General features: G+C 48.4%; 6 protein-coding genes across 6 annotated transcripts; all 6 read left to right on the forward strand.

The window, feature by feature from the left end:
- Positions 1–10,436: 10,436 nt before the first annotated feature.
- HOXA13 (homeobox A13) lies at positions 10,437–11,963 on the forward strand. Its single transcript, XM_074150827.1, has 2 exons — positions 10,437–11,109; positions 11,719–11,963. The coding sequence occupies exons 1-2, from the start codon at positions 10,437–10,439 to the stop codon at positions 11,961–11,963; spliced, it is 918 nt and encodes a 305-aa protein (XP_074006928.1).
- Positions 11,964–26,996: 15,033 nt separating this feature from the next.
- HOXA11 (homeobox A11) lies at positions 26,997–29,367 on the forward strand. Its single transcript, XM_074150613.1, has 2 exons — positions 26,997–27,660; positions 29,135–29,367. Exons 1-2 carry the CDS (start codon positions 26,997–26,999, stop codon positions 29,365–29,367), a joined length of 897 nt encoding a protein of 298 aa, XP_074006714.1.
- Positions 29,368–38,912: 9,545 nt separating this feature from the next.
- Positions 38,913–41,428, forward strand: HOXA10 (homeobox A10). Its single transcript, XM_074150699.1, has 2 exons — positions 38,913–39,735; positions 41,154–41,428. The coding sequence occupies exons 1-2, from the start codon at positions 38,913–38,915 to the stop codon at positions 41,426–41,428; spliced, it is 1,098 nt and encodes a 365-aa protein (XP_074006800.1).
- Positions 41,429–48,037: 6,609 nt separating this feature from the next.
- Positions 48,038–50,786, forward strand: HOXA9 (homeobox A9). Its single transcript, XM_074150532.1, has 2 exons — positions 48,038–48,587; positions 49,741–50,786. Exons 1-2 carry the CDS (start codon positions 48,038–48,040, stop codon positions 49,977–49,979), a joined length of 789 nt encoding a protein of 262 aa, XP_074006633.1. The 3' UTR covers positions 49,980–50,786.
- Positions 50,787–56,887: 6,101 nt separating this feature from the next.
- HOXA7 (homeobox A7) lies at positions 56,888–60,340 on the forward strand. Its single transcript, XM_074150213.1, has 2 exons — positions 56,888–57,364; positions 58,500–60,340. Exons 1-2 carry the CDS (start codon positions 56,989–56,991, stop codon positions 58,781–58,783), a joined length of 660 nt encoding a protein of 219 aa, XP_074006314.1. The 5' UTR covers positions 56,888–56,988; the 3' UTR covers positions 58,784–60,340.
- A 5,570-nt stretch (positions 60,341–65,910) lies between these two features.
- HOXA6 (homeobox A6) lies at positions 65,911–67,943 on the forward strand. The gene is made up of 2 exons (XM_074150738.1): positions 65,911–66,346; positions 67,684–67,943. Exons 1-2 carry the CDS (start codon positions 65,911–65,913, stop codon positions 67,941–67,943), a joined length of 696 nt encoding a protein of 231 aa, XP_074006839.1.
- The last annotated feature ends 893 nt before the right edge of the window (positions 67,944–68,836 follow it).

Consider the following 68,836-nt stretch of genomic DNA (forward strand, 5'->3'; position numbering starts at 1 on the left):
CTGGGTTTCTTTTTAACCAGGTAGGGTTTTCCTTGTCGTTTTGTTCTTCCAGTGATTTCTACAGAGGCCACATTTTGACTTCCACCCTAGGTATCAGAAATCCCTTCGGATCCTGAAGAGCCATCATCTTGTTTTCTTTCCTCTTCCTCTCCCCTTTCCCTCAAGTTGCCGGTCACCTGCCGTTCCCAAAGACTTCCCTGGCTTGCAGGGATGCTGCCTCACCTCGGAAAGCAAAACAGTCCCTTTGGGTACTCAGAAAGGGGAAGAGGCATCTTGCTATGAGCACACAGGTTTGAATTATTAGGCTGTAAATTTCGTACCGTGATAAAAGCTTCAGCTGTGTTGTTCAATATTCAAGTTTTTGGCAATAGCATCACTTGGTTTTTTTACTTCCTTTAACCCCCGCCTCAGACTTACATTCCCCTGCCACAGATTTCTGAGAAAATCTTTCATGTTTTGTTTTAATATCGCATATATACGTTTCAGGTTTCTTAGCTGGTATACAAATAAGAACGGACATATGGCAGGAACATTTGATGTCTGCAAACGGGCAGAAGATACTTGCTAACCGATTTCCGCTGTGGAGTTATATAGGTTTCTCTTTTTATATATAGGCAACTTTTATGTCAGCTGGGATATTCTTGCTCACAGTTTTTAAGGTTTCGATCCTGTGGTTATTGTTAAAAAGTAGTGCAATCCATCACACACACAAACCCCCGATACATGCAACTTAATCTTAATTCTTTGACAGAGCTAGTTATCTTCCTAGCTTAAGTGGATTTTTTTTTCCTTTCACCGTGGTCTTGCCATCCTAGTGAAGATGAGAACTTGATTGAAAGCTGATTATGAAATGACGATTACTTGATTAGCTAGGTAACGTCCAAACTTCCTAGAAACCTCAGCACAAACTTCTGACCTCTCTTTTAGTGACCTCCAGGGAAGTCATAGACCCGGAACCCCCCTCCCTCCAGCCTCCCGCTAAAATTAATAGGTCAGACAAGCTCCCTCTCCTTTATTTGCCAAATATTTACATCATCCAAAGTGGTGATGACGTGTCTGTTCGTGCCTTCATCACCTCATAGTGGAATTATTCCTTGTGGGTAAAACTTCCTGATGGGTTATGGGAGCGGGAGCCGAGTGTTCCCCCAGCAGCAGGTGGGCTCCCGGGCCGGGGCTGTGGGACGTGCCCCCGTCCCTCCAGGGGTCTGTCCCCAGCTCTGCTGGGGCGGCCGCCTTGCCCCGACATCTTTGGCCTGCCCCCCTCAGCCTAGCGAGCTTCTCAGGGCTGCGCACACAGGTTTCAGACCAAACATCGTGCTGGACTTCTCCAGGTAGAGTCCCTGGGCTGAGAATTTGTTGACCTGAGAACAGCAAGAACCGGCGTCCGGCGGATACGGATACTTCTGCTGAGCAAAGGCACACCAGCCTTTATGTTTCCTTTGCAACACGACCTACGAGATGTAGCTTTATGTTACATCCAGCTGCCTTTTAAAAAAATCTTTTCTTCTTCTTTTCTTTGTTTCTTTTTTTTTTTTTTTTTTGGAGGGGGGGAGGGGGGAAGGGCAGCGGACTGCGCCAGGAGACGACAGATGATTTGACAGAGTCCCCACACTCGGCAAGAGAAATTGCAAAGAAATATGGTCTTGTGAAAGTGGATGACAATTGGTAATTACTGGCAGGCAGCGAGTATCTTCCCCACAATGGGAAGGAAGCGGCTCCAAGCGCAGATCCTCGCTCCCTGGCACCGGGGCAGCTACATCTGCAGGAAAGCGGCCTCGGGTGGCGTGCAAGGGGGCGGGGAGGTTTCTTCCTCTAGGTGCCTCCGCTGGAAGACCAGGGGGCATTCTTGACTAGAGACTAACCTTTATTGTTTAGCCGCTCGTTATGTCGCATGTCAGAGGGGTTGCCATGAAACCACTCCCTTTTCTCTGTGCCATTATTGGACTAAATATACTTTGGCTCCAGGGACTTTGCGAATTGTCTTCGGAGCGTGGGAACCTTGGCGTGTGCCCTCAGCTCCGCTCCAGCCCCTTGGCACCAGCCTGGCTCCTTCTCCCCGGGTATTCCTCAGAAGGCTCTCAGCACTGCCACAGGGCTGCTTTTGCTGGGCTGAGGTCGTCCCCTCTCCCTCCGGCACTGGAGAGGATGGAAGAGTCTGTACTCCCACATCCAGTCCCGCGCGTGGGTGCGGGGACACAGGGTGGCCAATGCCAGGCGGTGCCGGTGGTCTGGGCGAGCGCCATCCTCAAGGAAGACCTCAATCGAGTGCGCTCAGCCAGATGAAGTCTATATCCCAGATGAGAAGATCTAAGTCCAGGCATGGGCAGATGGGAACTGCTGGAGCGCGCTGTTAATTAGGGACCGACTTCTCTCCCTCCTTTCCTGATGAACCACCAGTCCCAAACGCAGCGCTTTAAGCTGATTCCAGAGTAAATAACATCTTGGAAGTACAGTCAGCTGTCGCGTATGTAAGGATGGGATTTAGCCTTCAACAGGGCCACATATGTAACTGCTTATCTAAAGAAGACATAAAATACAATAAGCTTTGGAAAAATTCATGATTCAGCAAAAGTGAAGGGAGTGATATACTTGCCCAGAGATGCAAGTTATCAGCTAGTCTGCATTTGGCTGGTGTTATGTTTAAAGCAAAATACTGTATAATTCCTATTTAGAGAATGTGTTCACGGTGTGGATAGAAAGACATTAGTTCCATCTAACATGAAGAGTAGCAAATGTCTCTTGTTATTAAAGACAGCACGTATTATATATACCTGAGAAACGTACTCGAGGCGCTAGAAAGCAATTTCTAGAGCCCGGGTTTTACTGTGTTGGTTTGTGTGTTGTTTTTTTTTTTTTTTTAACCAAATAAACTTTTAACAGAAATGCGTGTGCTTGGTGAAATGTAAAGCTAATTGGAGAACACGGGATCATATCGCGGTATCGAGTAACCTTCTGCTGGGAGGTGGTTGGTACTGGGAGCACCCACGACATGGACGGAGGGCATTTAAGCAGCGCCGAGGACTCAGCCGAAGCCAGCTGGTTCTTTCTGCCCGAAACTGATCGCAGATCCGTGCAGATGGTGCGTTACTCCTCGTGGAGCGTGTCCCTAGGGCTGCCCCTGCGGGTCCCACCCACGCGAGAAGGCGGCTCTCGCTGAGCCCGAGGTGGGACGCGCCTGGGGGTGGGAGAGGACTCATGGGAACCCCGTCCCGGGGGCAAGGGGCGCTCCCCTCCTCCCTCCAGCACGACTCTTAGCGGAGGGATGAACATAACGTGTCGCAAGGCGAGAGGCACATGTGTGGTCACACACATCCCCACTAGCCAGGGCGAGGGGACACGGGACTGGTTTCAGGTGTGCACAGCTGCTGCCTGCGTGGGTGCGTGCTTCCCCGCGGCCACGCACTTCCCTTCCTTCTCACCCGCCGCCGGCAAGAGCCCCTCTCCGCGCCCGCGGAGCAGAGACTGCCAGAGAGGCAGATGAACTGGGCCAAGGGAAAGAAAACCACCCCAAAACGGAGCCCCGTCCGTGCTCGGGGGCTGGAAGGAGTCGTGGGAAGTTCCTGCGGCAGCCCGGCCAGGTGGCCCGGCACAGGTGTGCTTCGGGGGGGCTGCCGAGCCGCAGGCCAGCGCCGGGCGGGTTGTGGAAGGCCCAGCCCGGGCCTGCGGGTCGGTAGCCCAGCGCCCTGCCCGGCGGCGGCGGGCGGGCACCGGGCGGGCGGGAGCGTCGCGCCAGCCCTGCAGCCGCCCAGCCTGCGGGAGGAGCCCGCGGGCCTGGCACAGCACTCACGGGGTTTCTCCCACTCCTGCCCCCCTCTCCCCCACCCCTGACAGAGGTGGAGGGCTTTGCTAGATGCAGCGTGTTTTGGGTTTGTCTTTTGCTTTTTGGTTGTTTTTTTTTTTTTTTTTCCCTCTCCGCAGAGAAGGTCTCCGCTCGTGGCTCAGGTGACTTCCAGCCAGACTGTCCCGTGAAGCCACCCTCCCCTCCCGTCAGTCCGGTGAGTCCCCCTGTCTTGTAAGGTATTTCTGGAGACAGCCGCGATTAGAGCCCCGGGTATGTACAGTCTCATCTAAGCAAAGGGCTGGAAAAGTGAGGAAAAAGAGCTGTTAGACAGACACAGACATTAGAGATAAACTGCCTCCATCAAGTCAATGTTTTAATCACCGAAACCACTTCTGAAAAGGGAACCAAAAAACCCTCTTGGAGAATGTACTCAAACAGCTGTCTTCCAGTAAAGGCAAACATGTCCAATGTTTCCTGTATGATTTTTTTTTTTCTCTCTCTCCCCCCTTTCTTTCTCTAGATACTGTGCACAGGCGTCTTTAGCACCGAGAGCCTCGTTATTTCCCTAGGTGAAGATACGGCTTTGGACTCAGCATGAATAAATAAATAAATAAATAACTAGTACCCTGCAACTTCTTGCAGGGAGCAGGAGCGTCCACCCCTGCCCCTGAGCCCTCCTGGTCGGACACTGTGTAAATGTCACGCTATTACAGGAATGTTATGGTGAGAAGGGCTTTGTGGAAACGCTTTCTCTCTCATTGTAAAGGAAAGAGCGACTTCGGCTTCTCTCCGACAGCTTTTCAAAGGGAAATAAAACAGCACAGAGTGGGCCTGAAGCTCAGGAAGAACTTTTTTTTTTTTTTTTCTCTTTTTCTTCCCCTAATGAAAAAGGTGGAGGGATAAGTTTAATTGTAATCAGGCTGCAACAATACACCATGTGATCATGTGGTAGCAATTATTACAAGCTCCCAGCAGAAATTGAGAGGATATGCTATTGCAGCTCACTGTACCCTGCCTTTCTTTTCTTTTTTTTTTTTTCTCAAAAATTTTGACCTACTGGTAGATAAGGCGAGAAGTGAATTTACCGTCAAAACGCTAACTCCTGAAATTTGGAGGATAAGCCCAACAAAATCAAGGAAGATTAACTTGAGTATCCTTTTGCTGATGTTACTACACGTTCATACCAGAACATTTTTAGCTGGAAGATGTAACCGACCTGATAACTATTGTAGTGGACATCTGCACGGCCAGCCTGGCCTCCTCGCTTATCAGAATTTACGAAGAGTAAAATAAAAACGTTCTCGGCTCCCTTTGTGCGAGCGAGCAGAGCTGATTGCGAAGAAAATCGTCTCAGTTCTCATGGCAAAATTAATTGAAATTGTAAGGGGGACTTTATCACGGTGTTCAAGCAGCCTGCGGCTGACAGAGCGCCTGCAAGGGCTTCTCTTCATCGCTGCATTTACACGACAGTATAAGTATTTTCTGCTGACTACCAACAAAAAACGCCAGACTTCTGTTGCTTCCACCCGCCAAATATAAACAGAAAACTATCGCACCCCCCCGGAAAAACGCTTGTGAAAATATTACAGGGGGAAAAAAAAAAAAAGTAAAACAAAACAGAAAAGAAATCTTGTTCGTGAGACAGAAATCAGAATCGTTCCCATTTTCACTTTAACCACATGAAATACCTCCAGCGTGTTTTCTAGAGCTGAAACAGAAAAAAAAAATAACACAGAGTGAAGCGATCTTCTGAGACCTTGCTCCATAAAGATTATTCCGTGTCCCACACGCCGGGTGAAAGCAATTACATTATTTTCGAGTGCACCTTATTTGTAGGATGTGGCAGTTTGAAAGCCTGGGTGGACTGAAATAGGTAGGTTCGTATCTAGTGTGCGCCTGAGGATTTTTAGGACGACTTTTCTACCTGCAGAAATGCAGCATTAAACTCCTCGCAAATCTTCTCGGACTTCTCCCATTCTGTATTTGCTTTTACAAATTCTTCTTGTTTTGTAATTATCTCAGCCCCCCCTAGCACGCAGTGGGAGGGAGAGAGTTAAGATGTCCTGCGAACCCCGCTCGTAAAGCTGCTTACTTCCATTAGAAACACATGAATATCCTGAAATACAAAGTGTCTTTAAAACGGACTCAGGAATGTTTATCTCAATCCCTAATGCTTCAGAAATTGTGGAAGAAAACAGTGGTGACAGTACTGCTCCAAAATAACCTTCTGGCAGGTAAATTTCATTTGCTCATGAAAATCAAGTTCGATTAAGGCTCTTGCTCCTGCTGTCACTTTACTCCCGCGTCTTCCAAGACTCCTGGGGTCTGAAGGACGGAGATCATTATTAGTAACTAAGATCACCCTCTAGCCCCTCCATTAGCGGCTAAGATCTTTTAGCGGGTTTAGAGGGATTTAATTCTGTGACAAACATATATTTTCAACAATAAACCACGATTCTTTTTTTTTTTTTTCTCTCCTTCATGCTCATTAATTAGCTCTAAACAGTGGATGGAGAAGTAAGAGTGGATTTCCTTGGGCGACAGTTTTTCTTCTGCATTCGTACGATTGTGATTATCCTACAAGGAATCGAAGTTGCCCTCAGTCGGGCATTCCCGCGACAGGGCTCCGGAGGGTGCGTGAGTGTGTTATCACACAAAGGCTGGCTTAGGGAAAAGAAAAAAAAAGCCTTCTAGATACTCTACCGACAAACTCCGTGTTTGCAATACCTGACATTCAGCTGAAAGGACATTTTTGTTTCTCTAAGAAAAGAGAAATTTTAAGGCCTCTTTAGGAAAATGAATGGCCATATTCCTGTCACATGGGGAGATTCACAAACAATTCATATTTTCTCTTTTAAGGCCAAAATTTTTCAGTCCTCACTGTGGCAAGAGTATCTTTGGCTTCATGGCGTCAAAAGCACGCAGTGGCTTGGTTCAAAACACTCCTAAGGGCCAAATTCTGCCTTGCTTACACCTGCGAAGTGTTTCTGACCGCTCTCACTGCAACCAAGGGAAGAAAATGCCACCAAAGGATTTTGTAATACTCGAGGTGGGCACGGCCGTGCACTGCGAGGGGTGACTGCCGCCGAGTAGCAAAGCCAGTTAGAAATTGCCTGAAAGGATTCAGCACCTTTTAAAATCCTCCTACTGATCATGGTTGTTCATCCTCTTGCTCCCTAAGGAATTAATACTCGTTTTAGAGGAAACGATTTAACAGATGTATTTCTCTCCAAGATATTTTACACGCTATATAAATGCAAAGAAGTTCGAAGGTTTGCATCAGATCTCCTGGAAAATGCTGAGGCTCTGTCATACGCTTGTATTTGCTGTATCCCAACTTTATTCCACACGAAAAAAGGCAAAAAAAAAAAATTAGAAGAAACTTCGATTGGTCTGTCAGTTGCATGCAAGGAAGCATTCAATTATCAAGTTAATTTAAAAAAAAATGAACTGTTTGCAGAGCACAGACAAATTAATCACTGGTTTCAGGTAAACTCTTTCCTAGTTTTGGTTAATTTATCTAGCTCATCCCAAGCCTTATGTTGCGAAAAATAAAAGCTCTTCTACAATTGGTAGGCAATGGTGTATGTTCAAAGCGGGGGGATAGGCTCGGGCATATTTTTATCCCTGGTGTTCATTACAGGGTCCATGATTTTCGAAGAACATCTGTTCTGCTCGATGCCTTCAGCCCTCACGGTTCCTTCCTAATATTTAATGGCAGATACCCATTAACGTGGGAAGGAATTATAGCTGGGAATGAAAATTGGGTACCGGGGTGGGGGGGGGTGGAGAGGGTGGAGAGGGAAATTAAAATAGTTGACGAGGCTTTTCTCCTCTCTCGGTGTCAATAATTTATTAAAAGTCAGTCAAGTTCGGAAAGCAAAATAAAGGCGTAAGCTCCTGGGTCCGACAATAACTATTTTTCTGGTGCTGCATACGCACCCTGCAGATGCCATTTTGCCTATTTTGAGGAAACGGTCCCATTCCCTGACTCCCACCCACGTCATGGCAAACAAGGGAAGGGGACAGTTGTATCACTGCTCTTATCAGCAGTGAAAAGCACGGCCCTCTTCCCTCATTATTAAATAGAGCTCTAGAGCGAAGGAGAGATGCAGAGAAGAGAGAAAAGAGAGCTTTTTAATCTAATCTCCCTTCTCCTTTTCGCACACAGGGCTGGAACAGCCCCAAGAGGGTAAACAAAACAAAAAAACAACCACCAAAACCCAGCAGACCGGATGTCCCCCCCTTCCCCCCCCCCCCCCCCAACCCTACACCACTTGTACAGTTTGCACCGGGGCTGAAAGCTACAGTTTCACGTGGCTTCTCCCTCCTTATGGAAAGGGGCTTGAAAAATAGAGGCAGATAAGCGAGAAACCCTCCGCGACTGAGGGAGAAGGGAGTTTGGAGAGGGGGGCGGGCTGGGGGGGAGAGGAGTGGGGTGAGAGACGAGCTGGGGAGATTAGCGTTCTCATGGCTACACGCTTTTTAACAAATGAAACAGATCTTCGGGCTATGAATGACAGTTCTCACATTGGCTAGACTGCAACTTTCAACTTGACCTTGGCCTCTAGCCGTGTCTAACCCGTATGTAAAACAGCGCTGCCCCATAGAGCTGCCTTCCCTTCCCCCTTCTCTCCCCCCCCCCCCCCTTTCGCCCCGCTGCAATGCGATTTTCAGAAGCAGCCTCGAGAAAACAGAGGGAAACAAAACGACCCAATTCATGCCAGTCAAGCAATGTTTGGCCGGGGGAATCCACAGGTTTCAAAACCGGAGCCTGAAAGAAAAGGAAAAATATGCGGGGAATAAATATTTGCTTTTGGCCATGAGGAAGAATGCGGAAAAGAGTAAGCAAAGTCAAAATGGGAACCCTTTATTGGCTACGATGAAATAAAAAAGCGGCTAAAATGCTGCCAAATTAGCAGGGGAATGACAGCGACTTCAGGTATCCCAGCCCATCGCACGGAAAAAAGCACCTTGAAAAAAAAAAAAAATCTATGGTCGCCAAAGGGCTATTTCTCATGGCTGGCAGCTCTGCGCTAGGCAAGGAAGAGCCTGCTCGGTAACAATGTACGTCCCGGGACCGCTCTGCGCTTGTAGCCATGCGGGCAAAACAATGCTACAACGTCAATGGGAAGCACAATAGGATAATAAATACGCCGAGCTGTCAGGCGCAAAACAAAGCAACATGCAATTGCAATTGCAAAAAAAAAAAAAAAAACCAACCCAAAAAATAGGTTTCAGGATGGGAGTTGCAGGATGGGGCTGTTTTGTCCACACGCGTGAGGGCTGCGAGCTGTTCACGATGAGATGAACGCTCCTTCAGGTCAAGTTTATTGATAGCTCAGGAATGGAGCATTTTGAGTTCAAGGTTGTGGGCGAATAACTGAACGCTGAGGGGAAACTCATCCGCGCCGGTGGGAGGTGCGGCGAATATTGAAAATGGAAATTGTTTCGCCCTATGAAAAATTCTAACATTTATCATTAAAAGGGAATGCAATTGGTTGTGTTTTTTTTTTTTTCTTTTTCTAGCTTTGGCTTGCAGAGAGGTACGACCTTCAAAAACAAAGATTTTTCAGCCAATAAACCATTTTTTCTCAGCACAAAAAAGCACCGTCGGCCCGTGCGCACACTATACAAGCCGACGTGATATTTTACAGCCAAAGAAGATTCAAGCCGAATTGTAGGCCGCAGATTTTATTATTACAGAAACAAATAATATAGCAGAATCGCAACGGAGATCCAGTTAACCCTCCCGCTCCCCGACCCCCTCCTAAAAGATAATAATAAATAAAATCGGGATTTCCTGGTCTGTTCCTCTTATCTGACTTCTGAGGCTTTGTGGCGAGAGGAGCGAGATGGGTCTTGGGCTTTCGACGGGCGGGAAGGAAGGAGGAAAACACCCAGAAAGGACCCCGGTAGGCTCCGTTTCGCGAGCCTTATCTGGCCCGGCGTGCGGCCCGGGGAACGCTTCTCCGCCCGCAGATTGCGGCGGTCTCCCCGCGCCGCCCGGCCGGGGCCCCGCCAGTTCTCCCCGGGGAGAGGCGGCGGTTCAGACTGGGGGGAGGAAGGGGGTCGATGGGGTGCGGCTCATCTTCCCCCTCGGACATGAGGGGAGGCCTTCGGGGCTTCCACGGCGCTCGGGGCGGGGAGGGCCGGAGGAAAGCGGCGCAAGGGGAGAAATCAGGCGGGGGTGTCCGTGGGGGGAGCCCCGCACCTCGGGGAACGCGCCGCGGCAACAACGGGGCCAAAATGCTCACGCTTCGGTGGCGAGGGGAGGGAGGGCCGGAGGGAGGAAGGAGGGAGGAGGGAAGGAGGGAAGGAGGGCGGACGGGCGGGCCCCCCCCCTCCGGCCCCCCCGCCGCGCCCGCGCCCCGCGCGGCGGCGGCAGGACCGCGCCGTGCCCGCGCCCGTGCCCGCGCCCCCGGGCCGGGACCCGGCCCCGCGCGGTTATTGCGTTATTTAATTATCTCCACTTTATTTCTTCAGATGTTTATCAGCTGCTTTGCATATCACGTGGGGGCGGGCGGCCCAATGAGGGCCGGCCTGGCGCGACACTGGCGCGTCAGCCTTGGTCAAGTCCCGGAGATTGAGTATCTCTTTTTTCAGTCTTTGGGGCTTTTAAAAAAGAGCCACTAGTCTCAATGCGGAGCGGGCTATGACAGCCTCCGTGCTCCTCCACCCCCGCTGGATCGAGCCCGTCATGTTCCTCTACGACAACAGCCTGGATGAGATCAATAAGAACATGGACGGGTTTCACGCCGGCAGCAACTTCGCGGCGGCGGCGGCGGCCAACCCCTGCCGCAACCTGATGGCTCACCCCGCGCCCCTGGCCGCCCCCAGCGCCGCCGCCTACACCTCCAGCGAGGCCCCCGCCGCCGGCATGGCCGAGCCCGCTGTCAAGCAGTGCAGCCCCTGCTCGGCCGCCGTGCAGAGCTCCTCCGGCGCCGCGCTGCCCTACGGCTACTTCGGCAGCGGCTACTACCCCTGCCGCATGACCCACCACAACGCCATCAAGTCCTGCGCCCAGCCCGCCTCCACCTTCGCCGACAAGTACATGGACACCTCCGTCTCCGGCGAGGAGTTCACGTCGCGGGCCAAGGAGTTCGCCTTCTACCAGGGCTACGCCGCCGGGCCCTACCAGCCGGTGCCCGGCTATCTGGATATGCCGGTGGTGCCCGCCATCGGCGGGCCCGGCGAGCCGCGCCACGACCCCCTGCTCCCCATGGACAGCTACCAGCCTTGGGCCATCACCAATGGGTGGAACGGGCAAGTGTACTGCCCCAAGGAGCAGAGCCAGCCGCCTCACCTCTGGAAATCCACCCTCCCGGGTAATACACCTGCATGGCTCCCCCTGTCCCCCCCCACCCCCTCCTTCTCCCCCGCTCGCCCCTCCCGGGTATCCCACCGACGAGACTCCGGGATCACCCCCGGGCTGACCCTTCCCCGCCCCGCCCGCGCTCCCCGGTCCCATCCCGGCCCCGCCGGAGCAGCCCCGGTGCCGCCCCCTGCCCCCCGCCGGCGCACGGCGCATCCCGCCTCGCCCGCCCGGCCCAGCCGCCGGCAACCGGGAGAGGAAACAGCTGAAAAGGGCCGCGGGAAGGTCTGCGGTGTTATTTTCCATAATCCCCGCAGCACGCAGGCTGGCTAAATCGCTGCAGCCCGGCGCGATTCTTCCCGGAGTTCCTCGCCGGGCTCCGTGGGGTTTGTTATGATTATTTGTCTGCCTGACAGAAGCAAGCCTTTCCCTGCCTAAAAGCTGTCTGCGGCGGCCAGGAAAGAGGAATCCCAAATGCTTGAGCCGGGTTTTAGTAGCTAAGCTGGAGCGGGGCAGGCGGAGGAGTGAGCTGTAACTCTAACCCCTGGTACCACTTGAAGATGTCCTAAGCGGTTCGAGCGATTTTCTAACGCTTGCCTGCTTGGTTTTTTTTCTGTTCCAGACGTCGTTTCGCATCCCTCCGATGCGAACTCCTACAGGCGTGGGAGAAAGAAACGCGTGCCTTACACAAAGGTCCAGTTAAAAGAACTCGAAAGGGAATATGCTACAAATAAATTCATAACCAAAGACAAACGGAGGAGGATATCGGCAACTACAAATCTGTCAGAGAGACAGGTCACAATCTGGTTCCAAAACAGAAGGGTCAAAGAGAAAAAAGTGATCAACAAATTGAAGACTACCAGTTAATGGATTAAAAATGGAGAAGCAGCAACTCAGAAGTTTCAGAACTTTTTTTTTTCGTGTTCAGATTAAAATAATTATTAATAATAATTAAAAAGAGAAAAGACAATGAACCTCTTATTTCAGAACAAGAGATCTGTATCTTTGGAATTATAGCTTTCCTTTTTTTTTTTTTTTGTCTTCTTTTTTTTTTTTTAATATTGCTGTAGCAAAATGGTTAAAACTGACAGTTCTCCTGAAATCCCAAGCAGCCAGCCAGTATCACTGACAGACTGTAAAGCCCACACGCCCAGCCCCGAGAGATACACTTTCAATTAAGACACACCGTTTTCTGAGAAAGTTGTAAGTACTTCTGCGACCTTACTATTTGAGAAGACTCTTCGTGGCCACGGTGCGAGAGCTGGTTGACGTGAGGAGGTCGATGTGGACACATAAGCTGGTTTTCTTCCATTGCAATCCAAACTGTATGTTGAATGACTGCTCAGGTAAACCATAGTGAAAAAAAAAAAAATGTACAATTACTGTATGTTTTTAAGCAATGCATTTAATGTCCAAAAGTAATAATAAACCTCGAAGGTACTGAATAAGGATTTCAGAGACACCAGTAATGAAGGAAGCTCTGTGGAGGAACTATCTTGATAGCAAATTAAAAACATCGCAAACTAGTGGGGGTAGAAAGGAAAATATTTGCTTGGAGATGTCTTTTGGTTTTATGTTTTATTTTCAAAAGATGATTTGTCATCTGAAGTGGGGTTTTTTTGTTGTTTATCTTTTCTCCTGCAGACCGTACAATAGATACTTTTTAAAGGACTCTGCCTATTTTAAACCTCAAATAATCTTCAAGAATTAATATTCTAAGTCCCCGGAAATTTTAAAATATTGACTCTGGGTGGATACAAAAACCGTGAACATTGGCATTTCTTTACAATGAAAAAAAAAAAAAACACGTCATGGAAAAAAATATCCAAGAACTTTGAACTGAAATACATTTTTCCCCAGAAGTATTTTGATTTATATAATCTATATTTTGATCTATAAGTAATTAGTCATTTCTCCTTGTTTATTGTCTGTTATGAGGCCGCAGTAGGACGTTTAGGGATTCTTTTTACAGCACCTTTTAATCCAATCAGTTATTTCAACCAGCACATTATTTTGTTTTTATTCACTATAAGAAGCTATCTTGTAAATAATTAAAAAAAAATCAGCGCACTGTGAAAATGTACTTGTGCACCCTCATTTTTTTTTTTTATATTTCTACTGAAAAATGAAAACCCAAGACGTGTAGATAGGTATAGTAGTATTAATACTGTTAATAAAATAGTCACTGTAACAAAACCTGAAAGAAATACTCTTTATTTTTCGATACCTACGTGCATTTCGTAAGAAAAAAAAAAATATAATGTATCTGTCTTGTAATTGTAATACTGTTGTCTTCCATTATGTAGCTTATGTATATGTGGTGGGGCTATTTTTTCTGGACGGAATTTCTCTGGGGGCAGGCACGCCTGACAACCAGCGTTCCTAAGCGATTAATGTTTCGGTAATGTTAAACAGCGATTTTGCAGCGGGGCTGGGGGCCGGGGGGGGGGGGAAGAGCAGGATGATACCGGTGCGGGGCTGCAGCCCTGGCCGGGCGAATGGAGTCCGGCGGCCGGGCCCTCAGACGGGGGGGACGCTGCCCAGCCCGGCCATACCTCGGCGGGAAGGTGAGGGGTTGGGGGGGGGGGAAACTGCGTGGCGATGACAGGACGGGGAAGGCCTGAAACCTTGACCTTGAGGCAGAAAAAAAAAAAAAAAAAAGAGCCTATTTGTGACCTTGACTTTTGACAGCTCCCCGGGCCGGCCGCATCCGCGGGCCGACAGCGCCACCTGGTGGCCGCCGCCGCGCCCCGCCCGCACCTGGCCGCGCCCGCGCAGCATCCTCTCCGCCGGTGGGGCGCACACGCGTGGGGACCGCCTCATAGCCTTATCGAGATATATATAGATATATATACACACACACATATATATCTAATATGTTCTGAACTGGCAAGGCAGAGCGCGCAGCAGGTTGTGCCTCCACTTCTCTCCATGGAAGTGGCGGGAGAGCGGCGAGGCCGCCGCTGGAGGGGTGACAATCGGTGGTCAGCCGGTGCCCGGCCAGGGGATGCCGGTGCCCGGCTGGGGGATGGTCGTGCGGTGCGAGGATCCGCCCGCCGGCCGGTGTTGTGAGTGGCGGGCGAGTTCTGTCGGGCACAAAGAGAGGTTTGCTTTCGCCGCCTGTCTCCTGCGGTGGTCTGTAGCTCTAATTAGGGCGATCGGGGGACCTTTACGGTACATTTAGAGAGTATCAGATACCGCACTAACCGTGCGCTTCTAGCCTTACATTTCTGAAATTCAAAAGGACCCACCTCCGCAGGGATCAGCGCAGAGCCCTTTCCGCCGCTCAGATCTGACTGTAACTCATTCGTGCCATAACTTACATGAAAAGTACCTGCAGGAGCGGGATCTGTTTTCCAGGAGACTGGCGTGTCGGGGGCTTTGCGCTCCGTGCGGGATTTTAGCCTTCCCGCGGTGTGGAGGCGCGTTATTCGCCCGTGGCTCATGGCTGTCGGGGCTGCGGAGCGCTGTGATTTTTTTTTTAGGCCGTGGGTAACACACGGCCGCTGAGCGTGGGAACACCGGCTGCGTCCCTTCGGAGGCCGGACGGGGAGGTTCTGAGCGAGACTTTCCCCGTCCCGCCGCGAAAACAGCCGGGGAGAGGTACACAAGTGGCAGCGGGTTTCCAGGCCGTACGGTCGGGCTGTGCTGTAGGGTGACAGCGTGTCCCTGTGAGGTGACAGGGGACAGCCCCTACGACAAGGACCCGGCCTGCCTGGGGCCTGCGGCGCCGGGCAAAGGACTAGGGGCAAAGATCCAGGCTCGCAACACCGCCGGAGGGGGCAATATCCCTCCCCAGCGGGCCAGGGGATCCGGGTGGGAACCGGCAGCCTCCCCGAACCCCGCAGCAGCCTCGCGGCCTGGGATCTTCAGCGGAGCTGGAGCAGGCAGCAGATCCCTGCGCTGGGGCTGCCGGACCCGCGGGCAGCCGTTCCTCCCGGTTGCATCCTGCGCGGAGCTTGGGGGCTGCGGGTGCCGGTCTCCCACCGATGGTACCTGCTGTCCGTGGGCAGATAGCCACCGGTCTGCCTCGGCGGCGGGCAGCGGACAGCCGCCTTTCCTCCCTCTCATTGCAACGTTTTTTCTTGAAGGCGCTAAATTGCCTGGAGAAAGCCACTTGTGAATTACACTTGTTCTCGCTCCGAGTGAATAATTCTATTTATTCCGTTATATTTCGCAACCTGTATAATTATTGCATGAGACACGCCGCAAATTACATGTATTGCAGGTCGGAGATGAGGGTGATAGGCAGGATTCGAGTCCCGTGTATCTTAGAGAGGATCTTCTATTTCCACAACGTGCCTCAGAGCGATATAATTCAGGGGCGCCTTGAAAGAAACCCACAACGAGAATATGGCCGACGTCAGTAAAATAACAGGGGATTTTTTCAGGGTTTTTAATTTTGGTTTTTTGTTTTGTTTTGTTTTTTTGTTTTTGTTTTTGTTTTTGTTTTTTTTAGGTAACTCTTAATCGGAGCTAGCGTTTGAAGATTATGTTTTCGCACTGAACTACCTACCGTTCAAATCTGCTAAGCATTTCTAGCCTGAGCGTGGATTAGCGAATTTAAATTCCCACTACTGTTCAAATAGCTCTGCCGCATATATATTTCACAGGGTAAAAAGGGGAGCGATCGCTGGCAGGAGTAAGGTAACATTTTGGATCGGACCCCTGCTACCATGTAAGTCAGTGCCCAGGCAGGCTCCCGCAGGCTCCAGCGGGAGGAGCGGGTCGTGTTTCCCGGCCCTGCGGCGGAGGAGAGCCCCGGGCGGGGGAGCAGGATCAGGCCCACCGGCGACGGGGCTCCCCCTCCCCACCGGGGTGATCCCCCCACCCGGCCACCCGGACGTGCGGTGGCCGCGCCGGCGGCTCCGCGCCTGGTTCCGTCGGGCCGGTGGCTCCTCTCGGACCAGCTGCCTCCTCCTCGGGCACGGCTGGAGGCCCCGCTCGGCAAACGGCCCCCGGGGGCGAGTGGCTTGGTCAGGTGAGTGAAGGCCGGGAGCTCCGCGCCTTGCTCACTGGGGCACCCCGAGGGAGGGGGCTGCGAGGAGCCGCGGTGCCCGGCGGATCCCTACGCCGGGCGGCCGTGCGGCGGGCTCCGGGCACCGAAACGAGGGAAGGGGGGTTGTCTGCGGTTTTCCGAGTGGAGAAACATTCCCCGTCCGCCGGGTTGGCTTGCCCACCCGCCCCCGCCTCGGTGCTCCCGCGTATCTGCCTACCCGCGGCTGCACCCACGCAGCCCCCCGCGCCCCCCGTCCCTCCATCCCTCCGGCGGGTAGCTGTGGGCTCGGAGCGTGGGGGAGAGCGGGTGTGTAGGTGTGTGTGTGTTCGTGTTATTTATTACCTTCATTTACCGTCCAAAAGCTGTTGGCACATACATTTTCAAGTACAAATTGCTGTTGTATTACATATTCCCCTCTCACCAATCTGCCGCCAGCGTCCTAAAATACATCACTAATATGTTTTACAAGTAAATATATCACCAACGAAAATAATTAAGCAACGTGATACATTACTTCACGACGTCCGTCCCTGCACACGGTTCGGAGATAATTATTATTTATATTCCCTGCGTTACGGAGAATGTTTTAAAATGGTGGTGGGGAACTTATTGTGCCTGGCTTGCTGTGTAGAGTTATATGTGCGAGGAGTTTTATTTGCAGACTTAAAAAAAAAAAAAGTACCGGAAGAAGGATTTGAAAGGAAAACAAACAGAAAATTAAAAAACAAAGCATACTTAAACAAAGTAGGGTCTCTTTTTCCTCGGCTCCCCTAGAAATCAAAATGCTTGGTATAACATTTTAGCGGATGTGCAGAGGGACGCAAGGGACAGAGGGAGCAAGTTATTACTGTATATTTAGCGTATTTATTGAAACATTAATGTCAGAGCAGTATTTCATTCCTAATATAAAACGCAAAACAGAATTAAAGACAAAAAATATTAGTTCAGTTTCACTTCAAGTAACTCTTGCGGGATTCAGCGACATATACTTTAATTCCCAGTGTCTGGATATGTTGGTTTATAATCACCTAATTCTGGGCGTCCTTGTTCCGTCAGATTTGAAATTCCCATGGACAGAAAGTGGCCTTACGTCTTTGACGCGGGCGAACGGGTACAGCAAATGTTTTGTATTTTTTCCCACCAAGAGAATAATCCGGTATTTAATCTATCCCCGCCTCGAGCTCTTGGCAGTGGCGAAGGTGGTTTGCTAGGGGAAATAAACCTTGACAGGAGCATATTTCCGAAAAAAAAAAAAAAAAAGAATGATAACTAGAACTGCAAAGCTGTATCTTTTTCGGCCGCCTTTTACTCAGAAAGACTCCCGCCTAAAAACCCTGGCTAGATGAGATGGCTTCTGAAGCAAACGGAAAAAATATGGTGCTGAATATCGAAATGCTCAGGAAATAAAATCGCCCGTTGCTTCCAGAGCAGCAACTTTATTTTGCATGCGGCTGAAAGAAGGGGTAAGCATCTCGGCCTTTAGCCTATAAATTAAAGTTATTTACAAAAAATAGCTATGGCTTAAATAAAACCCCATTCCTGGTGCATTTCAGCATTCTCCGTGGGCAGCGTTAGCAATAAAATCAAGACAGCGTTTAATACAAAAAAAAAATATTGGCAGGCGCTAAAAGGCCGTTTGTTGCCATTCATAACTTTTAGATGCGTTTTAATGCACTTTAATGATGATTTGAAGAGATGGCTTTGCTCATTCTCGGCCGGTAAAGGAGTCCAAAGAGAAGAGGGGGGGACCAGGGGGTGCCTTTTCCCCGCGGACCCGTGGGTGCTCATCGAGTGAGCCGATGCACCCCGGCCGCGGCCGTGGGGGTCCGGCCGCGGGTGTTTTAACCGCGCCGTGAGCCCTTCCTTGCCCCCCGGGCCCCCTCCCCCTTGAATACAGTTGATTCATGAACGAGGGTACGAAATGCAAATGTTCATTAAGTCTTTCCTCCCTCCCTCCTCCCTCCGGCCTCCCTCCCGCCTCCGCACCCCCTTCAAAAAAAAAAAAAAAAAAAAAAGAAAAGATTTTTCTTTTTTTTTGTGCTCCAGTGAATAGCTTCAACATGGCGTGCTGAAAGGCAGAAGCTTTGCCCGTTCCTAGATCTGAACTGTGATTAAACATCCCCAAAGAGAGCATCTCTCTTCCTCCCGCCGCTCCCCCCTCCCTTCCCTCTCCATAGCGTAAAGCGCCCTCTTCTACGTAGGAAAGGTCAAGTCCTACAACGCACAACCCACGGTCATTACTGTACTGTGACCCGGGGTGTACTGGGGAGGAACGGCCGGGTGTCCCGTGATCAAAAACACTGGGACCTTTTTTTTTTTTTTTTTCTCCTCCTTTTCGTGCGATGGGAATCCGTGGAATTAGACAGCATTTTAGCCTCCTGCAATCACCTTGTGTGCAAACCGCCATCGGAAATCCTAGGGGACCAGGAGAGAGAGAGAGAGAGAGAGGAAAAAATAAATAGCAATAATAATAGTAATAGTAACAGCAATAATCGTCATTAGCCTGTGATATTGCTGCTTTTTGTCTGAAGCTGGCAGGAAGGACGGTGTGCCCTAGTGGCTAGATTTCTCTGCGTCTAAAGGCAGACCAACAACAGCTTGAACAAAAAAAAAAAAAAAAAGTAAAACCCCAAATCAACAGCAACCCAAGTCACTGAGAGATCGAGAAGGAATGTTCTGTGGACCGGGTATATTTAATCTATAAGGGAGGAAACAAAAAAAATGTGCAATCCATCCTCACTGATCTGGAGGTCTGCAGCCCAGCGCGGGATCCTAGCTGTCAGTCACCGTGGGGATATATTTTTGCACAGGCGAGAGACTTCTGGATGCTGGGGTAAGATTTTCATGCTCTTCCTGGAAGCGGCTGAATGTTTCTCCTCTCCCCCTGCTCGGCGGTGAATTCAGCAAACAAGCCAACAACAAACACCCACCCGGTCCCCTCCCAAAGCCCCCTGCATGACTGAAGCAAAGTCATTCGGAAGGCCTTTGTGGAGGGTTTCCCAGGCCCCCGCTCTCTCTCCCCCCCCCCCCCCCCCCCAGCCCACCCACCCACCCCGCTCCCTTTCTCCCACGGTGTACGAGGCCGAAGCGCCGCTTCTGCTGCGGGGACCTGGGTGAAGAAGGCTGCCTGGGCTGATGCTAACAGAGCCGAAGAGCCCCATCAGGAAAGTAAGACTGCTTCCCCTAGCTTGGGTGCTGGCTCCACCTTTCCCAGAGATGCTGCTTTCCAGCCTAGCATAGGTGGAAAGCAAAGAAGGCTTCTTGGCAGGAAAGTGGGCCAGGAGAGGCTGGGGTCAGAGCCCAAGACGCGGGCAGACTTGCAGATAGAGCTGCTGGTTGCTTGGCTTTGTGCTGCGCCGGGTTGTCTTGCGGAGTTGGGTCAGGCTGCGTGGAAAAGCGGCTCTGCTTTTATTCCCGGGTATTTTGTTCTTGCGTGTTCGCCTCTGGAGTTATTTAAATCATTCAAGAACCGGGGCGGAGGGTGGATGGCTCTATGTGGAAGAAAGCAGGGGAAGGATGTTTAACCTGTCCGCTTTTCGCCATCGCTGTGTGTATCTAGAGAGAAAAATGCCAGCCGGGCGTTGTAACCTGCCAGTTTAAATTAATCTGAACTTCGTCGTAATCGCCTTGATTTGAACGCACCAAGCAAAGTGCTTTTATTTATCCCTGGTCATATAAATCGGCCTCCCTAGTCGGCTTGGGCGAGCAGTAATGGAAAAGCAGGGTATTTTAAGTCTGGTTTTAGCCTTCGAGATGCCCTCGGGTAGGCATAAAAAATGATGGATTTTAATACAAAGCCATCTTGGATGGGCTTCGTCTTCAGCTAGGGCTTAGTTTTATGTTTTAAATATGTGAGGGTTTGTAAAATGAAAATACTGTGCTGTATGGACACTTGATGGGAAAATAAAAGCGAAAGAGAAAGGACGAGTAACGCACACACTACGCCTGGTCCCATTCAGGGGGTTTTGCCCAAATTTCGCCGGCCTCCGCGGTGTGGACCTGTCATGCTGATGCGCCCCGATTTCTGTACGAAGTGATATTAGTATCGGCGTTTGCTGAAGAGTCGGGAAAGGGAAATAAGCAGGACGGGGAGCGGGTTTCCCCCGGGCATAGGCAAGAGCAGCCATATTAGGCTTAGAGGGAGAGCTATTTTTACGGGTATCTTTGCGTGACATATGAGAGAACAGACAAGAATCGGTCCTTATAGAGCCGGCTGAGCTGTAGGTGGGCATACGACTGCATCCTCAACTGCAGCGCATATTTTAAGCTCGTGTTAGACAAATAGCTCCCTATAAAGGTTACACGAGTACAGGTACGTTCATTATAACGCAGTTCCGAGGGTCCATCAAAATATGAAGTTGGGGCTTTGAAGTCGTTGATTTGACAACCCCAGTATAGTGATACTTCCTGTACCCGCCCCCTGAAACAATCCTTGATGAAGAAATCTCTTTACTTCAGTGGGTTTCACGATATGCGAATAAGGATCTCCTATAAAGTTAGCAGTGTGGTACAGTAAAATCCGATGTGTTTCTTGGCGAGTTGGGCAAAATAAAATTTAAAAAAAAAAATTGAAATACCTTTATAAATCACTGTTAAAATTCAATGTGCATTAGAGAGAACCTTATATCCTATAAATTCTATTTAGCTGAGAATCCCAGTCGATTACCTTGACTTGAATTTCTGTGGCAGTGTGGATCTTGGCATCACAGGAACAGTCTAACTACGACGAGCTTGTCTCGGCTTTGAGGCATTTCACTTTCTGTAGCTTTGTGCTCTTAACCTAGAGGGCACATTATATATCTCATAACTCTGCTGTGTTGTTTGCATCCTGAATTTGTCGGCAGAAAAATACTCATTTGTCAGAGGCAACGCAGTGGGATTTTTTTCCTCTCACTGAATATATTTCCTGGATTAACAAATCTAAGGTCAAGTTCAAGGCATCAGTTGTAGCAATACTTTTAAATGTAAGTCGACATGGGAATGTTTTGGCGGCTTTTTTTTTTTTTTTTTTTTTTTCATGTGTAGGGTAAAGCGGCATTCCGGGCTGCGGGTGAACTTTGCATGGCAACATTGTCTGAGATGTGGCCGTCCGTAGGGATAACCGCGTCGTTTTAATAGCACCGCACTTTCAAGGGATTGCTGGGGATGTTCCCTAAACCGCTCTGATTAATTCCACATAAAATAAATCGGCATGAAAAAGGACTGGAACCTCCTTACTACAAACGGCGCTAATGACCCGGTTCTTTGCGTGTTTGGGTGAGAGTCGGTGGAAAGTGCCTGATTTTCTGTATCGGGGGATTATAATCAGGGAAATTCGTTTTTGCGCTCTTTTTAAAGCTCATCGCTTGGTCTAGAAACCCCTCTCCCGCACTCTATTTTGGCAAGAAATCTCTTGCACCTGTGTCTGGATAGACGAGGGGAAAAGGAACGACTGGATGTGCGTTTTCATGTGTCGGGCAAGTCTCGCAGAGTGTTCAAGGGTAGAAAAGGAGACATTTATGGTTGCATCATCAGTCAATCAATTTCTAATATACTTGGCCGTTTGAGAAAATACCTCCTCATGTCCCCCTTATTGCCAAATCTGCCTCTATTCTCTTTCAGAAGCAAGGTATGAGCAGAGAATATAAACACAATTTAGAGGGGTTCAGCGCCCCAGAGACTGGGGCATGCAGGGCTGGAGAAGCGGGGAGTGAGGAGACTCGGTGTTATGAGAAACTCCCCGCGCTTGTGAAGGCGCCGGGAGTCGGTCACAACAGCAAATCATTTGGCTGCGAAAGAGCAAGAAAATAGTTGTCGAAAAAGAGAAGTTATCTGTCTGGAATAAGCTTCCCCTTTGGAAAAAAGAAAAAAAAAAAGCCCTCGATATTTCGGCGGCTATGGGAGTCAGGCTCTGCCTTCAGATAGAGTCCTCGGGTGTTCATCAGCGCAAAAGGATGCAAAATATCATGGTTGGTCGCCAACGACGGGTAGACCCCTTCAGGTCTGTAGCCATTTAATCCTAATGGTCAAACTGAACTGGAGGGTTGGGAGGAGGGAGGGAAAAAAAACCAACCACCCCCTGAAGCTTTTCCATCCCAGCGACTTAAAAAGGCAGAGAGGGTGAGAGAGAAAATGAAAGGATTTCGGTAATTAATACTAAAAATCAATCTAAAATATTCTACGCCCGGATGAGCGTAGCCTATTCAGATATTCGAGCCTCTGAAATAATGTAATGCGATTAAATACAACGCAAAAAAAGTCAGAATAACCTTGACTTGAGTCCTGTTTACATCTACCCTTTCTCTTTCCACGTATTCTGCAGTTTCCTAGTAAAATCACAACCGTATCGCTTCAGGTATTGTCCCATATCACAGCACGGGGCTTCCATCTCGCCGATATCAAGAATCACCTATTATTTACATTATTTGAAAAATCTTAGTTAAATGTTGTAACACTTCCTTCTATTGCAGTGTTAGAGAACATATTTAGTTTAAAAAAAAAAAAAAAAAAAAAAAAAAGACGGCTATGTATAGCTCCTTTCCACAACGGACAAAAAGGCAAACAGAAATGAAGAAACGCCAGTTAAGAACTTCTGAACCCGAAATATTATAAATCCAAACAATAAGCACGCTTTTCTGAAGCTGCATTCCTGGCAAATTTTGCGAAGAATTATCGCCTTCTGGCCTTATTTTCATTGGAAAAGGTGGGAAGGGGTTGCGCTTTTCGTTGGCAACAACGTTGCGAATTCCCTAATATTACGTTTTTCTAATAAGCCTTTGTGGACTGTAATCAACCCGCAAGTTTACAAAACACTGTCCTAATTCCTGAGATATTTTCTCCTGCTCGAGCCGTAACACCCCTCACCCTTTCTATGCGAGAGGAGCAGCAGCGATTGAAGCCAGAAATAGTGTAATATTTTAATTAGCTCCCTTTGACGCAAATTCCTTTTAGCACACGTTTCTCTTGTTAATTGCATGCTACTGGCAAGGTAAATGGTCGCCTTCCATTTTTTTTTTCCCCCAGCAAAATAGGGTACAAAAAGACAACAATTTAGATACTATAGAACTTGACCTTTTGGAGACGAGCGGTAGTAAGTTAAACAGTTCCCTTTGCACGCCATCTGTATATATAAAAGCTAGGCTATCGAGGCGTCCTAGCTCTGTTTATATTCCTCCAAAGAAGAGATGTAGCTTTTTTTTTTTCCCCTCGCTTTGTTTGGCTTAGCTATGGGTAAATGTGCTCACAGTCTCCCCACCTCTTGGCCACGCTTGTCCTTTGCAAAAAAACGTCCTGCAGCAGAGCTCCCAAATTCAGAGCGGTTTTACCCTCTCTAATCCGGCCGAAATACACGGGAAGGCGTAACGAATGCATTTTCCTTCTCCAAACGAAATGCCTGCCTTTGTTTATGTTGTTTTCGGTGAGGTTAGCGAGGGGAAGGCTCGATTTTCCCCCTTCCTCAACGCGGAAGTCCCAATTACTGTATTAAAAGAGCAATTCAACATTAGACCAAATAATCAACATTGATAATTGTGCTGAACACAGCAACTTAACAGCAGGCTCCCTGCAATTACCCACACATTCCGGGGCTTTAAGCGTACATTATCTCTGTTTCACTTAACAGCAAATAAAGCAGAGAACAGCCTGTGCCTTGGGTGCCTACTCGCTTCCAGACGAGCTGCACCCCTCGCAACCTTCCCCATCACCCTCCCCGCTCCTCCTGCAGGCGGAACCGGGAGGCATTTTGGGGTCCCCATGCGTTGCAAACCCTCTTGAAGAAATAGGCAGCTTGGTTTGGGGAGGGGGAGGGTGGGGGGGCAAAGGGGGGGGAAAGACAGTTAGAGCGATTCAAAAGTAGGCATCGGGGCTGCACGTGTGCATGCTGTGCAAGCACACATATGCCCAGACACACGCACACACACGCACACCCACGCACAGGCACACACACGCCTATTTGCAGTTGCCTTCTCGCCCTTCTTGCCTTAATTTCCCTTTGTTTCCCAGAGGCAGCCCCGACCTCTGGCACGGCGGAGCCTCGCACGGCGCCACAGCCCCGGCTGCGGAGGGGAAGGAGCCCCATACAAACCTGTGCCAGCTCTGCTCCCCATTTCTAGCCCCAAGGTTTGAAATTTATTGAAATGCAAGAAGGGGGGCTGCAGTGAGTCCGAGGAGGTGGTGTCCCGCGATTAGGCGTTGGGCAGCTCTGTCATGTCTGCTCTGACACAAGCTGAAGTTGACTGCCAAAGTGCTATAAAACCGCAGGTCAGTCTAGAACTGTTTTCGGTTCTCCTAGACGCGCCGTGTTCAATTATAGCCTTAAAAGCCCTAATACAAGTGCAAGAATTTGTTTGCCATCACACAGAGGCGGGGCGAGGCTCTGCAATGGTGGCGCCTTTGTTATCTCAAAGTCACTGAAATCCTTATACATTCCTTTTTGTTTGAAGGGAGGGGTGTCTGCGTGTGTGCAGGGTGTGGGGAGAGGTTTTTCATCGACGGAATTGAAGGGAGGGGGGTCACAGGGAAATAAACATAGCCTGGGCAGCAAAAGGGGGCTTCCGACCCCCCCAACCCAATCCCACTTCCCCCACAACAGCTGGGGGGGGGGGGAAGTAAATGCTATAGCACTTAATTACATTTAAAAGTATAGCATTAAGGAAAAAGCCAGCCAGAGCCCCTGCAGCCCCCACCCCAAATTAAAAAAAAAAAAAAAAAAAAAGAGGAAAAAAAAAAAGAGAGTAAGAGAGTAAGAGAGAGGGAAAACCCCCAAACCCTTTTACAATCCCTAAACGACACTGCAGTCTTCTGCTAGCGTTTTGACGACATGCAATCTCTTTCCATCCACTTTCTAGCAAATATGTCAAGCTGGAAGATTAATTCATTAATTTCCAGTTCAGCTCGCAGACATGCAGTAAGCATAAGAAGTTCTTACAGCAAACCAAAATAAAGAGTTCATTACAGGGATACGTCCAGAGCATTTGATTTGTGAACGGTAACCCTTGTAAAATAAGAAAAAGGCATATAAACATTAATGCTAATAAATTAGTTTACTCCACTACAAAGTAATTACTTGATAATATTGAATTTACAGCTGGAATTCAAACGCAATGGTTAACTATAATGTAGGAAAAATACATAATGAGAATATTTTCTCTGTGCACAACATGATTAGATTTGTTATTGAGTCAGTTACGATAAGCTAAGCAATAAATAAACAAATCGATGTTGACATTTAAATACCGAAGATCTCCAGAATTTACTAGAGAACTTTCTCCGGATATATAAATACTTCTACAGCACTGCAGAGGAAGAGGGGGGAAATCCAAATATTCTTTCCCTAACATTTTCGTTTCCCTTCCATTAGCCTCCAAAGTCCACGGGGGCATGGATCTTGAACTATGTCTAATTTCCTAAGAGCACCGACTTCACAATAGCCTTTTGCCGTTCTGTTTTTCTATTTTGATGAAATCCAGCCGGAACCCAAATATTTCTTTTCTGAAATCGAGCATCAGAATAGCAAAAAAATATTTTTTCCGAGAGCCTAGGGATGTCCGTGCCTCAAAAGGTGCTGTATTCTTTGGCGCATTTCTCTGTTTTCTTTGGCTCTGCTCATTTCGTGGGGTGTGCATTTTTATTGGCAGAGAAGTACTTTTTAGTCTCTGCCCTGCACAATCCGCTTTCTATATCATCCCTTTCATGCAACAATAGTAAAAGTTTAACCACGTTTTTAAAATAGGTCTCCCTGGGTCTCAGCCTTCAGCGACGGTACGCAGCAAAAAGGAAAGTATCTTGGTACGGCAAGTTTGTTCCTAGGGGTTAACGGTATGTCAAATAATTTTAACTAGGCTTCTGGCAATTAAACTCGGAGTATTTGTCAAGCCGGAGTAGCCCAACATCCACTGGTTTTCCAAGTATTTAGCGGCAGCGTTGAGGCGGAGAGATCAGCAAACACTCTTTAGCTCCGTGGTCTGCGATTTAAAGGGTTTTCTGGCGTAGCGAGTAAGGGCGGTTTGGAGGGGGCGAGGACAGAGAACCTGCGTCCTGGGAACCCGACATTGTTAACTACCTCCAGCAAAGCTTGGCTGAAGCCGCGCGGGGTATTTGAGGTTAATATGTAAGTAAGGGAAGGAAGACACTAAGCGCTTCGGAAGTGAACATGAATGCAAGCATGTAATCTATTCACCATGAAAATCAGTACAGACTTGACCCTGGCACATTCTTCCTAGTAAGGTTTCCAGAAAAACCCTGAGGGGCGAGGGCTTTTTCTTTTTTTTTTTTTTCTCCTTTTCTGTTTTCCGGGGGGGGGAAGACCAAACCGAACCAAAAAAAAACTAAAAAAAAAAAAAAATTAAAAAAAAAAGGAAGGAAAAAAAAAAGCCAAACAAGAAAACCACCGGCCGATTTCTTCAGGAGCGTTTCCTACTCGGAAGCAGCTTTCCAGAAGAAACTGTGCCTGCATCTCTCCTGTGCCCTCCTTCGTGGAGCCTGCCAGCCAGCCGCCGACCGCCCCAGCAAGCACACAGACAAACAGAAAGGTCTCACCTAACCCTGGGGGGATTGCTAAGCCTCTCTGCTCCAGAGCCGGCGGGTGCCACGGGCCGGGCGGCTCGGTCTGGGGCAGTGGCAAGGCGGCTTTGTGTCCTCTAAGGGCTACCCCCCGGCCAACCTGCGCTCGGTTCGCCCTTAGGCGCTGGCGACGAGCTGTTGCTTCCCCCCGCGATGGCCACAAAGGGAGCGGGGCCCGGACCCGCCGCTCGTCAATGTCAACGTCGGGCCACGTGACCGCACCTCCCTGCCGCCGCCGGGGAGAGCTTTCCACGTCAGCTTACGTCTCCCCATCTCTTACTTCACGGATCTGCTTCAAAGAGGCAGCTGCGTTAGAGAATCATGTTAAGCTCAGCTAATGCGGAGAAGCCGAGGTAGCCCTAATGATGGATTTTGATGAGCGTGTTCCTTGTTCCTCTAACATGTATTTGCCAAGTTGTACTTACTACGTCTCGGGTCCTGATTTTTCCAGCCTCCCTTCTTTTTTGCCCCAGACCCCGTCTTCTCGCCCTATGACATACTCCTACTCCTCCAACCTACCCCAGGTCCAACCTGTGAGAGAAGTTACCTTCAGGGAATATGCCATTGATCCCTCCAGTAAATGGCACCCCAGGAACAATCTGCCCCACTGCTACTCCGCAGAGGAGATCATGCACAGAGACTGCTTGCCTGCCACCAACACTGCTAGCATGGGCGAGATGTTCGGCAAAAACACAGCTAACGTCTACCACCCCAGCACCAACGTCTCCTCCAATTTCTATAGCACGGTGGGCAGGAACGGGGTCCTACCCCAGGCTTTCGACCAGTTTTTCGAGACGGCTTATGGCACGGCGGAAAACCTGGCCTCGGCGGACTACCCGGTAGACAAGAGTGGCGAGAAGGCGCCCGCGGCCGCCGGGGCGGCGGCGGCAACTTCAAGTTCGGAGGGCGGCTGCGGCAGGGCGGCGGCGGCGGCGGCAGCGGAGAAGGAGAGGCGGAGGCGGCCGGAGAGCAGCAGCAGCCCCGAGTCATCTTCCGGCAACAATGAGGAGAAATCCGGCAGCTCCAGTACGTATAAAGGCAGCGCCCGAGCGCTTTTAGGAAAGGCAGCTTGAAATCTAGCGCACCGCCGCTGTTAAATTTTTATATGCTGTTTTATAAGCATATAAGGTTTATGAAGGGCCTTTAGATTTCCCCCAACAAAACTTTGTTATAAAAGGCGAGATCACGTGTTTAGTGCTGAAATTGGCCGTGAAATACCCACCGGGCAATGGACGCCTTAAAAAAATTTTTCTTTCTCCTTCCTCTTTTTTTTTCTTTTTTTTTTTTTTTAAATAATAATAAAAAAGAGCTCTGTGGTCAACTCTCGAAAATATAATAACGTACGTTCGGTGCCTGTAAATTCGGCAAAAAAAGGAGATCCCGACTCCTTTGATATCAATGTAATCCAGTGATTTTATAAAAGCCATGTGTTGCACCAGGAGTCTAGTTAGGAGCTGAATTCAAAGCCTTCGCCGTTTTAACGATTGTACTAGAATAGCGTTTAACAGATAAAGTAGCCGCCTGAACTGTAGCAATATATTAAAAGAAACAAATTAACCTAAAGCTGGCCTTTTTGTCTAAAGGAAGCCATTTTACTAAGGCACTGTGGCAATTACGTGTTGCCTTCTGTCCAACAGTTTGTTACTTACAATTGTTATTCAATCTGTCAAAGGCTGATTTTTTTATGTGGGCTTTTTAAAAGGCAAAGCTAGTGTACGGCTCGGGGAAAAAATACCTCGACAATGAACTGTACCAGAAAAGGAAGTTTTTAAAGGAATAGCAGCTACGTCTAATGTAAAGAGCTCCTGAACCTTGAAACCTTTTATATTCTGCTTAATGAACTTTAAAACCGTAATGGCTAATCGAGAGGAGAATACCTCGATGCGGTGGAGAGCGTGCTTTAAAAAAGCCGGCTGGGGGGTGGGGGGAGTGAGGCGCCTTAGCCCCGGGCTCTGGGGCTTTTCCTCTGTTGGGGACGTAGAGCCGGGCTTAGTCTGGGGAACGGGGCCGAGATCCGAAGGGGTCCGGGCTCGGGGAGGGGTGGGCACCGGGTCCCCCTGCCCGGTGCCGCGCTGCCTGCTGCAGGCAGCCAGGTGTTGGCTGCTCCCGCGGCAGCTCCCTGTGCCTGGCGCCCGGCGGAGCAGCTTACAAAGGCTTTCCTCCAGCTCGTGAAATCCGCAGGAACCCCCCGCCACCACCCCCTTCCTCCGGCCGCCCTCCCCGCGGAGGCAGAGAGGCCGGATCCCCGCGTCTCGGCGGGGGTTTCGCCCTGCCCGCTGCCCGGAGTCGCGGCGGGTCCCGGTCCCAGGCTGCCCGTACCCGACAAGGCGGAGGGCTGGCGACCAGCCTCGGACCTGCCAACGCCGGTCCGGAGCGGGCAAAACGCGTCTTTTCCGTATTAATGCCTTTTGCCTGAGTGTATCCCCCCAACACCCCTCCTCAGCCCCCGCCGCCGGCCACCGCCGGGTCTCAAACGCTTCTGCCTTTTTTCACTCCACAGGTGGACAACGTACCCGTAAAAAGAGATGCCCATACACCAAATATCAGATTAGAGAGTTAGAAAGGGAATTCTTCTTCAGTGTCTACATAAACAAAGAGAAACGCCTCCAGCTCTCCCGAATGCTCAATCTGACCGACCGCCAAGTGAAAATATGGTTTCAGAACAGAAGAATGAAAGAAAAAAAAATTAACAGGGACCGATTACAATATTACTCAGCTAATCCACTACTTTAAAACTCATAGCATTTTTCAAGACGAGATTAAATTCAGATTTCGCCCTTGACAAGGTCAAGCCACGGGGTTACGTGGAGGAAGGAGGTGTGTATCTGACGGGACTAGAAGAATCCAAGGTTTTACATACATGTAAATCTACTCTGGAACTTCAATAATGATTTTTATAAATATATATATTTACATATCAACTGGAATTGATTCGATTTTGACACACATGGCATCCATTTCTAAACGTGCACGTCACCTCTGAGTGCAAAATCCATACCTCTTACCTTTCCAGGCACTGCGGCTCACCCTGCTACCGCTTTCGGCAGGCACAGGCAGGGACGGCACCCCTCCATCCCCGGACTCGCCCACCCCCGGCCCTCTCTCGCCCCTGTGCTGCTGCGGAACAGCTGTCTGGAGATTGCCAGGTCGAGCTCACGCAACCAGGACCACTGCAGAACATAAACTCTGAGAGATAATCTTTTGTTCTTCCTTAGCGGAAAATGTCTAGGTTAGAGGCAGTGCTCCATTGCCCATGGGTTTGAAAGGAGAATTTAATGGGGGTGGGGTGGGGGGGTGGTGTGGGAACGACACACAGACTTAAAGGGAAGGTGGTGGTGGTGGGAATGACATGCCTACACCTTCACGAGGCCAACCGCGAGCAGTTGTAATATGGATGTAGTGATGGGTACAATAGTGTTTCCTTTGGGGGTGTGGGGAGGGAGGGAGTGACGGGAAGAAAGAGAAGTGAATGAAAGACTTAATTATTTACTTTTAAAAAATCAGGTATAAATTCGCCATATATCGTAAAGAAACAATCACTGAAAAAAAAAATTTAGAAAATTTTAATTAGCTCTTGTTTTATTTATGACAACTGACTACGTGTTGCCATCTTTTCGGGGACAAATCATATTTAAATACTAAAAATAAAACGGAAAAAAAGTATGATTTTCAGCGTTTTAAAAGAAACAACTCCATAAAGGAAACTAACCTTCTGGCTTCTGGCTCACAAACTTTCTTCAGGAAATACCTGTGGAGAACGACAGTTTAGCAAATACCACACAACACTTAATTGAAACTTGGAGTTGGGCAATGCACTAACATTGGATCATTAAAATAACTCGATCGCATGTTCGTTTAAAGGCGACTAGTGAGGAGTTTAAACAGAAGCCAAACAATGTAAATATGGTAATTTTGTTGTTGTCTACTTTAAATGTCACGAGCTCTACTTTGTCGCCCAGTCGACATATGCAAAGAATGGAGAGTTGTTCGGAGTTATTTTAAATATCTATAAATATATATATTTCCCTGCAGGAACCAAAGCGTGAAAAAAATGCAATTTAAAATAAGGAAAGAGAAAAAAAAAGGAAAATATTTAAAATTCTATATCAGTTTACAAAGGATACGTTGTTCTATCGTTAAGGTAATCCGCTGTTGAGAATATCTGAATGTATATTTCATACAGGAACGGTGTTTTAGAAGACTTGTAAATAATAAAAAAAAAGAAGAACCCATGACCTATTTTGTTCGAATGCCTTTTTTTTTCCTGATTTTTTTTTCTGTTGTTCCTTTGGGGCTAAAGGGTGTGGGATTTCTTTACATGTGCAACAAAGTGGTGATAAGAAAGTTTTTTGATTAATAAATTTACCAAATGGATGTAATTTCTTTGACACGTTCACAAAATGCAGTATCTTTATATGACATCACGGATTTCAATATGTATCATCTATATGTATATACAGTTTTCTTTTAATATGCGAAAGTATTTGGTTGCATGTATACAGTGGAACAGCGCACAAGGAAAATAAAAAAAAAATGGAAACTTTATATATTTACTCTGGTGTTACGTTACTGCATGTTCTTTTACCCGGTGTAACTGAGGGACCCGAAATTCCTCATGACCTTGTTCAGTCATTTGGGGCGAATTATTCCTCTTTTAAATTTTGTCTGCAGTTAACAAGTGAACCTAGGCGTGTTCAAGCATCGTTTCAACGGGGTCACAGGAAAATTAAGTATGTTGATAGCTCGCTACGTGTTAGGCCTTTTCCTTATCCTGCCAACGCCGGCAGGGCATGGTCCCATCCTCGAGGGTCTGATGTGACACTGTTGTTTGCTCCCCGCCACATGTGTCCAGGAGAACTGCTCGGGAAATTTTTTTGGTGTCGGTAACGTTTGGGGCAGATTTTATAAGCCGGACAACTAAAAGGGGAGGTCCAAGCCAGCCGATGGATGTGGCCAGAAGACTGAGAACCCTAAGAAAATTGTTGTCTTGGAAAAAAAATAAATAAAAAATCCACATGGCAGTATGGTGGAAATGGACTGTTTGAGATTGTCCTTGATCTCCAAGGCAGAGAGGGGGTGGAGGTGGGCGGGGGGGCGAGGGGGAGGAGGGCTGGAGGGAGAAAGTTAGTAGGGAGGGGGGGAAAGAAAACCCCAAACCCCAAACAATAGCTGAGATAGGAATGTGTTTTGGGAAGAGTGCTCGAATCTTTCATGTTGACCCTAATCCTAATCAGGAAAAGAAAGTACATTCTGTTTTCGCATTGTTTACTGGCTTTGAACTTCTGTATTGCTTGGACATCACCCATAACCTTGAGGTGAAGGACTTAGTGACTTTGGGCCTTTGTTGACAACCGCCACCCAGCCAGACAACGTCTACCCAAAGGAAATGTTAAAAAGTGAGGGGGGGGGGGGGGGGGGGGGGGGGGAGGGTAAAAGGGGACTTCTGTTTGTTTGTTTGTCCAGCATGCAAGGGGTGATGCCAGTTAAAAGGAGACGGACAGATGGACGGGCGGTGGGAGAGGGACAGAGGGACGGATGGAGAGCTGAACGGTAATGAAAGTTAAGCCAGGGAGCTTCCTTTCCCGGTTAAAAATTAACTGGCGTTCACAGCCAATCCCAGAGACAGTTGAAACCATGGAGTCTTCTCCGGCCGAGGGGGTTTTGATTTCCTCAGCCCAATAAAACCGCATCCTCTGTGTGGCTGTGACAATGTGGCCGTAAAAAGTGCCCGTGACTTGTCCGCTCGCCTCTACGAAGTGCGTGGCTATAAAGGCACCGGGAGGTGAACGGACACAGCCCGTCGCCGCCGCCGCCGTCTGTCCGTTCGCCCGCCCGCCCGCCGTCCTGCCGCGGCCGCGGCAGGACGGCGGGCGGGCGGGCGGACGGACAGACGGCGGCGGCCGTTTAGGGGCTGTTTTGCCACAAGATGGCGATCTTCAGATCAATGTCAAAGCCGCCTGGGGCGAGGGGAGCAGCCCTGGAAAGGGAAAAAAAAAAAAAAAAAAAATCTTGGCCTTTGTTCATTTTGCATCCCTGGAGCCGCACGGGTAATTATTGCACATAAGCGGGCTCCGCGTTACAAAAAAGGCCGCTCGGGATGGCGGAGTGGGGAGCCGCCGGGGCTAAAGTTTCCTAAATTATTAGGAAAGGCGCGAAGGTAAGTGTTTTATACATCTAGCCGGCGTGGAGAAGGGCGAGGAGCGTGTGGTACCTAGTGAGCTGGGGTGGCCCCCTGGCCCGACCGCCGAGCACCGCGGAAAAGAAGCGTAGGGAGGGGAAGCGATGCAAAAAGTTGGTGATTACGATGTGAAATAATATAGAAGGGACTTTCTAAGCTGCAGTTGACCTTTTATTTTTTCTTCGTAAAGTTTTGGCCAGCCGCGTGGAAAATCCACGTTATCTGGAAATATTTTTTCAGAGTAACTTGTAGCTTTCTTCCAGTTATAAAAAAAAAAAAAAAAAATTGCAGCACTGGAAATATTATGAAACTTGACATTTATGTGTGGAACAGTAGGTGTCTTCAATCAAATAGATCTATGGCAACGCAGACTGCAAATGACATACAATTCTGGCGATCTTATTGGACTTGAACTGTAGTTTAGTTAGGGTCGTTTGGTAACTTTAAAGGGTAGTCTGCTTCCTCGCAGCTGGACACAGATTGTGGTAAACAAGTTTTGACACACTTATGCTAAAAACTCTTCATATGATTGTATATTAAGTCAGTGTTCGTGCAAGACCAGATTTTGGATTTCATCCATCCATCTATCTATCTATCTATCTATCTATCTATCTATCTACCTACCTACCTACCTACCTACCTATCTCTCTTTCTAAACCAGCACATGTGCTGTAAACAAACAATAGTCACACATTCTCATGTGCTCAGGGCTGCTCTGGGTTGTAGCTTTGAAACTCTATCCTCGCTACGAGTATCCCTAACTCCAGGTTACTTTTCTCGCCCATAAAAGTTTCACATGTTTTTGTTATGTCTCCATTTGAGAAAGGCGGGAGGAAAGGTGGTATTATATGGAGGAGATACTGGCTTGGCTGCATATTTTAATCCACGTGTTTCTTAGGAGAGGGCATACAATTTTTAAATATCTATCCGAGGGAAAAAAAAAAAAAAAAAAAAAAAGAAAAAAAATCATTATGTCCTATGTTGCTCTCGTATGTAAATTAATGCAACTTGCCTGCAGTATTTTTTAAGAAGGCGCCCTTTAAAATCGTGCTTCCAGGGAACTGTTGCAAGGGCGGTTAAAAACACATGCTCAGTCGGCAGAGAACATTTTTAGATGATTATCGGAACCTATCGATTTCATCAAAGATGCTCCATTAAAAGCTGGGGGATGTTGATCTCTTTTGACCTCCCCTCGGCAGCGACAGGACGTGAAAAGCCACGTCTCGGGAAGGAGCAGGGAGATTTGAGGGTCCCTTTGCAACATTTCATTTTACACCAGTCAAGTTAAACTCAGCATATTTGATCAAATATTTATTTTTCCCCTTGTTGTTTCCCTGCCCCATTCAATACTCGGCTGAATAAATCAAAGGGACCCCAGCAGCAGTTAAAGCGCCCTCTGGTTACGAATTGTTTACTGACGGCCGCGGTCATAGGATAATATTTAAAAAAAACAAGCTTGTTTCTTACAATAACTGTTTATTATTTCACATGATTTGGGTTTGCATGTTTTGGAGGGAAGAGGCGAAGCCAACTCAGTGTCTACACTGTGTTTAATTAATCGTGCACTCAACTTCAGCTCACATACCACATCCAAACCCCTGGGAGGCTTTTTCATAAGCTCTTTGGGTTTGTGTTTTGTTGTCTTTTTTTTTTTTTTTTTTTTTTGTGTGTGAGTGTGTCACAATCTTTTCATTAAATGCTCTGAAATCGGAACTTCAGGCCAACGTATGTGTCTGAGAGCCAAGCTATACCGCAAGCAAAAAAAGATATTTGTATATGCATCCAGATCTTATTTAAAGGAAAGACAACTACAAAAAGAGGAGAAGGGATACAATTTCAAATGCTTAATACAGCTGTGCGGCCCATCTCTCGCAATAGAACGGGTACACTTAAAAGACGGACTCGGGTATGTAAGCTTTTCCCGACGCATATATAACCCGATACCGTTGTTGCTTCTGCACGGGTTTTGGGGCTCTCCGGACAATAGAGAGCCTCGTTGTTCTCGGCAGTGCTGAAGGAATGGCGAGGAGATAAAGCCCTAATGAATTGGTTTGGCTGTATTTTGCCCTGCCGCACAGCAGAATTCAGAGCTCGTCAGAATTACTTGCAAAATATGTTCCTAATCCAAATGAGTAAAATGATACACATATAGTACAAAACATAGTTAGGAGAACAAGCCTCCGGATGGCTGGAATAAAATTAAATCTCAGTCTAACTTTTAACAGGATAATCCGCCAAAACAAGCCAACCTTCCCCCTCCACCTCCCCCCTCCCCCGCCCCCGTCCCAGCGTGAAAGAATTTTTAGTAAAGATAAAATTAGTGGGGCCGTCATTTGTCACCTAACTTGGCACAGACACAGCTCCTAAACCTCCTGTTTGAAAACCGCCTTCTTTGGAGCAAATCCAGAAAAAAAAAAAAAAAAAAGAAAGAAAAAAAAAAAGAGAGAGAGAGAAATCTGGCACACATGCACGTTCCTGACAACTGACAGTTCCAATATTAAATAACTATACCCTGATTGCATTAATTTTTGGAGCTGTATAAAATGTAATCCGCGGCTATATTCTCAGATAGGCGGCGCATGCACTCCTGCAAGAGACTGCAAGGCCGTTTATGTTTTCACAAATTGCAGTTTGCCCGTGTCTACAAATAAAAGCATATTTTAATTAGCTCGCAAAATGCGTCTCTGGATTAACAATGCTGATCTTTTGGGTTATACGGGCCAATAATAAAAAGATAAATCACGGTTTAACACGATACGTTCTGAGATTTCCAGTCAGAGCTTGCTTAGGCTGAGCTGTCGGTTTTTATTTATTCCCTTTTTGTTTTTAATTTTAGTCTAACCAATAAAACGACTTAACGACGCTATTAATGCATCTATTATATTTTTCTTAGATCAATAAAGTTTTATTTTGATAGTGTTGTCTATGTACGTCGTGAATTTAGATTCTCCGCGAAAGCACCTTCTCGACGGTTTTGATATTTATCAGAATTTTATTTGCTCAGTTTTATAGACCCTCGGACAGCTTTACTTACAGAAGTAGAATTAAAAAGAAAGTATTTTTCGTCCCCTGGCGTCCACAATATTCTTTAAAATTTCTTTTAAATAGGGGTTAAGCTCCAAGGGACACATTGTTAAGCGCTGGAAATGCAGTAGCTACACCCAGCGCATGCCAAATTAGCTCAGTTTAGTCAGAATTGACCATTATCTTTTATAGTTACGAATCAAGTGAACATTATTAGTTTTACTTCACTGGGTTTCATGATGCTGGTTACTATTTGCCTTGGCCTTGTTAGCGATTAAAGAAAGCGGAGATAATGCAACGCCGAGCTGAGTTCATGATCTAGACGGAGTCAGTGCCTTGACCATCAAACCGGCACCGTTCGCAGTGATCAACACAAAAACACACGTCCTCGCTGTACCCGAGAAGGGGGGTTAAACCCCGCAAAACCTAGGAGAGGAGGCTAAAGAAAACTTAAAACCTTCCAAAATGTCCCTGGCTTCCGTGCCTTTTGTCTGTTTTCCCTGCATTAGCTTGCAGAGAGGGAGAAGAAGCCAACTCGTATTTCTTCCGATGCATTTCGAGTCGTTTTACTCCGGCTGACGAGGATTGCAACGTACTTTTATAGGCCTTTCCCTCCCTTTAATCCAATTTTTTTTAAAAGGGAACTGCTTATTTCAAAAACAGCTTTGGAAGGATTTCAAGTGTTGCTCCTCGGTTCCGTATGGCTTTTAGGTTTGCAATCCATTTCTATTTAATTTGGCAAATGCAAAATAAACATACCGCAAGAGCGGACTTCCCCGGAGTAATTTTTATACCTGACTTGTGTAGAGAATGTATTTGGAAAGCGGTGTTGAGGCTCACGTTTCATTTTATTTAGATCTGTATTTATAACGCTAAGCCTATTGATAATAGCCTTCCTGTATACCAGCCAATAAACCGGTGCCTTATAAGGTATTAATTTTGTTAGCAGTGATATGGCCCTCGTAGGAATCTGATAAGGGTTTGTCCATCGCACATTAACACATCGTGGGGTTAGTCGGGTTGGGGAAATACAAATAATATTACAGGAGGAAATGCGGGAAAACAAAACAAAACAAAACTCAACTCCAAGGGCTTTTTTTCTATAGGCTGTGGGATCTACCCTTGTCACCGCATCCCACGGGCCGGTCAGAAGGAAGCCGCGCTGTGATGCTGGCCCCTGAAAAAATCAGACGCCTTTCCATAAAGATTTAATGGGTATCGCGAAGTTCTGGCAGCCTCTGCCTGCCCCGGTGCTGCCCGCGGGTGCGGAGGGAGGCCGGGGAGGGCCCCGCCGGCTCGGCTCGCCCGCGGGAAGGGACACTCGCCTCCCGCCGCAGGCAGGGACTCCTCGAGGGGAACGTCACGCTGTGGAAAAAGCATTTCCTCGTGGCAGGAAAACATTGCGGGACGAGACCACGTGGGACTTGACAGATCCGTCGGGCGGGGGGGGTGGGAGGGGGGGGAGTGGGCCGCCCCATCCCCTGCCCCGCGCTGCTCCCCGGGGCGGTTTGAGCACCGAGGGTAGGCGCCGGGGGATGCGGGGGGTCGGGGGATGCAGGGCATCACGCCCACCCCGCCGCCACCCCGCCCGGCAGGCAGCAGCTCCGCCGCCAGCGTCTTCCCGGGCACGGCAACCGGTGCCAGGCAGCGGCTCTGGCCGGGGACGGCGCTGAAGCCCGGCCGTCCGGCAGCCAGTCTCCCCTTCCCGGCCTGCCGGAAGCGGTGCCCGGTCGGCCTCTGCTTCCCCGGGCAGAGTGCGGGAGAGAGAAGCGAGCCCCTGCTCCCTAGGGATCTGCAGGGAGTACTGGGCACCCCTTGTCTAAAGAGCCCTTAATTTCGCGGGCTAGGCAGTGAGGCGACTTCCAAATGGCATAAGGGAGAGATGATGGAAGTGAAAGCAAGCCATCATTAAGCGATTCATTAGAAAATCTATCTGTCTCTCTGTCTGCGTCCCTGTCTGTCTGCTATCTGTCTGCTGCCTCCGTCACAATTACACATTGACTGGACAAGGCTGTCTAGTATCTCAGGATTCATCTGCTTACTCTTCTTTCTATTATTTAGTACAGTGCTTGTGAAAGAGACGCTGCTTTTGAAGGAGGGAAAAGTGAATGACCCAAATGGGGGAGAGGGGGGAGATATAAAAATGATCGCCCAAATATAAACACATCAATAAACAGGGTGCGCAGCATCCTGCGAGGATCCATTTGAACTGCTCGCGTCTGGATTCTTTCTGTGGCATATGTCTGGCTTTATATTTTAAATGGTAATCAGACCTCGGGAAGAATCCAGCGTTAACTAAAGCATTAGGAACTGCAACCGCACAATCAATCCTCCCAGAGTGGCATTGCTCCCTAAGAGATTCTTCAGCGCAGCAGCGAGCATTTTATCTCCAGGAAATTTAAGCCCAGCCTGGCTTTGGTGTTAGGCTGGAAGCAGCCCCCTTCCTCAGTAGTTTAACGCAAGAGGCACCAGGCCCCTTTACGGTTTCCAATGATCCGTGATAAACAATAACACGTCTTTTATTTCTTAAAAAACGAGACAATCAAATAAAATGAGCAGAGCCTGAGCATAAAACACCGGGCGAGCCGTGGCTTTATTAATTTCGTGAGACACATAAGCTGTGCAGGGAGGTGAGCAGGCATCGCTGCCGGAAAGCCCAACCGCGGGGAGAGAGGAGTGACAGTAAAAGCTTCATCTGGACACTGCTTCAGCCTAGGTATAATAAACATCAGGACCGCCGGGCTATTTTATAGCGGTGCGTGTGATAAGAGGGGAGCAAAACTTGGAGCCAGGACCAGCAAAGCCCGCTCCTTCCCCTTCCCGGGAGCGCGGCTCCCGCCCAGGCGCAGGCACTCGCCCATGTGGGCGAAGCGTGCGTGCCTGTGCGTATGGAAATCCATATTACACATTAATATACATCTATCTCCCAAATTCAGAGGTCGACCTGAGAGCAGCTCGGTGCATACGAAACCAGACGGGGAGGGGTTGCTGGGGAGGCCCGGGCTTCCATTGGCTGCAAGCGTCTGCCGTGGTGCGGGGGTATCTCTAATCATATTCAGCATGTTTTGCACAAGAAATGTCAGCCAGAAAGGGCTATCTGCTCCCTTCGCCAAATTATTCCACAACAATGTCATGCTCCGAGAGCCCGGCTGCAAACTCTTTTTTGGTAGACTCCTTGATCAGCTCGGGCAGAGGAGAAGCGGCGGGAGCAGGAGGCGGAGGCGGAGGCGGAGGCGGCTACTACCCCAACAGTGGTATCTACCTGCCACAAGCGTCCGATCTGTCCTACGGGCTGCAAAGCTGCGGACTTTTCCCCGTTTTGGGCAAACGCAATGAAGGTACTTCTCAAAGCATGGTCCCAAGCTCGCACCCCTACGTGTCAGGGATGGAAGTGTGGCTAGACCCCCCCCGGTCCTGTCGCATGGAAGAGCCGGAGAGCCAGCAGGCCACCTCGTGCTCCTTCGCTCCAAGCATTAAGGAGGAGAGCTCCTACTGCCTCTATGACTCAGAGAAATGCCCCAAGGGCTCGGCCGCCACAGACCTCGCTCCCTTCCCGCGGCTGAGCGCCGAGGCCAGCCCGGCCGGCGGCGGCGGTGGCGGGGTCCCGGTCCCGGGCTACTTCCGCCTCTCCCAGGCTTATGGCACCTCCAAGAGCTACGGCGCAGGGCCGGCCGGGGCTGCCCCCTTCCCTCCGCAGCCCCCCGGCCGCTTCCAGACGCCTCCATCTTTGCCTCCGGTCCCGGACGCGGGGAGGAAGGAGGACGAGGAGCGCTCCCCCAGCCCCTTGGCGTGTGTCTCCCAGAGGGAGGACGAGACTCAGGCTTCATCTTCCACCGCAGAGGAGCTCTCTCCAGCTCCGTCGGAGAGCAGCAAAGCCTCTCCCGAGAAAGAGCCCGTAGGTAAGCGAATGGTGATGGTGATGGTGGTGGTGATGATTTTTAAAAAAAAAAAAAAAAAAGGAAAAAAAAAAGCGTTTGAGGATCGTAGTGGCATCGCGATGCGAAAGGAAGATCCCAGCTGCCCCGCGGGGCTGCCAAGAAGCGCTGCTCAGACTGACCTTCTGAACTTTGTAATATTCGGGCATGGGGTTGCCGTAAAAATTAATGTCCATCCTATAGTTTAAAACCCTTAGAGCCTCCGCTCTGGGCAACTTTAGCCTGCATGCTGCTTAAACATATAGAAAAACAAGATCAATCTTTCCCCTGTGATCTGAAGGTGCCTACCAGATAACAGAGATGTTTGTAAAGCATCCAAAATAAGCAATAGGCAGTGCCAATAAATAAACCTATTAACGCGGTAAGTTATATTTTACGATCCAGAATGCTTTTCGAAATAACAGCCGCGCTGAAATGTGCCATCTATGAACTGCTATCAAATTAGACTGATGAATGCACCGCGAATATCCTTCAGCGTCTACACTAGATAACAGGGTTGTTATTTATTCATTTGCTTATTTATTTCCCTTTCGGGTCCCCATGGCAAAAAAAAAAAATAAAAAAAAATCTCCCCTTCCCTGAGCGGCAGACTTTTCAGGCGCTTCTCTTCGGCCGCATTTCAGACGCCCTATTATTCCTTCAGGCGCCCCGTTGGAAAATAATAAGATTAAAAAAAAAAAAAAAAGCAAGCGGAAAACTACTAGAGAGCCAACCCCAAACCACGAACCACTCCGAGCCATCGAAGGATTGGTGTTGCCTCTTTCCCAGCCGGTTCTACTGATAGGAATAAACACCCTGCGATGGGGGATTTTTAATGTATTTATGTGTTTTTTGTTTTCTCGCCCAAAATGGTTGGAAAAGAGAGGGCCGGGGCGAGGCTCCCCGGGAAGGCAGGGGCTGGAGGCAGGGAGGCTCCGGCTCCCCAGATCACCTTGTTTTCCGCCTCCAGAGCACACTTACAAAGTTTAGATCCGCAGGCTTTGTTTTTTTGGAAGCAGGTGTCTGGGGGGTGAAAACAGACCCCAGGCCATTCACCAAGACGTCCCTCAGTAAGAGTGGGCTCGGAGCGGCCGAGGGGACGCGGGCAAAAGCCTGTTTTGGGAGGTCGAAGATGAGTTGCCCAGAGGGGCACGCTGCCCCGCAGGAGGCTGTCCGGAGCTTTTGGAGCAGAGGTAGATTTTACCGGGCGGATCCAGGACCTTTGGGAAACCTCTTTGAAGCTCTCTGTTCCCACAAGGACACCCCACATTCCAACTCCCCGCAGCTGGCGGAGCGAGACCCCGCACACACACACACAGATGCTCCATCCACCCTCTCTCCCCACCCCAGCTCTTTGCCTCCTACCCGCTGGTAACGTCCCTTTTTTACTTTCTCAAAACTAGGCAATTCAAAAGGAGAAAATGCAGCAAACTGGCTCACGGCAAAAAGTGGCAGAAAGAAACGGTGCCCCTATACCAAGCATCAAACTCTCGAGCTGGAAAAGGAGTTTCTATTCAATATGTACCTGACTCGTGAGCGTCGCCTAGAGATCAGCCGCACAGTCCACCTCACAGACAGACAAGTAAAAATCTGGTTTCAGAACCGCAGAATGAAACTGAAGAAAATGAACAGAGAGAATAGGATTCGGGAGCTCACAGCCAACTTTAATTTCTCTTGATGAACCTATAAACACATCTTTATGGTTTAAAGAGCCAGTATCATTTTCCTAGGCTGTAGTCATCCGCACCTGTATGGATTAACGATTTTTTAGGCGTTCTCAATATGTCCTTAACCTCTTAAGAGCTACTTTGGGGTGGGGGGTGGAGGGGCGGACTAAAGCCACGCTAATGCACAAAATGCCGTGCGTGAACCTTCCCGCTTCCTTCAGCCTTTCCCGGGGCCGATTTATTCCTTTAAGCTTTGAAACACAGAAATACCATTTCAGGAGCTGCAAATATCTTTCCCCTCATATCTCTCTCTGAAAAGTAAACAAGCTCGGTTAAAGACGCATTCTTTTAAATTATAAGCGGTGTAACTTGGACTGTACGTAGCTGCAGAACGAAGAATTTAAGCCTCGCCATATTTCTATATATTGGGAGCTTCCCCCCCCTCCGTTTTCCTTTTCTCCCTCCTCCCCCCTTTTTCCTTCGAAAAGCAGGACTTACAATAATGAAATGCAGGCATCCTTTAAAAGGGCTTCATGGGAACGGGTGTTAAGAGGGATTTTTTTTCTGCTTTACCTTACAAGTCAATATTACAGCTTTAAAATTGGCCAGGAAAATGAATTCTCTTCTCTTTAAAGGTATAAAACAGTTCGTGTTGCTCATGGACTAAATTATGACACTTACCTCTGAATTTCTCTCGCTCTTTATGGTTGTAGATATTTACTTAATGTAGTTTTGCTTAAATATGTGGAATTAGTGATATTTTTTTTTTCTATAAATAACGTTACCGTTGGTAACGCATGACAAGCACACATAAATTCCCCCTTGAGAAGAAAGTAGTCACTTTTTCCTCACTAATTTCACTGAAAAGAATATATCCTGACCATCAGAAGGACTTTCTGAGCCAGAGTCTGAGATTGCGAGGGAGAATATGTTCGTCTTCCTTTATACTGTGAAGTTACATGCATTAAAGGGTCAAACATATAGGTGAAAAAAAATTAAAAAGAGAAAAAAAAGGGGAAAAACTATAAATACAGATATGTATAAATGTCTATTATTATTAAAATGCCGGTACTGTTTTAAGCAAATGCATTCTATCGTTATTATAAATGTTAGTTCTAGCTATATCTAGTTCTTACCTTAAATCGGAATAAATTAATATTGTAATGCTGCTGTGCGTGAAAAAGACGATGTTTATGTTCTCATAGAAGAATAAAAAACCGTGGAATGAATCCTTTTAATTTTACCTCTTTTTGTGACTGTTTATCCTCAGGTTCTACTTTATGTCTTCGAGAACTTTTACAACAGGAATAGTTGCCTAAACCCCCTGCAATTACTTTAGGAATCTATTTAAATATTACCTAGACGGTCGTAATTTGTCTGGGCCATATAGCGATGGTGCTCTAAGGTTTGTCGGCTTTTGTTCAGTTTTATGACTTGCTAGTATATCTGGATTGTTGCTGTCTTGAACGAGTGGTTTCAGTTGACTGAGGAGCTGCATAGACTGAGGAAGCAAATTACTATTTCTTCAGGGTAGGGAAACGAGATATATATATATATAATTTTTTTTTAATCAAACACCTACAAGTGTGCGGAGATCTTTAACTCCAGAGGACGGTGACAAAATTCTAGCTTTATCTCAGGGCTGAGAAGAAATCGTAAAGGTGAGCGCATGGGGAGGGGGGGGACCCCAGTCTCGCCTCCCTGCCAGCGGGCCCCTCCAGACAAGGCTGCTCCCTACCTGGCTGCATGTGGAAGAGCTTATTATTTCACCCAGGCTGCTTGCTTGCTTGCTTTTTTTTTTTTTTTTTTTTGCATCCTCCCTTCCTTGCTGCATGCTTAGCTAATAGAGTCTTGCACAAAAGGAAGGTAAAAGGAGGGTTGGGAGAAGAGCGACAGCTCACGCTTCCTTGCAGGGTATGTGTATGCCGGGAGGAGGGGGGGGGACAGACTTTGAACCCGGGCTTACTGGGAGCCGTTAGCTTTTCATGATGTAACATTGTCGTGCACGGCCTTTTTCTTCCCTATTGCATCTGCATGGAGAGGGGAAAGCTGCCTGGTGGTGGGGGGTGGGGTGTGCGTGTTATTATATTTCTCTCTTGTTTTCATTAACCCACCCGAGGCTGGCCGGGGGGCGCGGAGGGGCGCCGGCGGGGCGGGCGGGCGGGCGAGAGGGATGTTTTAGTCACGTTTCTGGTTTTATTTTCGTAGCGGGATCCTTGCCTTAAAGACCACGGCAATGGGGAAAGTAATAATTAGCGCCTGAGAACTGCTCTGTGGTTTAGGTAGTTTCATGTTGTTGGGGCTCCACCTTTCTCTCTACAGCACGAAACTGCCTTAATTACTTCAGTTGATATCATCACCAGGTACGCTTGGTGCGAGGGTCCTTTCTGCCCGAAGAAATCTTAGCGCTGAACTGATCTGTAGGCGTCAAGTCCCAATGCCATTGTTCCCCATCTGCAACGGAGCCTCCTTTGATTCCTCAGATAAACACGGCAGCCGAGGGGGGAAGCTTGACAAGTTCTTCAAGGTTAGCTTAGCTCCTAAGCGAGTCCCTGCCTGCTTGCGGGATTTTAATATATCTCATAGGCTGCACTCAAGGTCAGGTGCGTTTTTGCATTCTGCTCGGCGTGGGTCGAGCTCGGGGGGCGGGAGGGGGATGTGGGTGGGTGGGTGCTGTTTTTTATTTTTCTGTCCGGATTTATTAAAAAAGAGAGACCCAGAAGGCTGCCTGGGGGAGGGGGTGGGGACAGATCAAGTCTGCCGGCCCCGCACCGCGCACCGTCACAAACAAGGCCCCGGAGCCCAGGGCCCGCGGCCGGGCGGACCCCACTCGTGGCGGGGGTGCCTGGCCCCGCCGGCGGCTCTCTCCCCGCCGTGTGTAGGGGGCTGGTGCCCGCCGGGGCCTGTGGCAGGGCTCCGCCAGCCCCGCGTCGCCGCCCGTCGGGCCCGCTCCCCCGGGGCTGCCCCGCAAGGCCTCGGTTACGATCACGATTGCGGCGCGGGCGCGGCCGCCCTCCGCGGCGGCGGAACGGGCAACAGCGACCTCTCCGGGCCCACCGCCACCGCCGCCGCCTTTTGTTGTCCGCAGCGCGACCGCGGGCAGGGGCAGCCTCCCGCCGGGCCCTCCGCCCGGCAGCCAGCGCCGGCACGGCAGCGGAAAGGCAGGCGAGGGAAAGGGCAGAAATCTCACTCATCGGGGGCTTTATTTCTATTAATATTTTTTTTTTTTTTAGCAACCGTGATTCTTTTTGCCTAAAAAATAATAATTAAAAAAACCCTACAAACTTTTCCGAAACTCCAGGCTGGGGTGCAGGAACCCAGAGGAGTTCGGATAGTGGATTTTAGCTAGACCTATCCTAACGGGTTTCTTTAGAGAAGGAGATATCCTCGGCTGGGGCAGGAGCAGAGCTCCACGTTGCAGTCAAATTGAAGTGACTTGTGGCTGCCTCTAGACACACTGTGTTCCTGACGGGCTGTGTACAGGCGGGGAGCGTATTTACAGTGTGTTTGTCTGTGCGTGCTTCTGTGGCGTTTGTACATAGATTTGCCTCTGCCCTTTATTTCCCATTTGAATCGCATGGTCCTGATTTCGGACCGCTTCCTCCAAATTCTGAATCTTTTTTTTCTCTCCGCTGTGCCAAAAAACCACCTCCGTGGATTCGTAACACCGGCGATTCCGTGCGAGAGGTTTGCAGTGGCAGGAAGCCCTGGGAAAAGGCGATCCTGAACTTCCCGTTCAGGGAAGAGACCGCCAGCGCCCGCGGATTCCTGCCCCGCGCTCGCGTACACTCCGCGTCTCCGCGGTGCGTGGCTAACGAAGCAGGGCTTGCAGATGCCCTCCTCCCTCCCCCGCTTAAAAAACGACGGGGTCCTTCCAGTTGCAGCCGGGGGTAAGAGCTAGCGGAATGGGAGCTCTGCTAATTTGGTTATATCGGCGGGGAGGGCAGGAAGCATTTTTATTCAGGCACGATCGCTCCAGCGGTGCCTCGTTCCTGGGAATTCCGATTTCATGTCACAATTTGATGTGAAGGTCTGTTTTTGGCTGGTTTGGGGTGTAAGGGTGTAAAGCCACCAAAACCTTAAGTAATTTGCAACGCAAATTGTAGGCAGCCCACGCTGCCTCTACTAGCCCTCGTGGCTCGTATGCAAAACGTACTTTGGAGAAAAATGGGTGTAAAAGGACGAAAAGAGAGGCGAATGCTCCAGCGTTGTAATCAGCAACGTGACGGCGTGAAAAATGTCTGTAATTATTTGCTATATTTTATCTCTTGCTTTCTGTACACCCTCTCCTGTCTCTTGGCTGCCGGCAGTGAACAAATGCAAAATTTTACAGGGAAATAAAAATGCAGGCGCCTTCTCTTAAACGTTATTGTTATTGTTATTCATTTGCTATTATTTTTGGTGAGGAACCAAAAAAATGAAACCCGCTGCAAGTTGAGAACCCAAATTCGAATATAAACATCCAGGACTCCTGCCGCTAAGATTATTTTTTCTGAATGGAAAAAGGAAGTTCTACAATCACATTTCACCACAGCTGACTCTTAATAATAAATACAAATGACGTCGAGTTCCGTCTTTCCAGGAAAGAAATACAATTATTTTTTTCTATTACGGCGTGTCTATACAATGGCCACAAAAAATAGCAGAGGAGAGCTTTATTTGCATTTTTTAAGTTGTTAGAAAATAACGGGCTCCTTGTTTGCGGAGATCTTGCAACTGTTCCGTAATTTTCGAACTCTAATGGGGGATAATAGTTTCATTATGGGCCTTTGTAATTCTGAATGGGGGGAGAGAGCGTTGTTAAAATAGGATCTCTGTAAGATTTCGGATTAAACCGTTGGGAAGACATGAAAAGAAAAAAAAAAAAGAGAGAAGGAGAGAGGGAGAGGGAGCGAGACAGCCCACATAGCGATGTAAAACTAATTAGAACCACACTTTCGCATGCACAATATTTACACGTGATTTTAATTATTTCTTAGCCGTCCCTACCATTTTCTGGGCTCTATTTTCAATAAAAGATATTTCGAGTAAATTGAGGCTTTTGCGGATATTTTTTGTGCCCCCTGCATCCCACGGACCGCGCTCCTTCGCCAGCCGCGGGGATAAACAGCGTGAGCGCTCGCCAGAGAAAAAAATCAGGGAGTCACAGGCATATTTGCAAAGCGCTCAGCCACGACTTTAATTCCTAACACTGGACTTGGATCTGGCCGCCTCTTACTTTCCCCCCGCGCACCCTCCCCTCTTTCTGCGGAGAACTGTAACCCTCCGCTCGGTTTCCGATGCCGCTAGCGTGCGTCCTGCAGTCAAAGGAGGTGCCAGCAAATAAATAACTATATTTGCACATAAATTTGATTCAGCAGAATGCGGGGCGGCCGCCTGCGAGCGCCCCTTTGATAGCCGCCCTGAGAAGCAGGGTGCCTTTCGGCAGCGGGGAGACAGGGCTTTTTCTCCCCTTTCCCCCCGCTGCTTGCCTGCAGAGTTAAAGACTTAATCTTCGTGATAAATACCGCCGCCCGGCTCTGCCCGCACTCCGGCCAGGACGGCGGCTCCGTTCCACTCCGGAGCTCCGGCCGCCACCGCTCCGCCCGGTCCCGGCCCCGGCTCCTCTCCCCGGCCTGGCGAGGGGGGTCCCCGGCGGCCGCGGCCCCGTCCAAGGGCAGGGGCGAGCGGGCAGGCGGTGCGGGGAGGACGAGGAGGGTGTTTCGGTCACTGCCGCGCTCTGCCCGGGTGGTGAAGTGCAGTTTGGTGCGGGCCAAGCCTAAATACGGAGCCGGCGCCTGCCCCGGTCCTCCTCCGGCCGGGCGGGGAGGGCCGGCTCGGCGGCGCGGTTTCGGAAAGGGGATACGTTGAATTTGACTTTCCGCTGCCAGCTCTGAGCCGAACGGAACGGTATTATTTACAGTGAGTTCCCAAACTAAACACAATAGTATAATTTAACCTTTCCAAGCACTCGTAAATTTTTACGGCTGTGAAACACAGCCATGCAAATGAGCGCGCTCATAGTTACTGACTTAATAACAACCCCGTGGCTCCCGAAACAATAACTCCTTATGAAATATAATAAATATATATTTAAATACAGTGTACCGCAACTGCTATTTTGCTTTTTTTATTGCTTCAATTATTGTATAATTTTATGTGAAGGTCTCCGATCACAAGGGTGGTGGTTTTGTGTTTTGTTTTTTTTTTTTCGCGGGGAACACGACCCACCGATGGGATGATTAATTATGATATAAAATAGTCCGCTTAAACGAAAAAAAAAAAAAAAAGAGGAGAGGGAGAGAGAAAGAGGGAAGGGAGGGCTGTAATACGGAATCTGATCTTTTAATCTCAGTTGGCTGCAATTAAAACAAACCTCGCCGTATAACTCCAATATCCCTTTGCATAAAAACATATGGCCTCGCTATAAAAATTATGGCTGGAAAACACTGACCCATTAATAGCCCGCGGACTGATTTATACTTTATTGTTCTGCTCCCCCGCCACGTGACCGGGGCAGCCAATGGGCGCCCGGGCTGCCCTCAACTTATTACTGACTCTACTTCTCCGCCAGCACCAAGTTGTTACGTGAAACCCGCAGCCCCGAACCGCGGCGGGTCCGCCGCCCGCGCCCGCCCGCCATGTCGGCTCCCGGGACCCTCAGCAATTACTACGTGGACTCCTTCCTGGTGGCGGAGGGGGACGAGCTGGCGGCGCCCCGCTACGCCCCCGCCCCGCTGGGGCCGCCGCCGCCGCCACCGCGGCCGGCGGGGCTGGCCGAGCACCCCGAGCTGGCCCCCTGCAGCTTCCAGCCCAAGGCGCCCGTCTTCGGCCCCCCCTGGAGCCCCGCGCACCCCGCCGGCGCCAGCGGCGTCCCCGCCGTCTACCACCACCCCTACGCGCACCACCAGGCACCGCCCGACGGCAGGTACATGCGTTCGTGGCTTGAGCCTGTGCCGGGCTCCTTGTCTTTCCCCGGGTTACCTACCGGCAGGCATTACGGCATTAAACCTGAACCGCTGGCGGCCAGGAGGGCTGACTGTACCACGTTTGACACTCACACTTTGTCTCTCTCTGATTATGCTTGTGGTTCTCCTCCAGTTGATAGGGATAAGCAAAGCCACGAAGGCGCATTCTCTGAAAGCAATGGAGAAAGTGAGGCAAACGGAGAGAAACCGCAGATCGATCCAAGTAAGTGGGACTGCGGGGGTAATGGACTTCAGGGGCGCTGCGCCCGGCGGCGGGGAGGTGTCGAGGCTCTGGGGCTAATTACGCGGCCGAGCACCGGCTGCCGCCGCCGCTGTTCCAGCTCGCCCGGGTCTGCCATCTGCAGAAGCCGGCGCAGCCTTTCGCAGGCTCCAACGGGGTGTAGGGTGGCTGGGGCTTTCCAGGCTGAAAGGAAAACAAAAACCCACCCGACAACTGCAACTTTAAACAAAACAAAAAAAGGAAAGCCAGAAAACCGTCCACCCCCGCCCCAGTCACTCCAGCAAATTCCGCAGGACGTGCTCTCATCCTCCTCCTGCCCCGCCGTGCTCCCACGCGTGGGCAAAGGCTGGGGAGAGGGAGAGTGCCTAGAAAGCGTTGGATATGAATCTGATCTCTTTTTGTGTGTGTGTATGTGTGTGTGTGACGGCTCGCAGGCCGGGGCGGCTGTTGCGGGGCTGAGAGCAGAAATCTCGCCATTGACTTGGTGTCCCGTCCCCGTCCTCCCCCCCACCACTTCGTCTCCTCGGTGGAAAACCCCGGGCAGAATGCCCCCAGGGCTGCGGGAGTGGTGGCAGAGCGCCTCGGGATTGTTATCGCGATTAACGCCGTGCGAATAAGGGTGCTAAGCGGGCGAAGCTTTAATTCTGCCAGCTGTAGACTGACTCGCCAGCTCCCTGGGTCTTGCCAGTGATGACACGGGAGAAGGTGGAAATTAAAAAGTGAGACGATTTCGATGACATGTTGGTCTGGCTGGTCACTCCCCGGGCTGGCAGTTTGGGGCCAGGGGGTGTGGTGGGTGCGTGGGGAGGCCAGGAAGGAGGGAAGGAGCAAGCAGAGAGAGAGAGAGAGGAAGAGAAAGTATTTTTAAAATTGCATCCTACAAACAATAAAAAGAGGCGAGGGGAGGTGGGGGCGGCGGGGCTTTGCCGCGTGTGGTTGCGTGTGACCTCTCCATGTGTCTGTATTTTGGAGTCCATTGTGCCTCATCATCCTCCGTGCCTGGGGGAATGAGAGCCACCTCCTCAACCCCAATATCGGGACACCTACGCGGCTGGTCCTGCGTGGGTCTCCCTCCCCAGCCCCCCTTCCCCCCCCCTGCCCCCAGCCTGAACTTCTCCTGTTGTTTTCGTTGTAGATAATCCAGCTGCAAACTGGCTCCACGCAAGGTCCACCAGGAAAAAGCGATGCCCTTATACCAAGCACCAGACGCTGGAACTGGAGAAGGAGTTTCTGTTCAATATGTATCTCACTAGGGACCGTAGATACGAGGTGGCCAGGCTCCTCAATTTAACTGAGAGACAAGTGAAAATCTGGTTTCAGAACAGAAGGATGAAAATGAAGAAAATCAACAAGGATCGAGCGAAGGACGAATGATGGCAACATGCGGGTTAAATTGAAAATGCATAAAGTAAAAAAAAAAAAAAAAAAAAAAAAGAAAAAAGTTTAAAAAAATATTCCTCCCCTCGAGCCCTGCCATGCAATGCGTCTGGGTCCAGGCCTCATTTTTTTTCCCTTGGCAAATTCTGATAATGATTGTACCTTGATTGTCACAGAGGCCAGTTTGCCAGGAGAGGTACAGTAAGACTTTTAATTTTCTAATAGGAAAGAAAAAGGGGGCATTAGCACGAAAAGGCTGTTTAGCTGGCTTGTATAAATCTACCTGTTTCTTCACTTACGGCAAGAAAAAAAAAAAAAAAAAAAAGAAGAAAAAAACTACCTTTTCATAATGCACAACTATTTACGGACTGTATAGTTTAGTCTACGTAGTTAATTTTATTTGCTCTTTGCGCGGCAGAGAGATCTCTGCTCTAATACTTGAACACTGTGTTTTATTGTGGTAATTATGTTTGTGACTCAATTTATGTGCTTGGGTGCTGTACCGGATGTAATGGTGTAAGCTAGAATTCAATTTGAACTCAGGTTGTTTATTATAAAAATTGCATAGAGTATAGCTCTGTAGTGTATTAAGTCTTTTCTGTATAATTAGACAGTTAACCTTTGATTGTAAAATATATATTATATATATCCCAACGCAAAAAAAAAAAAAAAAAGTAGAAAAAAAGTTCGTCCAGGATGTCTGGGAATTACGGTTCTCAAAATATTGAAGCAAGTCATTTTAGTATGCACAGTTGATATATATATAGTACTGTCTTTGTCAGTTGTATATATAATCTATATATTAAAAAAAAAAGTAAATAAACAGACTAGCTTAAATATTGTTTTTGCACCAGTGAGCAGTTATCAGATTTCGGAGCTATACGTATATGTGAAAAGGGTAACTACCTATGGTTTACGTTTTAATTTTAATCGAATGATTTGATGGTTATTGTAATGAAGGTTAATTTTATTGTTAATAAATTATACGCTATAAAAACCTACATTTGGTTATTGTAAATTTGTATCGATTTAAAAAAAAAAATAAATCTGGGAAGTTATGTTGATGCAGAACGTACACTGTCTATTTTGAAATAGTTACCTCATGGCCTACTGACCAAATCCTTGTGTTGAAATGATATTTAACTTTTTGCCAAATAAAATATATTGATTCTTTTATATTTTGTGATGTTTTAAGCTTATTAAGGAGGGGTTCTTCCACGGCACAGCGAATCTCACCAGCAGACGTGGCAGGGCTAGGGCAGCTGTGGAGGCCAGGCGAGTAGCCGTGTGGTTTCTAAGCCAAGGCAAACCCACGATTCTATAAAGACAGATCCCAGGTGATGAAAATTTGGGCTTATTTTCCTCCTAAACTGGCAGATTCAGGTTCCTAAAGGCCATAGTTTCGCTGGGAGAAGGCACGGCTTCCCCTCTCCCGGGTAGATTTGGTAAACTAGGGCTTGCAGTGCGAGGAGGGAGCCCCTTCGAATGGCAACGGGGGCACGCTCCCCAGTTAACGCAGTTTTAATAAATTCGCCTGGCGGGGCGGGGGAATTTAGGACCAAACCAAAATGTCCGACGTTCTTCAGTGCGGACAATAATGTAAATCAGTTCAGACAGCGACATTTAAGCTGAGATGGTTAATTAGCCTCCACCAGAAAATGTCCAGCACCAAGTATGCTTCAACAAGCTCTCTGAGAAGGCTCGCCTTACCAGCGCGTTCATTCTAAATTCCCTTCTAGATATAATTGCCTATGCAAAATATGCTGTTTCAAACACCACCCATTTTTTTTCTTCCCTTGCCTTCACGTTTGGGATTTTGTTTTCATATTTTAAATGTCCCGTGGCAAATAAAAACAACCCCTTGCGTTTTACTAGCGCCTGGGATTATATATGTATGTATAGATAGATACAGATGCAGACAAAATTTTACTGACAATTACAGTAGAATTTATGGTGTCAATTTTACTCTCTGATTTAGCCGAAGGAAAGAGCTGGGCTGGCAGCAGGCTAGAGCAGAGAAGGAAAAATAGGATTTCTTTTTAAAAACAGAAAGAAGGTTTCTTTGGAGTGGAAGATTTCCACACACACCCCCATTGCACCCACCCCTCCCCCGCCGCCCCAAGCCAAACCAAGCTCAGCAACAAAAGAAAATAGCGAAGTCTGTGAGCTTGCTGAAATTTACCCTTGTTTTGGGCGGACATCTTACTGCTCAGAGTAGACATCCTCCATAATATGAGCCGCAGCACACTTCTGCGCCACACCGACGCTTGTTTGCAAATATGTCGAATAACAATAAAAGCCTTCTTGTTTTACGGAGGTACACTCACATATATATATATATATGTATTTAAAGCAAAATAAGACGGAACACAGTTATGGTCTTGGCAGAAGTTGTTGTTAGGAAAATTCAGAGCCATACAGCGCAATAAAAGAAAATGACTGCTGTAACCGTTTATGGGGTGTAAAACGCTGCAGGGCTGAAGACAAAACTTAGGGAGCCGGCAAGAAGTTTACAGATGTGCAGAACTGCGGGAGGAAAAAAAAAAAAAAAAAGAAAAAAAAAAAAACCCACAAGTAGCTTTCGGCTTCACCTTGGGAAAAAAAAAAAAAAAAAAAAGAAAGAAATCCGGGGTAAGATTTGATGAGTTCTAATTAGCGAAAGGGAGCTCGTTCTGGTGTGCACACACACAAAAAACCCCTAATTGATCCCTGAGCCAGTATTTGGGGATGCTGGGACGCCCTCTGTTGTTGCAGACAGAGGCAACTTCAAAGAATCAGCATTAAGAGTGTGTAATAAATGACGGGTCTGCAAACTGTCTGGAATTCGGCTCTTAATGAGTTTACAACTGTCCAGCCACAATTAAGATTTTCTACAAAAGCCTTTTCATTTGTTTTGTCTGGCTGTTTTAGATAAAGCGGGCGAGCGGAAATAACAACCTTTTATTGGCCTTCCCCTGCTTAAATCCAGGCTGGGAGGTGGACATTTATCTTCCCGTGGGCTGGCGGGCAGAGGCGCTGGCTCCGCGGGGCCGGCGCGGCGGGGCGGCGGGCGGCGGCCGCGGCGGTGTCGGTGTCGGGCGGGGGCCGGCAGGTGGCGCTGTGACCCCGCGAAACAGAGCCCACCCGCCCGCCCGCCATCAAGCGCTCGGCCGCCTCCCCGAAAGCTCCTAAAATGTCGACTTTATGGGAGCATAACTGGGGCTGGAACCGCTGGTTTGGTCTTAACAAAGGCCCAGGGGGCTGAGGGTCCCCCCCCGGCCCCATCCTGGGAATATGGTGAGGGATGCCACCGGGCGCGGTTGGGGTGACATTTACCGCCTGGCCACGCTGGCTGCACTCGTGGCAAAAGTAAAGCTTGCTCTGCACCAAGGACATACCCTGCATTTATTATTCTCAAAACACCCATTGCCTATTAGTTAAAAGGGGCAGGTGGAGCCATGGCACAGAACTGCCAGGTCCTCTTTCCCTCGCCCCAAATCTTCGCCCTTCTCTGGTAAAGCTCTGAGCCTGCAAACGGGGGTGTCCTGACCTCCCAAAGGGCTGGTGAGAAATGAAACATTTGGAGAAAGGGGCAATTTAAGTGTTCGGGCAGGATGGAAGAGGGGATCAGCGCAGGAGAAGAACCCCCGAAGAGCTTCACGCTCCGAGCGGGGGGCGAAGCGACGGATTTTCCGATGCCCTTCTCCGCCCCGCGTAGCCGGAGACACAGCCGTGCCCGCGAAACGGCAGCGCCGCAAACCTCTCGTTTGAAATTATTTACCGGCGAGAGAAATTCCTCAACAGCTGTCTTTGATATAAATAAAAAGCCCTGCTTGTGTCCCCAGCAATTTCAGCTCTGTGGGACCCGTTGTAATTATATGACACAGATGCGAGCGGACTGATGTTCTGCAAACTTGACGTGTCTCTCAAAGTCATTCCTAACTTCTCCTCGCCTTCTATTTTGATTTCCTCGAGTCGTTTTCGTATTTTTTTTTCCGTTTTGCTTTTGTTGGCTTTCGCGTCTTGAGACTGAGGCTTAGTGGGGAATTGTGGAGTATTTTCAGACGGCAGTTGCCAAAAGAGAGGAGGAAAAAGTAATTGGAAGGAAAATAAAGGCAGGAGGAAAGGAAGCATAAAACGTGGGCTGAAGTATGAACGTTGTATTTTTCAAGTTAAAGCCAGACAAGTAAACAAATCGCTGCATAGTACCCCGTAACAGAACTACTTTCTCTGTGTTTTATTTACATTTCCTTAAATCAAAGCCAATCTCTTTATATCGAAATTCAGCATCGGGAAGGAATGTGAGCACTGAGCTATTTTTTCCCCGCACGGTTTCAAAGATTTAATTCTTTCCAGGGATAAAGAGTAACAGCCACTCCCTGCTTTCTAACAAGAGCCTTCCTGTCAAATGTTTGTCTACAATGGCATTGCTAAACTTATTATGATTAATTATTTTTTTTCCTTGGGCAGTAAAATTATATTGAAATTAAAAAGTGTTTATGCATCGTCATACTAAGTAATAACTTGGCACAGTACGCTCCATTATAATAGTGGATAAATTACGGCGAGAACAGATTCCAAAACAACAAAATCCTCCCTAGTATGAGCCACATGAAGACGCTGCTTAATACACAAGCCATAATCATATAGTGCTCCCAGGTTGCTTATAACTTACGAGCACCGTTTTATCACTACTTTTTACTTCCCGGAAAAGCTCAGAAGGCAAAGAGAGGTAGTCCAGGGCTCGCAAGGAAAAAAAATAAATACAATGAACCTCGCCCGGAGGAATATTTTTAAAGCGTGTGAGAATATTGCGGTGACTGAAACCTTGCAATCTGCGCTCGTTCGCCGTTTCCTAGACAGGGAAAAAAAAAACATTGAAATGAAAAGTGCGTTTTCAGGCGCGGGGATACAGCCTGTTTTTCTGTGCGACAAAACGAGAGGTTTCAGAGGCAGCGTTATGCCTAATACGCAGAGGATGGGGGAAGTAAATAAGGTGGCGGGGACCGGCGTCTGGGGGTCCTTTTAAGATTTATTCAGTGAAGACGCTTTGAGAAATCTTAAGGGTAAAAAAAAACCTGGAAGCGAAATACATATATATATATATATATAAAGGTGGCGGCAGTAAATACACAGGCGCAAAGAAAAATTCATAAATGTGCAAATTATACAGAACCAGAGACCTCGAAATATAACCACCCAGCTAATCCATTCGGTCCTACGTTATCCATATTTAAGTCTAGACATTGGTTATATTTGCTGTTTCTTTCTTCTTGCATCTTGGTGTGTTGTCACCAGAGCAGCAATTTATTGGTCTAATGTCATCTACTTCAGCCTCTTTGATCTTCTTATTCGTCGTCTTGTTTGCTTCGCATTCGTTTAACTTCTTGGGCCTTTATTCCTTTCCAGCAGCCTCTTCTGTCGGCGTGTTCCCACATCGCCATTGCGACCGCAGGGATATTGTTTAATATTGGCGAATTGGAAGAAATAAGCGAAGGGGGCTCTTTCGCCAGCTTCTCCCTTACGCCTGCGAATAATAACTGCGTTTTCACATACCTAACACTTGGCAAATATCTACATGCAGCGGTTACATGTGCATGCTCTGAAGCACAAATATCTCCGGGTTCTGGCTTTAGAAAATTTACTTGCTTCTGTCAGTAACTTATATTCATGGGGCTGCAATAACCGCGCATAAAGAGTCCCAAAGGGTGCGTGTGTGTGTGTGTGTGTGTGTGTGTTAGAGGTGAGTGTGGGGCAAGAAGGGTGTCCCACGTTTACAAAACGTAAAGTTTAGGGTCCGTGCGAAATATCGCCAAGAACAATTTTAACTGGTGAGAAAGTCTTTGTACACGGGGCACCAAACTATAATTGAAAGGAGAATTTCCGGGGCAATTCCATTGTGCTCCTTCCAGTTTATGATGTGCAATACAGGCAGGCAGTAAAAGCTGTCTTTACCAGGACTCCCTGTCTGAGGGAAGGAAACTCATTTTACGATCCGTTTAAAGGAAGGGCACGGTGCAGCATCCTCAATGGAGAGCCATTCACATTGCTGGGGAGCCCAGTGCTTAGAAAAACAGCAACGCTCCCCGTCATCTGAGGGTACCGCTGCCGCCTCCCGCGTAGGACGGTAAGGTAGGTAGGACGGAAAGGTAAAGGGGGGCATTAAGCTTGCGGCTGGGATGTGAGCCCATTTGTAGGCGATTTCTTCCAACTCTGGGGGGTTTTGCTTTATTTTGGTTGATTTTTTTTTTCTTTTTAAGGCGTTCATTAAGTTGAGTCCTCCCTTTTTTTATCTTTTTTTTTCTCTCCTTTTTTTTTTCTCTCTCTCTTTTTTTTTTTTTTTTTCCGGGGAGTGATCGTGTTTATTCTTGGGTGAACCAGAGGGGGTCTCTCCAAGGAGGTGCCTCGATTTCCAGGGCTCGGGCAGCCCCGGGGCGTGGGGGGGTCAGGGGGATACACCCATAAACCCCGCTGCGGGCTTTTCCCCCCTCCTCCGCACTTATTTTCTTCGCGGAGAAGCGATGCGAGAGTGACGACCAGCCTCCTTTAAAGTTTGTAATTTATTTTATTTTATTATTTTTTCGTTGCACACCCCCACCCCCCCCTCCTCCCCCCCCCCGGTCGGTCTAAAGGACCACATGATGTGTTTGTGTGTGCGTGTGTGTGTCTCTCTCTCTCTCTCACACACACACACACACTCCCGGCGGCGCCGTCGCGGGGGCGATTGGGGGGGGGGGGGGCGGCGGCGGCTGGAGGGCGCTGCCGGGCGCGGCGGCGGCGTCCCCGTCCCCGTCCCCGTCCCCGTCCCCGTCCATGGCCGGGCACCGTCGGGCCGCGGCCGGCACCACCTGTGAGGCGGGCGGGGATTGGCGGGCGGCGTCATATGACCGGTCACGTGCTCCAGGCAGCTCAGTCCAAAAGAAAATGGGGTTTGGTGTAAATCTGGGGGTGTAATGTTATCATATATCACGCTACCTCGTAAAACCGACACTGAAGCCTGCCGGACAACAAATCACAGGTCAAAATTATGAGCTCTTCGTATTATGTGAATGCGCTTTTTAGCAAATATACGGCGGGGGCTTCTCTTTTCCAAAATGCAGAGCCTACTTCTTGCTCCTTTGCAAGCAACTCCCAGAGAAGCGGCTATGGACCAGGCGCGGGTGCCTTCGCCTCCTCCATGCCCGGCTTGTACAATGTGAACAGTACCATATATCAAAGCCCGTTCTCTTCCGGATACAGCCTGGGCTCTGATGCCTACAACCTGCATTGTTCCTCTTTTGATCAGAACATTCCCGTCCTCTGCAATGAGCTAACCAAACCCAGCTGTGAGAAAGCGGAGGAAAGCAACCTGCACAACCAGGCTGAGCCTAATTTCCGGATATACCCCTGGATGAGGTCTTCAGGTAGGGGCGAGCGGAGAGGGCTCGGAGCCGTGGCAGCCAGGCAAAGCGTGTCGCCAGAATTACTGTCAGCACAGCCTTTATGGTTTTAATTATAGCCGAGGCGCCATTGCGTAGAAAGCCCGTGGCATTGTATGTAAATGAGTATCATAAAACTTTTTATTGCCCAATTAATGGGTTCTAGCCTCGTAAATTTATTTAACTCCATTTGCTATGGAATTTTAGCATTGAGTTGGTTTGCGCTGTTTGCTATAGAAATGTGGAGAGTTGGCTGCGGGCTCCCAGAGCCCCCACGGGTAAGCGTCTCCCCTGCCCTCTGCCGAAGTTGGGCAAAAAAATCCCGCTCGCTGGGGAAGGCGGAGGGGAGAGGGGCGTTCAGGAGCGGGGGACGGGCTGCTGAAGACTTTGCCAGCCCACGTTGCCGAGACGTGCCACCCTCGTCCCCCCTGCCCTTTCCACGGAGATAAGGATCTATAGAAATGTACTAAACAGGAAAACGGAGCGGGGGGGGGGTGGGGAACTGGGGGGTGGGGGAGAGAGGCTGGGGGCGAGAGTGTGTGAAAAAGGAGAGCTCTCTTCTGGAGCTAAATGCAATGTATTGTTTACGATCCAGGCGGGGTGGGGTGGGAGTGGGGGGTGGAGGGAGCCCCCGACATTAAAATAAAATAAATACGGCCCAGCCTTCCAGCTTTTTATTTCCCCTTGCGAAACGCGAAAGTCTGGAAGGTTTTAGGGAAATATATCGCCTGGGGGGAAAGTTCCTCCTCCCAAAAGCAATTTCCTCCCTCACCTCCTCTCCTGAATGCTTTCTCTCCACTTTTTCTAGGTCTCGAGCAACTTAATTTTTGCCCTGCCTGAGCAGGGCAGGTCGTGTGGCTGAAATGTCTTTGTTAGGGCAAAGTGGGGGGCGGGTGGAAGTGGGAGAAGGGTATCATTGACTCTTGCTCGGTCGCCTTTTTGTTTGCTTGTTTGTTTATTTATTTATTTTAAAAATCATCATAATAATGGGTGAGGGGGGAAAAAAAACAACAAAAAAACAACAAAACAAAATCAAAACAACCAAACCTAAAAAGAGAAAACTTTCCACTTCTCTTCTTCTCTTCTTGCCTAACTCCTGGCCGTGTGTGCCTGCTTTCAGGTCCAGATAGGAAGCGAGGGCGCCAGACCTACACCCGCTACCAGACCCTGGAGCTGGAGAAGGAATTCCACTTCAATCGTTATCTGACTCGGCGGCGGAGGATAGAGATCGCCCATGCCCTCTGCCTGACGGAGAGGCAGATCAAAATCTGGTTCCAGAACCGAAGGATGAAGTGGAAGAAGGAGCACAAGGAAGAGAGCTCCAGCACCCCGGCTCCCAACGAGCCCACGTCAGCAGCAGCCTCTGTCGAGAAAGTGGAAGAAGACGAAGAGGAGGAGGACTAAGAAGTCCCATTCGAGGAAGCGATCTCCTAGTATAATGTATGCACATGACAGTTGGAAAAGCTCCCTTTAAGGAAAAAAAAAAAAAAAGAGAGAGAGAGACACTCACTGTTTTTATTTAAAAAAAAAAATCAGTTCCCTTTAATATTCATCTTGCAAGCGAGCGTTTGCAAACGTGAAAACGTCTCTTGGGGTGGTTTTCCAGCCTTCTCTCCACTCTCCCGTACTCCCCAAACCTGCCCTGTGGAGAACCTTTCGGTAATATCTCCTAAGAGCATCCTACAATCATTTGTTTTTTCGTTCACCCAGACCTGGGTGGGTTTGTCCAGGGGACATTTCAGTGGGAGAACTGCTGCTTGCACAGATAGTTAAAGCGTGACCTTCCGAAGTAACTACCTGACTCAATAGTCCCAATCATGTGTGAGGGGAAAAGTGCATTAGGCTCATAACACGAAAAACTACCTAATTTTGAATAAGTAGCTCTGCACTTCTCTTTTTTTTTTCTTATTTCTTTTTTTTTTAATTATTGTTAGAAAAGTATCATAACTAACAGCTACACTAACAAAAGGTTAAACAGCAAGTAAAGGGGAAAAAAAAAAAAAAGATGTTCCACAAACCACTACAATCTACAGCAATGATTTGTACTACCTATTTTCCAGACTACCTATATATCTTGCTCCGCCTACCTATCTTCGAAAGTATACTGTATTTTAGTAGTCAAAAGAAGATAACATTACTAATGTGAATCGCAAAATGCTTTTAGAAATATAAGTGTAGTCGTTCAAAAAGCACGCATCAATAGCTTTGGTATAGAATTTGGTACCGAAAAGGCTGAATATATTTAAATTTAAAATAATATATTTATTCCAAAGCAATTATAAATGAAAACCATATGCTGCAATATATCTTTGTTCTCGATTCTTTACTATTCCAAGTGAGGAAGCAAACACATGCCAATATTGTACAAAGCGGTTTAATATCTCCCGTTGGCTTCTACCTTCGGCTGCCTCTGCTAAAGGCCGTTTTCTTAGTCTAGGTTGATCTTACTTAATATAGCGAAAAGTGTTTTTTTGAAAAGTGAATTTAAATGACCATGTAACCACCTTAAAAAAAAAAAAAACACAAACAAAAAAGAGACAAAACCTGTTTGTCCTGATTATCCGAACGTGTTAATATGTAATACCGTGAATTTTCCTACAATAGCAGATACTGTATATTTGAACGATTTTTTTTTTGTCATTTATATTCGTCTTGGAGCTCATTTGTAAGATCATGTCATAAATTGGGAAGTATGTAATTAATTTGGAAACTTTGTAGCATGATGTATTGTTAAGAACTCTGTATAAATCCGTCTTGAAGGCTTGGCTAAAGTTTATTCAAAATTTGTATGTTACAATGTGTTTCGATGTGTTCGTTGTGAACATTTGGATATGCCGTGTAAGTATTGGAAGTGGAAAAAAAAAATAATGTCTGTGAACTCTCTTTGGAAGTGATACCGTGTTCAAGTATCTCCCACAATAAATGTGTTTTATGTTACACAGAAAATAAATATGCTTGTTGACAATGAATCGTGTTTCTTTATTAGGGAAACAGTTCGAAGGAAGCATCAAAAAATAATTTACACAGACAAATAAAGAAATTAGACTATATAAATCTTTTTTTTTCATAATCGGAAGGAAAAAAAATCCAAGGTGATGAATTGATAGGAATCAGTCAATTTCTCTACCTCGACTTCGTGATTTTTTTTTTTTCCCTAGCTCAGTTGATTAATAAAGCGGAAAGCCTTCTTTATGGGAGGGCTTCCTTCCACCGTGTTCCCGCGTCCTCTTGCAATCGTAACCCCGGTCCAGGCGGCCGGCGATCAAGCCGAAATCGCATGCAGCGAAATAATAATTTTGTAATGAACAGAAAGTGCGACGCGAAACTTCCAAGTGTAAATGATCTGGTCGGGTACGTGTGTGGTTTGTGCGTGCGGCTTTCGGGGGGCGGGGGGCATCAGGTTGGCATTAAAAAGGGAAAAAAGCGCCCCGCTTTAGAAAATGTATCATTTTTGCCAGTTACCACGTATTATCAAGGAGGTCTAATATTTTCAATCCTTGTGAAAAATTAAAAAAAAAAAAAAAAAAAAAAAGCTCTCTCGAAAAGTCCTTTTATTCGTCCGGGTAAATACAGGTAGAACCAGAGCATCATTTGCGCAGAAGTTCCCTTTTTCTACTACACTCCGTCCCCGGTCAACGTACTAATTGTAATCTTAATAAAATTAGTACAAACTCCAGGTCTTTTAAAAAACTCCAGGGCTGCCTCTGTGGTAAGATGGCGCCTCTCTAAGACCTGCCTCTTCTTAGTGATGAGGAAAAGGCCATAAATCCGTTGTTGTTTATGAAAATTTACAACTTTGCAATACAACTTTATGAGTTGTTCGGTTTTTCCATTGGTCGTTGTCGGTCATGTGGATGGTAACCGTGAACATGAACTTTTTTATAATTTCCCTTGCGAGAATAGAGCCGCATTCTTTTGCTGAGCTCTGTCCTGCTTCGGATCTCTCTGGCTTTCAATCCCCATTTCATTTGTTCTTTGTAAGGCAATAGTGAACAAAGTGTGCGGAGGTTCGGCATAAGCAGCCGCCTAGAACACAGATCCGGGATGGCAATTTCCAGTTCCCCCGCTGGAAGGTGTGGCATATTGGATTCAAAGCACTGGCGTGGCAGATTTTCAACTTGCAACCTGGCTAATTTCCTGCTTCTTCTGGCACCAAAAGGAGGGCGATTCGTCTCCTGTGCAGCCAAAGCGACAGCTGTCAAAGTCGCAGGGGCTCCTGTGAGCCAGAACCTAAAAGGTGAGAAACGTATATGACACTACCGTAAGCAGGGAAACATGGTTTAATACGTTTAAATATTAGACATGTGCAATTAAACCAAATGGAAATGTTACCGGCCAGAATTAGAGGTGGCTGCAGCTCAGCTGATTTCGACTTAACCAGTGCATGCAAAAATATGCCTGAATAAAATGTCTTAATTTCTATTATTTAGCAAAGAAGCCGCGGATTTTTATTATTTTCTTTTTTTCACGCAGTTTATTTCTATTTGCCCGGAGGTTGCTGAGACATTAAGCTTATTTTCTGAGAGTTCAGATTTACAGCATCAATCCGAGGGGATTTTTTTTTCCAGCACAAGGAAAAAAAAAATTAACCCCCCCAACATTTTAATTTTTTTTTTTATTTCGCAGCATTAACTTAAAGTTCAATTGCGGCAGCTGGAATTTAGATGTAATTTATTTTTTGCTATTCCAGAAAAAAACCCCACCAGTCAGCACAATGTCTTCTGGCTCCCCTAGATTGTCCAGGAGAAAGGTTATTTCGAGACGGGGGGAAAAGGGAAAGGGGGCGGGGGGGATGGTGGGGCGGGGGGAACAGCGCAAATGTGTCTTTGATTTTCTTTATGAGATTAAGCGCTGCCTGCAAAACTCCCGTGCCTGGCCGTGGGTCCCTGGGAACAGCGTTCCCGGCGCTTTCTGGCGTGGGTCGCTTGCGCGTCTCGGCTGCGCGGCGCGGGCTTTGCAGCGGCTGAACCCGTTCCAGCGCCACAGACCGAGCTTTTCTTTTCTTTTTTTTTTTTTGTTTTTTACCCTTTTCTCTCCTTGTTGTGACTGTTACGGTGCAGCCCTGGGGCGGAGAGGGGTGGGGGGGGGTGGGGGAGGATAAGGAAGCGACGGCTTGGCGGGCCGGTGCCCCGCGGTGTGTGCCGGCGGGGGGGGAAGCGGAGCCCCGGCGACGGCGCCCCCGAAACACCCCGCCGCCGCCGCCCGGCTCCCTCTCCCGCCTCCTCATGGCGAACGAGCGGCTCGGAGCGCTGTAACGTCGGTTGGCCCCGGCTGTGGTTGTGCTGGCGGGCTGATAAAGCATTGCATTTGCATTGCATTGCGGTATCCGCCGGACTGGAGCTGCAGTGAGCGCCGGATTATTTATTGCGGGGTGCTCAGTGCTGCCACGGCGTGGCGGGACGGCGGAGGCGGGAGCGGAGCGGCCCCCGCAGCCCCTGGGAGCTTGCTCTGCTTGGGGGAAACCCAAATAAAAGATTAAAAAAAAAAAGAAAGAAAAAAAAAAAAAAAAAAAGAAAGAAATCCGGCCTACCTTTCCTACGGGAGCACCAGAGCTCGCCCCCGGGCAAGATATTCCGGCAGGGCCGGCTCTGCCCCCTCCCCTTCCCCTCCGCTTGTACCTCGGTGTGTGTCAACTGTAAAATATCACAGTGTGAGCTGGCTGGGGAGGACCCGCCCGCGTCCCCCCGGCCAGGCTCCCCGTACCCCGCCAGTCTAAACAACGGTTCGCCTTGCCCAAACTGTTTGGATTAGGAGCTATTAGGTAAAGGTTGCTTTTTGGTGACGCTGCCGAGCATGAGAAGGATTTGTAAGTGGTTTTATATACGAGAAGGAGGCTTTTAAGCTCAAGAGGGTAACTGCCCCCGCACCTGTATGCGGGGGGTGGCTGGGGTAGGCGGCCGGGTTTTCGGCGAGATGAGGAAGGCGAAGTGTTTTTGGGGGAGGAGGTGCTGGGGGTGCGGGGAATTCCGAAAACAAATAAAAGGCGGACGAAATACACGGGTATCGCCAAGTGTGACTTTGTTGCGGTGGCAAAATGCAGCGGCTGGCTTTCTGCTTTCCTGGGGGGGGGGACGGGAACGGTGAAGGGGAACTGCTGCAAAATGTGTTCGGGCAGGACATTTTCCCGGCAAAGCTGGGGGTAACAGATTATTGTAATTCGGGGTTTTCTGGGGGTAGGGGGAGGAGCGGAGAGGACGCTTGAATGTGACTGAAGCGGAGATTGCAGTGCAGATTGTTTAGCTGTCACTGTAACTACTCTAACACGACCTGGCCGGGCAAACGCGCACATTTCATTCCTTTTAATATTACGGGATGAACGAAGAAATGTTTTCGCTGCCTGCGGTCGGGTTTTCGACAGTTTGATTTGGATGCAAACAATAACTTGAAAAAGAGAAAAGAAACAAAAAAAAAAAAAAGAAAAAAAAAAAAAAGAGGAGGAAAAAAAAATCAGTCTGTAACCGATGCTATAAAATGTAAATATAACTAAGCCTGGAGGGATTTTTTTATTTTGGTCTCTGTGTGATGGATTCAAACAAAAGGCCGTCTGGCTACAACTTTTTAAAGTAGGGCCGGTGGTTTTCGCGTGTCTCGAGCATTCATTTTTCACGGTGTGTTTTCGTTCTGATGTATGTTGGTGAGAATCTGCTCTTCTGAACACCTCGTTGTATTTAGCGTACTGTGTGCTTGTTTTCTTTTTAAACTATTCGCACTGAGTAAAAAGAAAAACTTTTTTTTTTTTTTTTTTTTTTTTTTTGTCTGGAGAAGGCTGGCTTTCAGGAAATACACGTTTCTGAAATGACTTCCCAAAGCATGCAGCGAGCGAGCTGCAATTCTACCAGGTGTGTTTATGGATTAGCCGGGATGAAGAGGTTAAGGAAGTTGGGAAAGAAAAAAAAAATTGGAGGCAATCAACATCTGAATGTGAAAGTCCAGCTGAGACTGTGAACAATGCAAACTATTGTGGAGCGATGTTTTAGCTCACTACTGTTTTATAGGTATTGTAATCTGCCCCCGGAAATGAGGCAAATAGTCTCCCAACAACAGCAAAACTCTCCTTTGAAAGCTACTTTAGGAAACGGGGCTAATACGAATGCCACTTTCCGTCAGAGCGCGTTTAAAATTAGGCTATTCAGTCTGTTGTAATGGGTACGGATTATGAGTAAACACAGTTTGGAATGAACAACCTCATGTTATCTCCAGGAACTGCAGGGTTACGGCCGAATTAAAAGCGCCTCAGCGAATTTCATCAGCACTGTTACTGTCCCTGCCCTGGGCCAAGAATTATATTTCCGCTATGGGGTAACTGCCATGTTGAAAAATGAAGGTGGAAATGTTTGTTTCATGTATTATTTTTTTTCCCTCTTAAAGACATACATCCGCGTTTAATTATTCGGAGCAACAACGAAACCGATTGGCTTCTGCTGACTCATTAGCGGGGCTGTATTAATTAGGAATAGTCCTACTGGCTCGTTTTTGAATTTGAATGTTTGATTCCCTCGGCTCGACTCTGGAGGGGGGGGGACTCGGGGAGAAGAGACACGTGGAACTTTATCTGGGCTGCTCGGGGGCGCCGGGAGCCCGCCTGGCCCTTCCCGGGGCCTTCTCGGACACTTGGTGCAAACCAGAAATCCCCCTCCAGAGAAGGCCACCGTTCCCTGCCCCAGCCACAACCTCTGCGTTAATTATGGGGGTGTTCATTAAGATACGAGGCCTCTTCCACTCAGGACGCGTTAGCCTCTCTCACAAAAGCTGGGTTCTGCGCTGACGTGGGTTCCCTGAGCTCCGAAGGGAAGCCTCAGCGGAGGGACGATCTCCGGAAGAGAATAAAAAAAAAAAAAAAAAAATCGCCTAGAAACTCCTGGATGCAGCTGTAGCATCCATGGGAAAATAGAGAGAGGCCGGGCCGGCTCCCCCCGCGCTGCGCGGCACCCCGCTCCCCCTTTCACGTACTCCCTCCGCTCCAAACTTTCCCACCCGCAGCATTCCCCTCGGCCGGAGAGCCGGGGGGCGGCTCGCCCACCCTGCCCGCGGGCCTGTGCCGCTCCCTCGGGGGCGACGTGCCGGTCGAGGGTCCGCCAACTTTTTCAGGGCTCCCCCTACACACCCCTCCCGCCGCCGGGGCGGGGGGTGAGTGTCCCCGTCCTCCGCTGTCACACTGCCTGCTCCTGCCGGGAATCTATTATTACGACTATTACTATTATTATTATTGTTGTTGCTGCAATATTTTTTCCTCCGGAGGGGCGGTGCCGCGGCGGGGGCGCGGCCGGTCCCCGCGGGGGCTGCGCGGGGTTGCGCGGGGCGGCGCGGCGGGGCCGGGGCTGCCGGTAAGTTGGCGGCGCGGTGGCGGCGGCCCCGGGGGAGCGGGCGCCGCGCGCGCTCCCATTGGCCGCCCCGCCGTCAGCTGCTCCTATTTTCTGCTGTCGCTTTTGGCGCTCGGCCATCCAGAAACAAACCACTTCGATGACTCCTAATAGTTATCGCCAGATGTACTAATACACAACAAATCACGGTCCGGGAGAGGGGGAGAGCAAATGAGTTCCTATTTCGTGAATCCCACTTTCCCGGGGAGCCTGCCCGGGGGCCAGGACTCTTTCCTCGGGCAGATCCCCCTTTACCCGGCGGGCTATGATGCTCTCAGGCATTTTCCGGCTTCGTACGGGGCAAGCAGCCTGCAGGACAAGACTTACACCTCACCTTGTTTCTACCAACAGTCCAACACCGTCATTGCTTGCAATCGGGCTTCCTATGAGTACGGAGCCTCTTGTTTTTACTCGGACAAGGAAATTAGTAGCGCCTCTCCCTCCGGCAGTGGCAAGCAGAGGGGGCCCGGGGACTACCTGCACTTTTCTCCCGATCAACAGTACAAATCCAGCGGCGTCCAAGCCAAAATTGTAAATGACGAAGGCACCGACCGGAAGTACACGAGCCCTGTTTACCCCTGGATGCAGCGGATGAACTCCTGCGCTGGTAAGGCATTTCGATGCAATCAAGGAGGTGGGTGGGGGGTGGGGGGTGGGGGTGTGGAGGAAGGAAAAAGTTTCTTTCCCCAAGATTTTTTTTCTTTTTGTGGTTCTTAGATAAAGTCCAGAGTGCTGGAAAGACACGGTTCCAGCAGGGCAATATGTAACACGAAACCTTCCCAGGTTATTTTAGACCTGGCACGTTGGCACCCTGGGAACGGTGGCCGAAAGACCAGCTTGCGGGCCGACTGCTGAAAGAGACTGGGGAATCTTTAAGAAGCAGGCAAAAAAAAAAAAAAAAAAAAAAAAAAAAAAGGAGCAGAGCAGCTTTACCGCTCTCCTGAAGCCACCCCAAAGCCTCTGCTCCGCTCCTTCATTGTCAGAGCGCGATGCAGGGAATATGCCCTCTGTAGTGAGGATCCAATGCGTTTGTGGCACATTCCTCCTCGCCCCCCTCCCCCAGCTCATTAGCCTGTGAGTGTTGGATACTGAGAGCACGTTTCTGGGGCCGTGGGCGCACTTCCACGGCATCGCGGATTTTCTCTGACTTACAAGTGAACTTCACATAATTGAACTATTCTGTCCAGGAGTGGTGCTGGGAGGGGAGGGGTGGCACTTATTTTTAATAATCCCATATTAAGACGTTTACTTCCAGTGTTTGCTAATGACTCCCCTCCTCCCGAGTTTACGTTTGCTGGACTGTGGGTCTCATTTCTTTTTCGGGAAAGCTAAACTTTTAGGAAGACTATTCTGATGCTGCTTTGCATTCGAGGGCAATAAAATCCTGGAGCAAATGGCAAAGGCTCTTCTATGATCTTTAGCTGATGTCTATAACTATACTTAAATTACAGACCCTCTGTAGTCACAGCCATGGCAATAGAGTGTGTTTGTGTAAACACACCCGCATATGCGTGCACACACACACACACACGCACACACACATGCGTGCAGCTCCCCGGGTGGCACGCGTGTGTGTGTGCGCGCGTGTGTGTGTGTGTGCGCGCACAGGCTCTCACCACGCAGAGGGTAGACACTGCTCAGCGATTCACACGGGTCCTACCTACTTCACTTCCCCTAGGTCCACCTTAAAGCCTCTTTGTATCCCACTGACTCCACCACCGTAAGCACGCTGCACATCCGCATTTACAGCTGGTCAGGCAGGAAAAAAAGGAAAAGGAGGATAAAAAAAAAACAAGAAAAAAAAAAAACTTCCAGGAAATCAGAGCAGCACCCCCCCTCCCTGTGATTGTGCCTGCAAAAGGAGGCAGAATATACTAACCGCTCTTTCTGGTCTGAAATCACTGGGCCCTGTCCAATGCGATCGTTTTGTCTTTACTTCTACAGGTACAGTATATGGAACTCATGGGAGACGAGGGAGGCAAACTTACACCAGATACCAAACGCTAGAGTTAGAGAAGGAATTTCATTTTAACAGATACTTAACCCGAAGACGACGTATTGAGATTGCAAACGCTCTCTGCCTTACTGAACGCCAGATTAAAATATGGTTTCAAAACAGGCGGATGAAATGGAAAAAGGAAAACAAATTCATAAATTCCACACAGCCCAGCAGCGAAGAAACAGAGGAAAAGTCAGGGGAGTAGAACCGCGTTTAATAAACGTTACCAGGCCTTTCCTTAGCGCTTACTATTACTATTATTATTTAGCTTGTGTTCCTTCTGCTACTAAAATCCTATAGGTTTGTCACAGTCTTTTAATTCCCAAAAGGCTTGGTTAAAAGATGTATATTTGCAATCATCTGTGACTTTCTTTAATATATGTGGAAGTCCGAGCTTTCGAGCTACAGGCATGTGTGTATATAACTACCTTCCCAAAGCGTAGATGGCGTTGCTTAAAGTATTAGAGAAATGGCTTAGATTTTTAAATATTTGAGGTGAGCATCTGTGTGTGGGTGAGTGTCCCTGGCGTGCTTGCGTGAGAAGACATAAGCGAGTGATTTTTTTTCCTTTCCTTTCTTTCTTTGTTTTTCTCCTTCTTCTTTTTTTTTTTTTTTTTTTTTTTTTAAATTACAAATGTTCATATTGTAGAAATACGAGAGATTTTAGAAAATCTTGACTTTATGTTTTTGCTAATTCCCACTACCTCGGGCCGTCTCGTTATGCTGTGTTCGGGAGCTTATGGTCTGCAGGGGAGGAAAAAAAGTTTTACGCATGTATAAGATATTTAAATAGCAAAAAGAAGAAAAATCCTTTAAAAAAATCGTTGTATAAAACTCTGGGTATAAACTTGCAGTTAAAGCGAAGAAGAATTGCAGGGAGATTTTTAAAATCCCGCTACACTGTCTAATCTGCACTACTAGTATTAAAGTAAAAACTCGGTGTTAAACTTCAGGGGAAGCGAGGGAAGAGGTTTCAAAGCGGGCGAGTTTCTGTGGTTCCCGTTGAGCTTACGCTGAGGTTTCGGTGAGCTCAGCTCTACACTGAAGGGGCTTTGAATTATGGACTACGTTTCTTGGGGCTTCGTGGGCTTGGGTCGA

The sequence above is a fragment of the Numenius arquata genome, chromosome 7 (genome assembly GCF_964106895.1).
Source record: "Numenius arquata chromosome 7, bNumArq3.hap1.1, whole genome shotgun sequence".
Lineage (NCBI taxonomy): Eukaryota > Metazoa > Chordata > Aves > Charadriiformes > Scolopacidae > Numenius > Numenius arquata.

Coding starts and splice junctions, on each gene's coding strand:
- HOXA13 (XM_074150827.1), top strand. CDS start 10,437: ATGACAGCCTCCGTGCTCCTCCACCCCCGCTGGATCGAGCCCGTCATG. Junction 11,110..11,718: donor CTGGAAATCCACCCTCCCGG/GTAATACACCTG, acceptor TTTCTGTTCCAG/ACGTCGTTTCGCATCCCTCC.
- HOXA10 (XM_074150699.1), top strand. CDS start 38,913: ATGTCAGCCAGAAAGGGCTATCTGCTCCCTTCGCCAAATTATTCCACA. Junction 39,736..41,153: donor TCCCGAGAAAGAGCCCGTAG/GTAAGCGAATGG, acceptor TCTCAAAACTAG/GCAATTCAAAAGGAGAAAAT.
- HOXA9 (XM_074150532.1), top strand. CDS start 48,038: ATGTCGGCTCCCGGGACCCTCAGCAATTACTACGTGGACTCCTTCCTG. Junction 48,588..49,740: donor GAAACCGCAGATCGATCCAA/GTAAGTGGGACT, acceptor TTTTCGTTGTAG/ATAATCCAGCTGCAAACTGG.
- HOXA7 (XM_074150213.1), top strand. CDS start 56,989: ATGAGCTCTTCGTATTATGTGAATGCGCTTTTTAGCAAATATACGGCG. Junction 57,365..58,499: donor CCCCTGGATGAGGTCTTCAG/GTAGGGGCGAGC, acceptor GCCTGCTTTCAG/GTCCAGATAGGAAGCGAGGG.
- HOXA6 (XM_074150738.1), top strand. CDS start 65,911: ATGAGTTCCTATTTCGTGAATCCCACTTTCCCGGGGAGCCTGCCCGGG. Junction 66,347..67,683: donor GCGGATGAACTCCTGCGCTG/GTAAGGCATTTC, acceptor TTACTTCTACAG/GTACAGTATATGGAACTCAT.
- HOXA11 (XM_074150613.1), top strand. CDS start 26,997: ATGATGGATTTTGATGAGCGTGTTCCTTGTTCCTCTAACATGTATTTG. Junction 27,661..29,134: donor GGAGAAATCCGGCAGCTCCA/GTACGTATAAAG, acceptor TTCACTCCACAG/GTGGACAACGTACCCGTAAA.